The 71,201-nt window shown below is 42.1% G+C and overlaps 2 protein-coding genes across 7 annotated transcripts; both read left to right on the forward strand.

The window, feature by feature from the left end:
- The first annotated feature begins 2,927 nt into the window (after positions 1–2,927).
- GIMAP8 (GTPase, IMAP family member 8) lies at positions 2,928–29,479 on the forward strand. Of its 3 annotated transcripts, none has more exons than XM_061415085.1 (6): positions 2,932–3,036; positions 4,109–4,314; positions 9,055–9,703; positions 12,356–12,428; positions 16,407–17,030; positions 27,222–29,479. In XM_061415085.1, the coding sequence occupies exons 2-6, from the start codon at positions 4,217–4,219 to the stop codon at positions 27,896–27,898; spliced, it is 2,121 nt and encodes a 706-aa protein (XP_061271069.1). In that variant the 5' UTR covers positions 2,932–3,036; positions 4,109–4,216; the 3' UTR covers positions 27,899–29,479. The 3 variants fall into 3 exon arrangements, with proteins under 3 accessions (XP_061271070.1, XP_061271069.1, XP_061271071.1); XM_061415087.1 differs by having other exon boundaries at positions 9,303–9,703; XM_061415086.1 differs by lacking the exon at positions 4,109–4,314 and having other exon boundaries at positions 2,928–3,036.
- A 22,517-nt stretch (positions 29,480–51,996) lies between these two features.
- Positions 51,997–60,883, forward strand: LOC133246616 (GTPase IMAP family member 7-like). 4 transcript variants are annotated; one of them, XM_061415091.1, is made up of 3 exons: positions 52,000–52,102; positions 58,276–58,315; positions 59,051–60,883. In XM_061415091.1, exon 3 carries the CDS (start codon positions 59,088–59,090, stop codon positions 59,970–59,972), a length of 885 nt encoding a protein of 294 aa, XP_061271075.1. In that variant the 5' UTR covers positions 52,000–52,102; positions 58,276–58,315; positions 59,051–59,087; the 3' UTR covers positions 59,973–60,883. The 4 variants fall into 4 exon arrangements, with proteins under 4 accessions (XP_061271074.1, XP_061271075.1, XP_061271076.1 ...); XM_061415090.1 differs by lacking the exon at positions 58,276–58,315 and having other exon boundaries at positions 51,997–52,102; XM_061415092.1 differs by lacking the exon at positions 58,276–58,315 and having other exon boundaries at positions 52,008–52,155.
- Positions 60,884–71,201: the final 10,318 nt, after the last annotated feature.

Below are 71,201 nucleotides of genomic sequence, written 5' to 3' on the forward strand. Positions count from 1 at the left end.
ATTCCTAGCTTGGACTATTGTAGTAGCCTCTCACTGGTCCTGCAGCCTGACCCTGTTCCCTCCATGGGCTCGAGCTGCTGTCCTTACTCTGCCTGCCCGTTGCATTGACCACTCTCCTGCCTGAAAGTCCTTTCCGGGGAAATTTCCAGATGCCTTTCAAGACTGTGGCTGGGCTGGAGCGCCCCTATGTAGTCTCCTCCTCCTCAGTGCATGCTGCTCCCCTCATTCTAGTACCTGCTGCAGGAAATGGCTGGTTTACAGGTTGGTTGATGAGTTTTTTTTCCCACTTGTTTTTTTCCTCCATCTTGCAGGGTTGACAGGCTTCCTCTTTGCTTCCATGGCCCCCTGAACACACCTCTATAGCAGCATCTACACATATTTTGTATCCACACATTTAGTCTCTTTTCCCTCATTTGATTGAGCTCCTTGAATCAGAGACGCATCTGGAGAGTCTTTGAACCTCTGTGTCTGACACTGTGCTTGGTCCTGGTAGCTTCTTCCTTTCTCGCAAAACATGTGCCTTCCTGGCTTATCCTGTTTCTGGAAGTCCAGCCCCTCTTCCTCCCCCTGCTGGAGGGGAGGAAGGGTGTCTTACTGGTAGAGCCCTTGCAGAACCCCCCTCACTTCAGTTCAGTCGCCCAGTCGTGTCCAACTCTTTGAGACCTCATGGACTGCAGCACGCCAGGCTTCCCTGTCCATTACCAACTTCTGGAGCTTGCTCAAACTCACGTCCATCCAGTCAGTGATGCCACCCAGCCATCTCATCCTCTGTCGTCCCCGTCTCCTCCCGCCTTCAGGGGAGTGGTTTTGCTGCCCTTGTCATTACCCTCAAGGCCACTAGGGGGCAGAGAAGTCCCATCCTTCCCTGGATCAGGGCCCAACCAGAACAGCTGCCTTCCCTGAAGAGAGGTCCATTCTCCAGGAGCCGATGTGTTGAAGATCATTTTGCAAACTGGTCGACTCAGCAAATAACCAACTTGCTAAATCATGGATGAGTTATCTGAAGCTTTGATATTCCTCAGAGTGCTTCCCACAGCTTCTATTTCATCTAAAAAGGAGGGAGTTTTTCTTGATCTCAGTTCATCGTCTTCTCAATTTTGGGGACATGAGATCCCATGAGGCCTGTGACCCTGCCATGACCTGACCTCCACTTCCGGCAGTGACACAGCTGGGATGTTGACTGACCGAGTGGCAGGCTTCTACCTGATGATTTTTAATGAGTCTATTTTATGTGAAATGACCCAGTGCCCCAGGCAGGATGAAGAGAGTCTTCTTGGAGGAGGGTCCTCCTTACTAAGGAGTGGTATTGGAGAAGATTCTTGAGAGTCCCTTGGCCAGCAAGGAGATCAAACCAGTCAATCCTAAAGGAAATCAACCCTGAATATTCATTGGAAGGACTTACGCTGAAGTTGAAGCTCCAATACTTTGGTCACCTGATACAAAGAGCTGACTCATTGGAAAAGATTCTGATACTGGGAAAGATTGAGGGCAGGAGGAGAAGGAGGCGACAGAGGAGGAGATGGTTAAATGGCATCACCGATTCAACTGAGGATGTGAGTTTGAACAAACTCAGGGAGATGGTGAAGGACAGGGAGGCCTGGTGTGCTGCAGTCCATGGGGTCACAAAGAGTTGGACACGACTGAGTGACAGAACAGCAACAAGCAGGATAGGTGATGGGCGAGCCTTTGTCAGTTTCCCCTCCAAGGTGTGTCCCTCTTGGTGGCAGACTGAACTTGAAGATCAGCCCAGAGGGGAGGGGGACCCCACGGGGACAAAGCAGCCCCTCAAACCCGGTGCAGTTCCCACTGCTCCTCCTTCCACGGGTTGGTCCCTGGAGGCTCAACCCACCTCAGACATTTCAAGGACTGCAGCCTGGTGTAGCAATGTGAGCTCAAGGGCCTCTGCACAGTGACTGAAAGTCCTCTCCCTGGAAGGACATTAAGCTAAGCAGAAAAAGTCAGTCACAGAGGACAAACACCGTCAGATTCCAGTCTCAGGAAGTATCCAAAGTTGTCCAAAATCATAGACGCATAAAATAGAAGGTGGTTACCAGGGGTTGGAGGAGGGGCATTTGCATTGAATGGGCCTGGGCTTCAGGTATTCGGATGGAAAAGTTCTGGAACTCTACACAACGTGGAGAAGACACGTGATGCTGCTGAGCTGTACACTTAAAAATGGTCAAGATAGTGGATTCAGTGCTACGCAGTTTGAGGTGGTTTTTTTTTTTTTTTTTAACCACAATAAAATAAAATAAGGTCTTCCTCTGCGTTCGACCTCCTCCTCTAGTAAGAAGCTTTGAACACTTATGGCTCAGGGAAAAGGGTTTTGTTTTATGAACTCTAGGAAAGCATCGGAGGTCTAGCATTTCAAATGTTTGACTAGCTCCGGGCAAAGAACTTGAGTTCCCCCAGGAAGCAGCGCGGGTCCGAGACCCCAGTTTCTCCGGGGATGGGATTCAAGGAGGGCCCCCACCTCGAAAGGCAGGAGAGCCGCTGTTACAGGAATCCGGGAGCGCTCCTGTAGGGCCGACGGAGGGCAGGGACACGGTGGGAGAAGGTAAGCTGTGTTTGCGGGTTTCCATCCGGATCCACAGGAAAGCTGGGGGCGGGGTCCTGCGGGCCCTCCCCACCGCTGGCCCGCTGCCCCCAGAGGCACCCCGTCCTGGGCCCTGGGCACAGCCAGCCTTCTCCTCCGAAGGCCCTTTCAGAAGCTCGGCTGAGGCTCAGCGCCTCGGCCCCGCAGGGGCCCCCGCCTGTGGGCGCGCCGAGCTGGGTGGGCGCCGTCCCTCCCCGACTCCGACCGCCCTGACCCTGACGTTCTCACCCTGCTGATGCGGCGTAGCTTACTGAACTTCCCCTCCCACCGCCCTCGAAATCTATTTCTAGAAACCTCTTCCTCTTCCGAATTACTCCTGACTCTGCCCTGCTCTCCTCGCGCGGCTCCTCCATCCCCTGAGCGGACCGAGCGGCCTCCTCACCCAGCCCAGCGGCAGGCGGGACCCGGCGGCGCTGAGGCTGAGAGACCAGGGGACCGAGGTGCGTGTGCTGCGGGGTGCCTGGGCACGGGGCGGGGGGCGGGGATGGGGCAGGGGAAGGCGGCTGACCCCCAGGGCGGGACACGGCCACCTGGAGGGCTTGCTTTCAGGGGCTCTGGGATGTCTCTCCCGCTCCAGCCTGCGGCGCCGGGGTTTTCGGGGAGGGGGCACCCAGAGGTTCCCGCCGTCCCAGGAGTCATGCCCGAGGGCAGCCTTCCCAGGAAGGGGCAGGTCTGGGAGGGGCTGCTCTCCCCACCTATGAAGGCCTGGAAGAAAAACAAGGGGCGCGATCCGCTCCTCGAATCCCCTAATTTCACGACTGTGACACAGAGTACTATGCCCCCACCCCCGCCCTTGGGAATTCAGCGGTAGCTGCCTGCCTCCTTGAGAAGCAGGGGGCAGGGAACCTGGCCATTTGGACACTGATTTTCCACATTCACTTTCCTGTTATTTCCCAGTTCAGTTCAGTTCAGTCGCTCAGTCTTGTCCAACTCTGCGACCCCATGGACTGCAGCACGCCAAGCCTCCCTGTCCATCACCAACTCCCAGAGTCTACTCAAACTCACGTCCCTTGAGTCGGTGATGCCATCCAACGATCTCATATTCTGTTGTCCCCTTTTCCTCTCACCCTCAATCTTTCTCAGCATCAGGGTCTTTTCCAATGAGTCAGTTCTTTCAATCAGGTGGCCAAGGCTCATTTGGAGCTTCAGCTTCAGCATCAGTCCTTCCAGTGATCATTCAGGACTGATTTCCTTTAGGATGGGCTGGTTGGATATCCTTGAGGTCAAAGGGATTCTCAAGAGTCTTCTCCAACACCACAGTTCAAAAGCTCAAAAAAAAAAAAAAAAAAAAAAGTTCAAAAGATATTTCCTAGCCCTTGCACAATTAAGATTCCATTAACTGTGCATTGAAAGTGGTCAGTGTTTGGTCAGAAAGACAAAATACTTTCAGATTTTATCTAAATTTAAGCCTCCTAGGCTGTCGCATGTGAACTCTTTTCCTTCCTCCTGCTGGGCTGGGACTGAGATCTCTCCAAGAAGGGCTCCAGAAGCTTCTCTGACCACCTTTTTCAGTACGCGTGGACTGCCCTTGATATGGGAGGAAGCTTTGGTTGGATGAATGCCTGAAGCCATGTTCCCCTTTGGGCTATATCCTGAGAAGAAGGTGGAGGCTGCCTCAGAATGTCAGCAGGAGTTCTGGAGAAAGTCTGTTTGTCTGTCCTTTTCTCTCTGTTGCTCTCTTGGAGTCTCCAGAGTGGTCTGGCAGATGATGAGAAAATGTGAGTTATCAAGGAGAGAGTGGGAGTGGGTTGGTTCCCTTTTGTCCTTAAAAGGATTTTCTGTACCCTTGGGAGAAAATGGTACAGGTTGGACAATTGTATGTATGTATGTGTGTGTGTGTGTATATATATATATATATATATTCACACACAGAGGGAGAAAGAATTAGTTCTGATTGAATATGGCATCATTGGCTGGAAGGGGTCTAATAAACACTCATCCATTTCATCATGATGAGGAACCATATGAAACAATGATGTGTACTTGGGAAATAAATTCCTTTTTTCTTTGGCCTGCTGAAGGTCTCTGCTTCCTCAAGCTTATTTACTCACTAATCTTTTAAAAAATTTAATGTGCAAAAATATACCACTTCTTCACTTGATCAGGAAACAATGTAAAGTCACTTCTCTTTTATTATTCAAAGTTATTCAAATTATTACTCTTTTGTTATTTATTATTCAAAGGGACATCACTTCAGTCTCCCTCTCCACTTCTAGAAACAATTTTTCTTCCTTTCCTCACATCTGTCACTCTCACCATTTGTTTCACACCATTCATTGAGCACGTACTATATGCCAGACATAATATTAGGACTCAGGGACATAGAACAAGACAGGCATGGTCTCTGCTTATAGAGTTTCATGCTAAGGGCAGCAAAGAGAAAATGAAAAAAGTAAACACAATAAATAACACTAGATAGAAGCAGTGTTATGATGGCAATAAGGAGAGTCAGGATATGGGGAATTATGGTGAGGATGTCTTTGTACAGGGGTGTGTCTGGGTCAGAAGAGACTCTTAAAAGGGTCCCAACAGTGACTGGGCTTCTCTCCTTGCCATAACCTTGGAGGTGCATGTTTTGAGCTGAGATGGGCTTTGCCTCTTGCATCATGTGGAGATCCAGCAGATGCCTGTAGGGAGGAGCCAAGGCCTCCATCCATGGCCCTGATGAGCTTCTCCTCAGCTCAGCCCTCTATTTCCTCTAAGGGTGAAGCTTCTTGAGGGCAGGTGTATGTCCTTCCTTTGCTACCTTCTCTGATTCCTTCCTCACAGTCCACCAATACTCTTCTCATAAGAGGCGGGAACTTTCAAAATAGCTGCACAGAATAAGGGCTTTTCTCCTTCACTTTCTTCAGCCGTGGTTCTTTGTCCTTCAAGTCAGTAACCATCTGCTCAGTCATAGCGAGTATTTATTGAATGTCTTCTTGACGTTGTAGATATGTTAGTGAATGAAACAGAACAATTTCCTTCTAGTAATGGGGAGACAAAACAAGAAAGTGATAAGCAAGTGAATGCACCTTTCATTGAAAATGGGTACTGTGTAGAAAAATAAAGCAGGGCAGGGGATGGGGTGTGTTTGTGGGGTGTGGGGAGAGAGTAACTTTTAAATATAGGATGACTGAAAAAGGCCTCTTGAACCACAGAAACAGGTCTGGTGGAGACCTAAAGGAAGTGAACCTGCCTGGCATAAGTCTGGGGGGAGAATGTTCTAGCTCAGGTAAGCCACCAGCATGAAGCCCCAAGGTCACATATTTGAGGACTATCAGGGAGGCAGACAAAGCAAGGTGGAAACAGGTGGTGGATGAGGCCAGATCAGGCAGGGTCTTGTTCAGTTCAGTCACTCAGTCGTGTCCGACTCTTTGCGACCCCATGGACTACAGCACGCCAGGCCTCCCTGCACATCACCAGCTCCCAGAGCTTGCTCAGATTCATGTCCATTGAGTTGGTGATGCCACTGTGAAGGCTTTACCTGCTCTTTGAATGGGTAGGAGGCCAATGGGGGACTTGGGGCGGATGAGTGATACCATCTGTCTCTGAGTGTAGAAGGATGACAGATTCTAGGAGAAGGGTAGAAGCAGGAAGTTAAGTTATTGAAGTCCAGTTCAATCTGGAAAAACCAGGAGGGGCTTGACACAGAGGTGACATGCTGCTGCTACTGCTGCTGTGTCGCTTCAGTCCTGTCTGACTCTGTGCGACCACATAGATGGCAGCCCACCAGGCTCCCCCATCCCTGGGTTCTCCAGGCAAGAACACTGGAGTGGGTTGCCATTTCGTGGTGTAAAATGGAGGGTTTCCAGGCAGACAGGAGGTGGGGGTGCATACTAGGGGACTGGAACTAAGGGAGCAGATGTGAGGTGGGGTCCCCGATTGTGAAAGGCACCTATGATTACAGGCCACACATTCCTTCCAAGCCCACAGGAGACATTTACAAAAATTTTATTTGGCCAAAAAGTAAACCTCTACCAGTGACAGCTATTTCATACAGATGTTGTTCTCTGACCATAGAGCAATAAAATTCAAAAATAAATGAAAAGATAGTTAGTCTCCCAATGTATTTTTTAATAATCGCTTTTTAAAATTTATGGGTTGGAAAGAAATCACAGTTGAAATTAGAACATATTTAAAACTGATCAACAAAAAGCAGCAGCATTGGGATGTCAGTTCTTCTCAACCAAAGCTGTGAATTCAATGCAATAATGTTCAGCATTTCATCAGGAAAGTGACAACTGATTGAAAAGTTCTAGAGAAGATGAAAAAGCTAAGAGTAGCAAGAAAATTTTGAACACGTGCAAGGGGTTAGGACTTGCTTGATCAGAAAAGTAGGACTTATTTTAAAATTATACTAATGGAGTCATATTGATTTTGGTGATTAAGGCTTTCTGGTTCACAAATGGACCAAATCCAGGGGACACAACAGAGAACCTTGGGGCACACTTGGACAGTAGGGTCCCTGGTACCTGACAGAATCATCTGGGAAGGATGGACTACTGGAGAAATGGATGAGGAAGCTTGGTTCTTTCTGTGGATTCTGAATCAGTTAGGAACTAAAGATGACTCCCACCTGGGCTTCTCAAACGTGAAGGTTCACGGGAATCACCTGGAATTTGTGAAACTACAGGTGCTGATGCAGGGGACTGGGGTGGGGCCCAGGACTCTGGGTTTCTAACAGGGACCCAGTTGTTGGCAATATTGCTAGTCTGTGAATCCCATTTTGAGTAGCAGCAGCTTAACTTGTAAGACTATTGATTGTTTATTTAACCAAGGGGTCCAGAGGGTGTTCCAGCAGCTCAGTGACATCATCAGGGACCCTCTTTATCCTTCTGCTCTGCCAACTTTAGCTTGGTGATAAACGTTGACTTCTCGTCCCTCCTATTTGTTGCCCCATTGCCCACAATATCTGCTGTGATTTCCTGCAATCACATTAAAATTTCATGCAAGAAGGGGCAAGAGGTGACAACAGGAGCTCTCGACTTGAGTCTGCCCTTACCATCAGGAAAACAATAGCATTTCCAGAAGGCCCAAGCAAGTATTCCCTAAGCTCTCACCAGGGAGAAGGGGGTCCCATGGACACCCTTAGCTGGAAGGGAAGTTGGGAGAGAGAATGTATTAGTTTCCTACTGTTGCTGTTACAAATTGACACAAACTTAATTGCTCAAAACCCAAAGATTTATTATTTGACAGTTCTGGAGGTCACATGTCCTAAAATCAAGGTGCTGGGCAGGGCTGTGATCCTGAGAATCTGTTTTCTTGCTTTTTCAAGCTTGGCTCATGACCTCTTCCTCCATCTTTAAAGCCAACAATGTAGCATTTTCGAGCCTCTCAGTCTCTGATCTCTGCTTCTGTTCACCCATCTCTTCTCACTCTTGAACCTCTCATAACGTGATTATATTGGACCCACCTCAGTGACCCTCATAGCTAAGTCGGTAAATAAGATGCCTGCAATGCAGGAGACCCAGGTTTGATTCCTGGGTTGGGAAGATCCCCTGGAGAAGGAAATGGCAACCCACTCCAGTATTCTTGCCTGGAGAAACCCATGGACAGAGGAGCCTGGCGGGCTACAGTCCACGGGTTTGCCAAGAGTTGGACACAACCTAGCGACTAAACTACCACCACCATGGTGACCCAAGGATATCTCCCCATCACAAGGTCCTTAGTTATACTGGCTAAGCCCTGAACCAGGTAAAGTAATGCACTTGGTCACAAATTCCAGGGATTAATTAGCACATGGCCATCTGTGTCCCCCCTGTATCTCAGTGAGTGTGTAGATTTCCTCCAGCATGTAGAGTTGGTGATGTGTATTGAGAAGGGGTCGGTGTTTGTTTAGGCAATCAACAATATTTTGACATTTTTACCAATATGGATTTATTTTTTAATTTATTTTCTTTCTGCTTTTTTTTTTTTTTGGTGTTGGGAGTACAGAAGAATTTTATTTTCTCCTTCATCATTTTTAAGGTTTTCCCAAATTTTACAACAAACACTTATAACTTAATAAACCCCACTCCTCCCAGTCTGATTTTCAAAAAGGAAACTAGAGGGTGGTAAAATACCCAGCTCTGAATTGAGGTCTAGCTAGCAAGAACATGGGTTTGTTTTAGAGACAAGAGCACAGAGAAGAATCTGGGAAACAGGATTCCTTGTCCCCGTCTAGTCTGAGTCTAGGACTTCAGTTGTCCAAATCCTCAGAGAAAAGAGTCAGAAAGAGAAGATACTTTCATGCTGTTCCTCTATTCATTCTGTGAGTTGATTACTGAAAGTGAAAGTGGCTCAGTCGTCCGACTCTTTGCAACCCCATGGACTGTAGTCCATGGAATTCTCCAGGCCAGAATACTGGAGTGAGTAGCCTTCCCCTTTTCTAGGGGATCTTCCCAACCCAGGAATCAAACCCAGGTCTCCCGCATTGCAGGCAGATTCTTTCCCAGCTGAGCTTTGATTACTGATGTGTTTCTTTTTTGTCCCAACAGAAGCACTCGAAGCCCAAGTCAGGAGAGCGAGTCAGAGCAGGGCTCCTCCACAATGGAAGTGAGGCTTCTTCTCTTAGGGAAGCGTGGCGCAGGGAAAAGTGCCACAGGAAACAGCATTCTGGGCAAAGCCGTGTTCAAGTCCAGGTTCAGTGAGCAGCCGGTGACTAGAAGCTGCCAGAGAGAGAGTGGGATCACGCAGGGGAGGGAGGTTGTGGTCATCGACACCCCCGACCTTTTCTCTTCAATAGATGACATTGCTTTTGTGGATAACATTAAGTGCTGCTTGGAGCTCTCGGCTCCCAGCCTCCATGCTCTGCTTCTGGTAGTTTCCCTTGGCAACTATACGGTGGAGGACAGACAAACAGCCGAGCACATCCAGAAGGTGTTTGAAGAGAAAGCCAGAAGGCACACCATTATCGTCTTCACTCGAAAGGACGAAGATGGCTCACTGGAGGACTATGTTAAGAACAACACATCTCTTCAGAACTTGGTTCAGTGCTTTGGTGGTCAATACTGCGCTTTCAACAACAAGGCAAGTAAGGATGAGAATGATGCCCAGGTGAAGGAGCTCCTCTGCAAGGTCAAGTATTTGGTGGAAAACAACGGACCATATGCGGTGAACTTAAGGGATGAAGACCGTAGCCTCCAGGTGAGAATTCTTGTTAAGGTCTCCAAGGATCTCTGTTGTTAAAGCTGGTGAGATAAAGGCACAAATAAGTGAAATGTTGCATAGGATTTTTTTTTTTTTTTTAAGGACACGGCAACCCACTCCAGTATTCTTGCCTGGGAAATCCCATGGACAGAGGAGGCTGGCAGGGCTCCATGGGGTCATGAAAATGTTGGGCACGACTTATCCACTAAACAATGACAGCAATAAGGGGATATTTATCCATAAACTGGAAAGATGAGGCTACTTTACTTGCAAATTAATAGATACATTTAAGTCCTTTTCTGACTTTACCCTTCATAGTACTGGACACACAAATGACTCATTAGACCCTCTCTTCCCTTGGCTTCAGTAAAACCACACTCTCCTTGTTTTCTTCTCCTCTCTTGCTACCGAAGAGTTTGCTGAGTCCACCTCTACGATCTCTAACAGCTGACATCTTCAGGGCTTGATTCAAGCCCTTCCTCCACTCTTGACACTTTTTTCTCCCTCAGGTGATTCTGCATTTTTACAGCTTTGAGCTTTAGCTATGGCTAATAGTTTCCAAATTAATCCCTTCAGTCTAGGTCCTTCCTCTGAGTTCTGATTCCTTTATCCATCCGATTGCTATTTGACGTTGCTCTCGTAGTGTATCTCAAAATTAACATGTCCAGAATTTTGTTTTTCCCTCTGAAATCTGTACAACTTCAGTTCTCTTCTCAATGACTGTCTTGCTCACCATGCTTTTCAAACCTAAGCACAGATGTTAGCTTTGAAACCACTGCCAGCTGGCATCTGGCTTCCAGGGTGTCATCGTCTTGTGTGACTGAGGCACCTGGAAGCCACCTGCTTCTCTCTGTCACCATGACTACCATCTGATCCAGGTCAGCCTCTGCTCCTGCCTGTTCAGTTCAGTCGCTCAGTCATGTCTGACTCTGTGACCCCATGGACTGCAGCACGCCAGGCCTCCCTGTCCAATACCAACTCCCAGAGTTTACTCAAACTCGTGTCCATCGAGTCAGTCATGCCATCCAACCATCTCATCCTTTGTCATCCCCTTCTCCTCCTACCTTCAATCTTTCCCAGCATCAGGGTCTTTTCAAATGAGTCAGTTCTTCACATCAGGTGGCCAAAATATTGGAGTTTCAGCTTCAGCATCAGTCCTTCCAGTGAATATCCAGGACTGATTTCCTTTAGGATGGACTGGTTGGTTCTCCTTGCTCTCCAAGGGACTCTCAAGAGTCTTCTTGCCTGTACTATTTTACAATTACTCTTTTTCCCCCTTATTCATTCTTGTGCCTTACCCTTCCTGCACCCATCCATTTCACACAAATAGATGGAGTGCTATTTTAGTTGATTTTAAGACTTCTGATTTCATGCCAATTTAAGAAACATTTTATTTATTTATTTTTTATTTTTGGCTGTGCTGGGTCTTCATTGTCGCCCATGGGCTTTTTCTAGTTGTGACAAATGGTGGCTACTCTAGTTGCAGTGCACGGGCATCTCATTTCAGTGGCTTCTCTTTTTGTGGATCACGGGTTCTAGAGTATTCAGGCTTCAGTAGCTTTGGGACTTGAACTCTAGAGCACAGGCTCAGTAATTGTGGCACCTGGGCTTAGTTGCCCTGCAGCATATGGAATCTTCCTGAACTAGGGATTAAGCCCATGTCCTTTGCATTTTCAGGCAGATTATTAACCACTGGACCACTAGGGAAGTTTCATGATTTCATGCCAGTTTAACTGTGGGGAGTGAGGCTTCTCCAGGCAGTTGAAGGGGATGTTAATTATGTGTTTGGCTGTCCATCCTTCATTGTCTCCAGTTGCCTGTCTGGATGGGGAAGGATTCAAATTGTGCTGGATCTCACGTTAGAAGCATCATCTCTCTCCTGGGGGTGCAGTGAAGGAAGAAGACCTTGGAGATAACATGGGAAGCTTGATTTCCAATCTTCTCCCTTCCCTGTCCTTCAAAGGCACTGCACAAGCCTCACTTGACTGGTTTCTTCTTCCAGGGAGTCCAGAAGCTCTCCTTAAGCTTCTGGATTTTCTCCAGGAATAGCAAGGACCCTGGGAGACTTTGGAAAGAATTACTGTTACTAGTGGAAATAGTATGGGCTTCCCTGATGGCTCATAGTGGGGACTGTGGGAAAGTAAATTTAGAAAGTGCTTTAGGAACAATCCCTGGGTGAGATGGCATTTAAGCCCCACAAATCCACCTAGACATGGAAGTAATCCAGATGTCCATCAAAAGATGAATGGATAAAGAAGCTGTGGTACATATATACAATGGAATATTATTCAGCCATAGAAAGGAACACCTTTGAATCAGTTTTAATGAGGTGGATGAATCTAGAATACAGGTAGATGAACCTAGATACAGAGTGAAGTAAGTCAGAAAGAGATAAACAAAGAGAAACCCAACCTTCTTACTTCTGGGAAGCCTATTGCAGCAGTAGCAACAGTGGGGTCCCAAGATCAGTTTCATCATGGATGAAACTACACAGGCCAGCAGGGACCATGACCGTGACCATGACTGATTTGACCACATTCTAATCATCAAATTACTCTGAATTATATACTTGTGTCTCCATTCCTTTACATTGTGAAAAACAGATTTTAGATCTGTGTGCCTCATTTCCCCTTTTTGTTTTCTTTCTAGGATTCTGTGAATGAAGACACATCTCAGCATAGTATGAATGAAGACACATCTCAGAGGAAGGACCATCCACATGGTAAGATAATCCTTAAAAACTATTAAGCTCATATCTGTATTCTTTTGAATGCATCATGCATCAAAATAAAGTGGAAAATTATCTAGATAAGTTAGAACAAAAACTCATCCTGTAATAATGAGCAATGTTGAGCATCTTTTCATGTGTCTATTAGCTATCTGTATGTCTTCTTTGGAGAAATGCAAGCTTAGGTCTTCTGTCCACTTTTTGATTTGGTTGTTTGTTTTTCTGGTATTGAGTTGCAGCACTATTTGCAATAGCTAGGACATGGAAGCCATCTAGATGTCCATCAACAGATGAATGGATAAAGAAGTTGTGATACATATATACAATGGAATATTACTCAGCCATGGAAAGGAACACATTTGAGTCCGTTTTAATGAGGTGGATGAACCTACAATATAGGTAGATGAATCTAGAATACAAAATGAAGTAAGTCAAAATGAGAAAAACAATTATTGTTTATTAATGCATATATATGGAATCTAGAAAGATGGTGCTGATGAACCTGTTTGCAGAGCAGCAATGGAGACACAGACACAGAGAACAGACCTGTGAACATGGTGGGGGTGGGGAGGAAAGGGTGGGACGAATGAAGAGATTGTAGCATGGAAACATATACATTACCCTATGTAAGATAGATAGCTAGTGGGAATTTGCTGTATGACTCAGGGAATTCAAACCGGGGCTCGGCGGCAATCTAGAGGGGTGGGATGGGGTGGGAGGTTCAAGAGGGAAGGGCCATATATATATACCTATGGCTGATTCATGTTGATGTACGGCAGAAATCAACACAATATTGTAAAGCAATTATCCTCCAATTAAAAATAAATATTTTTTTGGAAAAAGCTGGAAAAAAATAATGCATCCTGGAGCCCTAGCTGAGGCTGGGGCCCACAGTTTGTCCCCGAGGGAGTCTCAAACATTTGTGAGTAAGTGCAGCACCAGCAGAGGCTCTGGACATGGCACAGGTGCCCCCAGCCTTTTTGCAAATGTTTCAGAGCTGGGCTTGCCTCTTGCAGCTTCTTTCCTGCCTCAGCCTCTTATTCGAGCCTGGCATCCCAATGTTGGACTCCTGCTGGAAGCAGAAATAAATCCACATGTATGCCTGCTCAGTGGTGCCTGACTCTTTGCAACCCCATGGGCTGTAGCCCACCAGGCTCCTCTGTCCATGGGATTCTCCAGGCAAGAATATTAGAGTGGGTTGCCATGCCCTCCTGCAGGGGATCTTCCAGACTCAGGGATTAAACCCTAGTCTGCATCTCCTTCACTGGCAGGCACATTCTTTACCACTGGGCCACCTCAGTTCAGTACAGTTCAGTTGCTCATTTGTGTCCAACTCTTTTGGACCATGTGGACTGTAGCACGCCAGGCTTCTCTGTCCGTTACCAACTGCTAGTCATGGTGGTGGTGGTTTAGTTGCTAAGTCGTGTCCGACTCTTATGATCCCATGGACTTGAGCCTGTCAGGCTCCTCTGTCCATTGGATTCTCCAGGCAAGAATACTGGAGTGAGTTGCCATTTCCTTCTCCAGGGGATCTTCCTGACCCAGGGATCAAACCAGGGTCTCCTGCATTGCAGGCAGATGATTTACCAACTGAGCTATGAAGGAAGCTGAGTAACTCCTGGAGTTTGCTCAAATTCATGTCCATCGAGTCAGTAATGCCATCCAACCATCTCATCTTTGGTCATCCTTTTCTCTGCCTGCCTTCAATCTTTCCCAGCATCAGGGTCTTTTCCAGTAAGTCAGTTCTTCACATCAGGTGGCCAAAGTATTGGAGTTTCAGCTTCAGCATTAGTCCTTCCAATGAATATTCAGGACTGATCTTTAGGATGGACTGGTTGGATCTCCTTGCAGTCCAAGGGACTTTCAAGAGTCTTCTCCAACACCACAGTTCAAAAGCATCAATTCTTCAGCACTCAACTTTCTTTAAAGAAAGCTTTCTAAAGAAAGCTGTGCCACCTAGGAAGCCCAAAATAACTTCATGGATAACACTAAACGGAATAACATCTGCAGAATTCCGAGATGGAGCTCAGTATCCATGTGGTGATTGCTTTTAATGGTGTATCGTGCACAGAGCATGAGTCAGTATGCACAGATCTGCCTCGTTTTGTTCAGTGGATGTAACTGGTTCATGGTATGGGCATATACAACTAATTCAGCCATTTTGTTGTTGTTGTTGATGGACTCCTGGGTTATTTCCAGGCTAGTTCTGTGCAAGAACTGAATATTTCACACTAAGATAGATGAGATCTGTGTTCTTGTAATTGTAAATCAAACTTACAATTTTAATAATGAAAATTATTGCAGCTGAGGGCTTCCCTGGTGGCTCAGAGAGTAAAGAATCTGCCTGCAATGCAGGATCGACACTGAAAATGAAAGTGAAGTCATTCAGTCGTATCTGACTCTCTGCAACCCAATGGACTGTAGCCCACCAGGCTCCTATGTCCATGGGATTTTCCAGGCAAGAATACTGGACTGGGTTGCCATTTCCTTCTTCAGGGGGTCTTCCCAACCCAGGAATCCAAGTCGGGTCTCCCACATTGCGGGCAGACTCTTTACTGTCTTGAGTCACCAGGGAATCCTGACATTATGTGCTGGGAAATACATTGGGTTGGCCAAAAAGTTTGTTCAGATTTTTTCATCACATATCACATTTTATGGAAAAATCTGAAAGAACTTTTGGGCCAAATATATATATATATAAATGTATATATACATATATATATACACATATATATATATGTAAAGCCCATAAATTATTTAATCTTCATAGCATATAATATATAATTCTCACAATAACCCAACAATATAGTCCTCATAACAATCCTATAAAGAAGGTGCTATTTTCATTATTCTCATTCTACAGATGAGTGAAATTAGCCAGAAATACGTGAATTTAGACAGCGATAGGGAGTTAAAGTTCTGTTGATGGCCTTCAGCCAAGACCCCCAGAAATATTTCTGTTATTGAACAAAATTGGGTTGAATGATTTGAGACAGTAAGGGAATATCACACATGATGGGGACCAAGAAGCACCATAGAAATGATGGGGTTGGGGAAGACTTTCCATAGGACGTTGGCTTGTGTGAGGTGATTTTGGGGAAAGTAGTAACTCTCCCAGGCTTCCTTGCTGGTTCAGCACTGAAAGAATTTGCCTGCAATGCAGGAGACCCAGGTTTGATCCCTGAGTCAGGAAGATTCCCTGGAAAAGGGAATGACAACCCACTCTAGTATTCTTGTCTGGGAAATCCCATAGACGGAGGAGCCTGGTGGACTACAGTCCATGGGGTCGTGCAGAATCGGACACGACTGAAGTGACTTAGCAGCAGCAGCTAAAAATACGGGGCATTTCCATCACCTTAGGAGTTCTTACTCTCCTTTCTTGAAAGGAGCCTCTCTCTAGACTTCCATTGATATGAGTTAATTTTGTGTGTTCTTGAACTTCAGATAATGACATTACATAGCATGTGGCTTTGTGTTTGGCTTTCTTCACTTAGCGTGTTTTGGAGACCCATCTAGGCTGCATATCAGTCCATCACTTTTTGTTAAATTCCTGAGTTGTGTTCTATTTTATGAATATACCACTAAGATGCATTTTAAACTCACTCTCCATGGTTCTGCCTTAGGCCATGAACTTCATGCCCCAGTACTTAACTTTGGTAGCAAAATAAGAGGAATTCCAAGGCTCAAGACCAGTGAAGGCCACGTTTAACGTTTTCACGTTCCTGAGAAATCTCAAGCCCTTTACACCTCTCTTAAGTTGGTCATGGCCCTTTTCATGGCTTTCACTTTGATGGGTAGCTTCTGGCTGGGACTACAGGTCTCCCGGTTCAGAGCATCATGGCCATTCTCTACAAAAACTGGCAACAAGAGATTTTCAAAAACGCAAAAGAGGTTTATGAGCTATCCTAAAAGCTGTCCACATCTCTGTATTCTACTGTGAGAATCAACTCTGAATCTGTCCTTTTGTCCCAGGGTCAGGGGAGCAGCATCAGCAGATGACAGGATGGGAACCGAGCCCCTGGCCGCCAGCCCTGAAGGTCCTGCTGGTGGGGAAGCGTGGTGTGGGGAAAAGTGCAGTTGGAAACAGCCTTCTGGGGAAGCGGGTCTTTGAGACTCGATACAGTGAAAAGCCAGTAACCCAGAGGTGCATGTCTGAGAGCAGAATCTGGAGAGAGAGGCAAGTTTTGATCATTGATACTCCAGACTTCTCATCTTCAAAGGACATTGAACAAGACCTTGTGAACAACACCTACCCTGGTCCTCATGCTTTCCTGCTGGTGACCCCCCTGGGCTCCTTCAATGAGAAAGATGACATGGTGCTGAGCACCATCCAATGCATTTTTGGGGACAAATTCATCGAGTATATGATCGTTCTCCTCACCAGGGAAGAAGATCTAGAGAATCCAGACGTAGAAAAGTTCTTAGCCAGAAGTAAAAGGCTCAAGGAGCTCATCAACAAATGTAAAAACCAATACAGTGTCTTCAACTACAGAGCTACGGAGGAGGAGAAGCAATGCCAGGTGGATAAACTCCTGCAGGAAATTGTGAGCATGGTGCAGCAGAATGGGGACAAGCCTTGTACTTTCAGAGAGAAAGGTAAGTGAGGTCTAGAAAATCTTTTATGCATACTTAAAAAGTAGACCTAAATGTCCAAGAACTTTATTTTCTGAAGGGCAGAGAGGACATCAAAATGACAGGTATCATCTATTGACCAACTCTTCTCTCTTTCTCCTTTATTTCTCAAAAATTTTTTTAAATTTTATTTTATTTTTAAACTTTACATAATTGTATTAGTTTTGCCAAATATCAAAATGAATCCGCCACAGGTATACATGTGTTCCCCATCCTGAACCCTCCTCCCTCCTCCCTCCCCATACCATCCCTCTGGGTCGTCCCAGTGCACCAGCCCCAAGCATCCAGTATCGCGCATCAAACCTGGACTGGCAACTCGTTTCATACATGATATTATACATGTTTCAATGCCATTCTCCCAAATCTTCCCACCCTCTCCCTCTCCCACAGAGTCCATAAGACTGTTCTATACATGAGTGTCTCTTTTGCTGTCTCGTACACAGGGTTATTGTTACCATCTTTCTAAATTCCATATATATGCGTTAGTATACTGTATTGGTGTTTTTCTTTCTGGCTTACTTCACTCTGTATAATAGGCTCAAGTTTCATCCACCTCATTAGAAGTGATTCAAATGTATTCTTTTTAATGGCTGAGTAATACTCCATTGTGTATATGTACCACTGCTTTCTTATCCATTCATCTGCTGATGGACATCTAGGTTGCTTCCATGTCCTGGCTATTATAAACAGTGCTGTGATGAACATTGGGGTACACGTGTCTCTTTCCCTTCTGGTTTCCTCAGTGTGTATGCCCAGCAGTGGGATTGCTGGGTCATAAGGCAGTTCTATTTCCAGTTTTTTAAGAAATCTCCACACTGTTCTCCATAGTGGCTGTACTAGTTTGCATTCCCACCAACAGTGTAAGAGGGTTCCCTTTTCTCCACACCCTCTCCAGCATTTATTGCTTGTAGACTTGTGGATCGCAGCCATTCTGACTGGCGTGAAATGGTACCTCATAGTGGTTTTGATTTGCATTTCTCTGATAATGAGTGATGTTGAGCATCTTTTCATGTGTTTGTTAGCCATCTGTATGTCTTCTTTGAAGAAATGTCTATTTAGTTCTTTGGCCCATTTTTTGATTGGGTCATTTATTTTTCTGGAATTGAGCTGTAGGAGTTGCTTGTATATTTTTGAGATTAGTTGTTTGTCAGTTGCTACATTTGCTATTATTTTCTCCCATTCTGAAGGCTGTCTTTTCACCTTGCTTAGAGTTTCCTTTATTGTGCAGAAGCTTTTAAGATTAACTAGATCCCATTTGTTTATTTTTGCTTTTATTTCCAATATTCTGGGAGGTGGGTCATAGAGGATCCTGCTGTGATGTATGTTGGAGAGTGTTTTGCCTATGTTCTCCTGTAGGAGTTTTATAGTTTCTGGTCTTACATTTAGATCTTTAATCCATTTTGAGTTTATTTTTGTGTATGGTGTTAGAAAGTGTTTTAGTTTCATTCTTTTACAAGTGGTTGACCAGTTTTCCCAGCACCACTTGTTAAAGAGATTGTCTTTAATCCATTGTATATTCTTGCCTCCTTTGTCAAAGATAAAGTGTCCATATGTGCGTGGATTTATCTCTGGGCTTTCTATTTTGTTCCATTGATCTATATTTCTGTCTTTGTGCCAGTACCATACTGTCTTGATGACTGTGGCTTTGTAGTAGAGCCTGAAGTCAGATAGGTTGATTCCTCCAGTTCCATTCTTCTTTCTCAAGACTGTTTTGGCTATTCGAGGTTTTTTGTATTTCCATACAAATTGTGAAATTATTTGTTCTAGCTCTGTGAAGAATACCCTTGGTAGCTTGATAGGGATTGCATTGAATCTATAAATTGCTTTGGGTAGTATACTCATTTTCACTATATTGATTCTTCCAATCCATGAACATGGTATATTTCTCCATCTGTTAGTGTCCTCTTTGATTTCTTTCACCAGTGTTTTATAGTTTTCTATATATAGGTCTTTAGTTTCTTTAGGTAGATATATTCCTAAGTATTTTATTCTTTCCGTTGCAATGGTGAATGGAATTGTTTCCTTAATTTCTCTTTCTGTTTTCTCATTATTAGTGTATAGGAATGCAAGGGATTTCTGTGTGTTGATTTTATATCCTGCAAGTTTACTATAATCATTGATTAGTTCTAGTAATTTTCTGGCGGAGTCTTTAGGGTTTTCTACGTAGGGGATCATGTCATCTGCAAATAGTGAGAGTTTTACTTCTTTTCCAATTTGGATTCCTTTTATTTCTTTTTCTGCTCTGATTACTGTGGCCAAAACTTCCAAAACTATGTTGAATAGTAATGGTGAAAGTGGGCACCCTTGTCTTGTTTCTGACTTTAGAGGGAACGCTTTCAATTTGTCACCATTGAGGATAATGTTTGCTGTGGGTTTGTCATATATAGCTTTTATTATGTTGAGGTATGTTCCTTCTATTCCTGCTTTCTGGAGACTTTTTATCATAAATGGATGTTGAATTTTGTCAAAGGCTTTCTCTGCATCTATTGAGATAATCATATAGTTTTTATTTTTCAATTTGTTAATGTGGTGTATTACATTGATTGATTTGTGGATATTGAAGAATCCTTGCATCCCTGGGATAAAGCCCACTTGGTCATGGTGTATGATATTTTTAATGTGTTGTTGGATTCTGATTGCTAGAATTTTGTTAAGGATTTTTGCGTCTATGTTCATCAGTGATATTGGCCTGTAGTTTTCTTTTTTTGTGTGGCATCTTTGTCAGGTTTTGGTATTAGGGTGATGGTGGCCTCATAGAATGAGTTTGGAAGTTTACCTTCCTCTGCAATTTTCTGGAAGAGTTTGAGCAGGATAGGTGTTAGATCTTCTCTAAATTTTTGGTAGAATTCAGCTGTGAAGCCGTCTGGGCCTGGGCTTTTGTTTCCTGGAAGATTTTTGATTACAGTTTCAATTTCTGTGCTTGTGATGGGTCTGTTAAGATTTTCTATTTCTTCTTGGTCCAGTTTTGGAAAGTTGTACTTTTCTAAGAATTTGTCCATTTCTTCCACATTGTCCATTTTATTGGCATATAATTGCTGATAGTAGTCTCTTATGATCCTTTGTATTTTTGTGTTGTCTGTTGTGATCTCTCCATTTTCATTTCTAAATTTATTGATTTGATTTTTCTCCCTTTGTTTCTTGATGAGTCTGGCTAATGGTTTGTCAATTTTATTTATCCTTTCAAAGAACCAGCTTTTGGTTTTGTTGATTTTTTCTATGGTCTCTTTTGTTTCTTTTGCATTTATTTCTGCCCTAATTTTTAAGATTTCTTACCTTCTACTAACCCTGGGGTTCTTCATTTCTTCCTTTTCTGGTTGCTTTAGGTGTAGAGTTAGGTTACTTATTTGACTTTTTTCTTGTTTCTTGAGGTATGCCTGTATTGCTATGAGCTTTCCCCTTAGGACTGCTTTTACAGTGTCCCACAGGTTTTGGGTTGTTGTGTTTTCATTTTCATTCATTTCTATGCAAATTTTGATTTCTTTTTTGATTTCTTCTCTGATTTGTTGGTTATTCAGCAGCGTGTTGTTCAGCCTCCATATGTTGGAATTGTTAATAGTTTTTCTTCTGTAATTGAGATCTAATCTTACTACATTGTGGTCAGAGAAAATGCTTGGAATGATTTCTATTTTTTTGAATTTACCAAGGCTAGATTTATGGCCCAGGATGTGATCTATCCTGGAGAAGATTCCATGTGCACTTGAGAAAAAGGTGAAATTCATTGTTTTGGGATGAAATGTCCTATAGATATCATTTAGGTCTAACTGGTCTATTGTATCATTTAAAGTTTGTGTTTCCTTGTTAATTTTCTGTTTAGTTGATCTATCCATAGGTGTGAGTGGGGTATTAAAGTCTCCCACTATTATTGTGTTATTGTTAATTTCTCCTTTCATACTTGTTAGCATTTGTCTTACATACTGCAGTGCTCCCGTGTTGGGTGCATATATATTTATAATTGTTATATCTCCTTCTTGGGTTGATCCTTTGATCATTATGTAGTGACCATCTTTGTCTCTTTTCACAGCCTTTGTTTTAAAGTCTATTTTATCTGATATGAGTATTGCTACTCCTGCTTTCTTTTGGTCCCTATTTGCATGGAAAATCTTTTTCCAGCCTTTCACTTTCAGTCTGTATGTGTCCCCTGTTTTGAGGTGGGTCTCTTGTAGACAGTATATGTAGGGGTCTTGTTTTTGTATCCATTCAGCCAGTCTTTGTCTTTTGGTTGGGGCATTCAACCCATTTACGCTTAAGGTAGTTACTGATAAGTATGATCCCGTTGCCATTTACTTTATTGTTTTGGGTTCGAATTTATACACCCTTTTTGTGTTTCCTGTCTAGAGAATATCCTTTAGTATTTGTTGGAGAGCTGGTTTGGTGGTGCTGAATTCTCTCAGCTTTTGCTTGTCTGTAAAGCTTTTGGTTTCTCCTTCATATTTGAATGAGATCCTTGCTGGGTACAGTAATCTGGGCTGTAGGTTATTTTCTTTCATCACTTTAAGTATGTCTTGCCATTCCCTCCTGGCCTGAAGAGTTTCTATTGAAAGATCAGCTGTTATCCTTATGGGAATTCCCTTGTGTGTTATTTGTTGTTTTTCCCTTGCTGCTTTTAATATTTGTTCTTTGTGTTTGATCTTTGTTAATTTGATTAATATGTGTCTTGGGGTGTTTTGCCTTGGGTTTATCCTGTCTGGGACTCTCTGGGTTTCTTGGACTTGGGTGATTATTTCCTTCTCCATTTTAGGGAAGTTTTCAACTATTATCTCTTCAAGTATTTTCTCATGGTCTTTCTTTTTGTCTTCTTCTTCTGGAACCCCTATGATTCAAATGTTGTAGTGTTTAATATTGTCCTGGAGGTCTCTGAGATTGTTCTCATTTCTTTTAATTCGTTTCTCTTTTTTCCTCTCTGATTCATTTATTTCTACCATTCTATATTCCAATTCACTAATCCTATCTTCTGCCTCTGTTATTCTATTTGTTGCCTCCAGAGTGCTTTTAATTTAATTTATTGCATTCTTCATTATATATTGACTCTTTTTTATTTCTTCTAGGTCCTTGTTAAACCCTTCTTGCATCTTCTCAATCCTTGTCTCCAGGCTATTTATCTGTGATTCCATTTTGATTTCAAGATTTTGGATCAATTTCACTATCATTATTTGGAATTCTTTATCAGGTAGATTCCCTATCTCTTCCTCTTTTGTTTGGTTTGGTGGGCATTTATCCTGTTCCTTTACCTGCTGGGTATTCCTCTGTGTCTTCATCTTGTTTAAATTGCTGAGTTTGGGGTGTCCTTTCTGTATTCTGGCAGTTTGTGGAGTTCTCTTTATTGTGGCATTTCCTCACTGTGTGTGGGTTTGTACAGGTGGCTTGTCAAGGTTTCTTGGTTAGGGAAGCTTGTGTCGGTGTTCTGGTGGGTGGAGCTTATTTCTTCTCTCTGGAGTGCAATGAAGTGTCCAGTAATGAGTTATGAGATGTCTATGGTTTTGGGGTGACTTTGGGCAGCCTGTATCTTGGAGCTCAGGGCTGTGTTCTTTTGTTGCTAGAGAATTTGCATGGTATGTCTTGCCCTGGGACTTGTTGGCCCTTGTGTGGTGCTTGGTTTCAGTGTAGGTATGGAGGCGTTTGATGAGCTCCTGTCAATTAACGTTCCCTGGAGTCAGGAGTTCCCTGGAGTCAGGGTTTGGACTTAAGCCTCCTGATTCCAGTTATCAGTCCAATTTTTACAGTCGTTTCAAAACTTCTCCTTCTATACAGCACCATTGATAAAACATCTACCTTAAAGATGAAGAGTTTTTCCACCGTGGGAGTCACCCAGAGAGGTTCACAGCGTTACATGGAGAAGAGAAGAGGAAGGAGGGATTTAGAGGTGACCCGAATGAGATGAGGTGGAATCAATAGAGGAGAGATTGGGCTAGCCAGTAATCACTTCCTTATGTGCACTCCACAACTGGACCGCTCAGAGATGTACACGGAGTTATACAGAGAAGAGAAGAAGGAGGAAGGAGACAGAGGTGGCCAGGAGGATAAAAGGGGGGAATGAAAAGGAGGGAGACAGATCCAGCCAGTAATCAGTTCCCTAAGTGTTCTCCACCATCTGGAACACACAGAAATTCACAGAGTTGGGTAGAGTAGAGAGGGGTTAGGGAGGAGACACAGGCGACCTGGTGGAGAAAAAGGAGAGTCCAAAGGGAGAGACAGCAGTCAAGCCAGTAATCTCGCTCCCTAGTGAAAAATGGGTCCTGAAGATTGGGTTATTAAAGGTACAAAATTGGTAACAAATACATAAAAGCAAAAATTAAAAATCTAGAGTAGAGTTTGGAATTTCAAAAATACAATGTTAAAGAAAAGAAGAAAGAAAAGAAAGAGAGAGGAAAACAAACAAACAAACAAAGTCATGAAAATTATAAAGAAAATATAGGTACAAAATTGATAACAAATACCAAAAAGCAAAAGTTAAAAGTCTAGAGTAGAGTTTGGAATTTCAAAAATACAATGTTAAAAAAAAAAGAAGAAGAAGAAGAAAGAGAAAACAAACAAACAAACAAAAACAAAGTCACAAAAATTATAAAGAAAATATAGGTACAAAATTGATAACAAATCCCAAAAACCAAAAATTTAAATTCTAGAGTAGAATTTGGAATTTCAGATATACAATGTTATATAAAAGAAGAGAAAGAAAGAGAGGGAAAAAAAGTCACAAAAATTATAAAGTATGTATATATATGGGTACCAAATTGATAACAAATACCAAGAAGCTAAAATTAAAAATCTAGAGTAGAGTTTGGAATTTCAGAAATATAGTGTTAAAGAAAAGAAGAAGAAAAAAAAAGTCAAAAAAATTATAAAATATATATATATGAAGTTTGCTGTTTAAAAATAAAGGGGTCTTTTTTTTTTTTTTTTGCTAAGTAATAGTAGGTTATAAAAGTGAAAATTAAAGGAATAATAGAGGACTTAAAATTCTTTAAAAATTAAAAAAAAAAAAAGAAAGAATGATCATAAGAATAGTAAAAATATATCTAGAACTTTCTCTAGTTTTGTTGTGGGTATTGTGGGTTCAGTTCATTTTCGGCTAGTTCCTTGGTCCAACTTACATTTCTCAAGATCTATAGGCCCCTTCCTATGAAGTCGGTACTAACCACAGGGTTTTAATCTATTGCCTGTAGCTTCCAAGGCGGTTCCCTCTGTTATAGCTTCTTCTGTTTGCTGATCTTTTCAGTGTCTGCTTTCCTCTCTGACACAAAGGTGACAGTGGAGGACACTTTTTTTTTTTTTTTTAGGCTCACTTGTTGAGTCATGCTGTGGGGAGGGAGGGACGCTGCAAACAAATAACACTGGTGTGTGCTCTCAGTGCCTCAGCCACACTGGGCCTGCCCCCACTCACCGCGCATGTAGCCTCCCTGCCCACACTGCTCAGGCTCTAGGTTGCTCCACTGGGAACCATCCGTGTCCGGCCCTGGGCTGCTTGCACCTCCCAGGTCCAAGCCGCTCAGGTTCAGGCACTCAGGTAGTCCTCAGAGGCGCAGACTCGGTAGGGCCTGCATTTTGTGCCCTTACCAGGTCCGAGCAGCTTAGGTGATGAGGTGTTTGGCAAGTGCGATTGCTGTGACTTATTGCCTCCCTGCTGCTCAGTTATCTAGGTGTACAACCAGCGCATCTTCTCAGGTGGATGTTGACTGTCCAGACCCCCAAGAAGTTTTAGTTAGCAAAACTTGGCTGCTTACAGTTTTATAGGTAATGTCTCACTGGGGCTGCGAATGCCCCCTTCTGGCTCTAGCTGTCTGTCACCAGAGGGGGATGGTCTGCAGCCGGCTATCTCTGTTCAGTCCTTTGTTCCGTGCGCAGGCCTGGCGGTGTCTTAGGTTAGGGCTGGCTTTTTGCGTGGTAGATATCCCACAGTCTGGTTTGCTAGCCCACATTATTTCGCTCAGATAGTGCTCGGATTATTCAGGCCAGATCCTTACTCTTAAGTGATGCAGCCCACGCCGCGCCGCGCCTCCCTGCCCAGCCCCCGCTTGCTAGTGGCGTGTACAGGCATCTGCGCTGCTTCTCCGCTGGGGGAGTTACCGTAGGGCTCCTAATCTGCAGGTTTGAATTGTTTCTTTATTTTTCCTCCCTGTTATGTTGCCATCTGTGCTTCCAAGGCTCGGCACAGATTCGGCAGTGAGAAGGTTTCCTGGTGTTTGGAAACTTCTCTCTTTTTAAGACTCCCTTGCCAGGACGGAGCTCCATCCCTCCCTCTTTTGTCTCTTTTTTTGGCTTTTATATTTTTTCCTACCTCCTTTCGAAGACTTGGGTTGCTTTTCTGGGTGCCTGATGTCCTCTGCCGGCATTCAGAAGTTGTTTTGTGGAATTTACTCGGCGTTTAAATGTTCTTTTGATGAATTTGTGGGGGAGAAAGTATTCTCCCCGTCCTACTCCTCCGCCATCTTAGCTCCTCCCCTTCTCAAATTTTACTAAATTATTTTCTAAACTATTTATTTATGGCTGTGCTGGGTCTTTGTTGCTGCCAGGGCTTTTCTCTAGTTGCAGGAAGTAGCCCCAACGAGATCAGAGGCTACTCTCTCGTTGTGGTGGGCTCAGTAGTTTCAGCTCCTGGGCTCTAGAGCACAAGCTCAATAATCGTGGCATGTGGAATCATCCCAGATCAGGGATTGAACCCATGTCTCCTGCATTGGCAGGCAGATTCTTTACCACTGAGCCTCTAGGGAAGCCCACATTTTACTAAATTTATGTTCCTTTCCATGCAGTGTCCTGTAAGTAAGTTAGCAAGTGTTAGTCACTCAGTCGTGTCTAACTCTGCGACCCCATGGACTGTAGCCCACAGGCTGCTCTGTCCATGGGATTCTCCAGGCAAGAATACTGGAGAGGGTTACCAATCCCTTCTCCAGAGGATCTTCCCTACCCAGGGATCAAACCTGGGTTTCCTGCATTGCAGGCAGATTTTTTACCATCTGAGCCACCTGGAAGTCCTGACTTGATCTCTAATTCTCTCCTGACTCTTCTCCTGTCTTCAACTGGATGGTGAGCATCTTGAGGGGAAAAGTTGACCTTTTCCAGTCTCTTGTCTTCCCTGTAGTGTATCTGTTGCCCAGGCCTTAGCACTTAGTGCTGGTGATTAGACAGTAAAGAACCAAGAGAGTGGATAAAGAGGTCAAGGCGGGGGAAAGGTAGAGGCAGAGGGAGGGAAGGAGAAGAGAGGGGAGGAAGAAGAGAAGTGTAGAACCAATGATCCAGGACTGCCTCCTAGGTCTTTACTCTTCCCTCTGTTGGAGAAGGGGGGCCATTTTACTGGACAAGCACAGGGAGCCTGGGTGCTCCTGAGGGTCATGCCCCACATGGCCCTACATGGGTTTGATTAATCCAGCCACACTACCCTACCCACAGCTAAAGCAGAAGTCCCCATCTACTCAGTGCTACAAGTCCTATTGACCTGAGCTCAGATTCTTCCAGCCTAGTTCTACTCATCCCATCCTCTTCTGCTTCAAAGATCCTCACTTGGAAAGAACATCAGACCAAGAGGAGCATGTCTGTTCAATGTGCCTTTTCACATTCTTAATGGAGATCCTAAAAGCACAGGCATGTGGGAAAGTCAGAGGGGCTGCGTGGAGGAAGCCTGACTTGAAACAGGCTTTGGAAAGTGGATAGAGTTTAGATGACTGAGCAGAACGTTCCAGAGGGTACACTAGCAACTTGAAGGCAGGATGTAGAACTGAGCATCTACTTGTGAGGGGACCAAGGGGCATGGTCTTGATGGAGATGAAGGGCTCACACCTGTAGATGTGGAATGGGGACGTGAGACAAGATTGTAGAGGTAGGTGGTAACCACATTCTCTCAGGGTATGAGAGAGGGACTTAAGATATATACATATATTTTTATCCTGTAAGTATAACCATGAGATTGTGGGTTCAGGATAAATAATTCAATAATTTCTCCTGGAGAGAAGAGCATGAGATAGGCTTCTTTCTCTCTTTGTTTTGAGGTGGATATTAGTAACTTGGTAAAAATTCTCAATTGAGAACTATGAGGCCTGAACGGAAGAGTGAGATCACAGTACAAGTGCAAAGTCATAAGGAAAACCCCAATAAAATGTATTGTAAGAGCTCTGTGCATCTCTGATCTCATTTATAGGGTAATGTCTCCTGCTTTCCTTTCCACAGAGCCCCTGCACATTATCCTCGTGGGGAAGAGTGGGACTGGGAAGAGTGCCAGTGGGAACACCATCCTCGGGAGCCCGGAGTTCCACTCTCAGCTGAAAGCACAGCCGGTCACCACGAGCTGCCATGTTGGCAGGAGAACATGGAACGGGCAGGATGTTGTGGTTATGGACACTCCAGCACTCTGTCAGGAGTCCAGAGCTGAAGGGGACCTATCCCAGCTGGAGAAGGCAGTCAAGGACTGTAGGTCCTACTATAAAGAAGGGAGTACAGTTCTGGTTTTGGTGTTACAGCTGGGACGGATCACTACAGAGGACAAAAAGGCAGTGGGGGAGCTAGAGTGCATCTTTGGAGCAGAAGTTATGGAATACATGATCGTGCTGTTCACCAGGAAGGAAGACCTAGAGACTGGGAAACTTGACGATTATGTCAATAACACAAATAACAAGTATCTTAAGAACATAATTGCAAGATGTAAGGGGAGATATTGTGCTTTTAATAACAAAGAAACTGGCCAAGCCAGGGAAGACCAGGCAAAAGAGCTTTTGACAATGGCTAGTGAAGTGATAAAGGGCGGTGGACAGCATAAACATCCCCGTACATGGAATGTAGGCAAAATAATGAAAAATATTCAGGAAAAGCCCTCCAAATTACTAAGTAATTTAAAGGAAAGGTTCTAGGAAAATGAAATGCCTGGGGTCTCCTTAAGTTGAAGATACCCTCAGGCTACAATCATGGGGGAGGAATGGCAGGGGGATGGGAAGAGGGACCATGACTTTGAGAGCTTGAGAGATGAATGCGTCTCAGCTTGTGATGCTTCAGCTCTTTGTAGGTAAATAGACAGGGCATGTAGTAGGGGATAATAAAGGAGAAAGATGAAATAAGGTAGGGAAATCTTGGAAAGGGCTTAAGATATTAGGCTGATATTAAGGATCAGAGTCAAGTCACAAGAATCACTTCACCTGTGTAGGTAGACTGGAGTCAGGACAGACACTGGAACTAAGGCCAAGGCGAGCCTGGGGTCAGAATACAGATATCACATGAGAACCAGGGGATTCAGCTACATGAGAGTAAGACAATGTCCTGCCAACTCCTGGGCATGGCAGAATGGAGAAGTTGGACTCTTGTGAGCCTCTGTTGCTGGGCACTGCTTGCCAGGTTCTCCTAGCTCCCCAGCTCCCACAGGGGAGCTCTCAGGACCGTCTTTTCCTTATGTGGTTACTCCTTACTCCTTTGTTCCAAGCTGGAGTGGAAAGTGGGACCCAGTCTACCCTTCTTTGCTCTCCCTGAGGAAATGGACATGAATCTGTGAAGTATCAAAAGATTTTATTGCTAATCAGTCATGGTGACACAGACTAGAACAAAAATTAGAAGCATGGTAAAATTGCTAATTAGATAATCTTGCAAAATTTAAAATTCTAAGTAAAATTCTAGATTTCCTGTAGAATTTTCAGAAAAAGTTACTGAAAACTCCTTTGTATTTATTTCTCTCTTTGTCTCCCTTTCTCTTTCTCTCCACCCCCATCCCATTCCCTGAGGCTTATGCATCCATGCTCAGTCATGTCCAACTCTTTATGACCCCACAGACTGTAGCCCACTGTGGACAAGCTCCTCTGTCCATGGGATTTTTCCAGGCAAGAATACCGGAGTGGGTTGCCATTTCTTCCTGCAAGGGATCTTCCCAACCCAGAGAATGAAACCAAGTCTCCTGTGTCTCCTGCATTGGCAGATGAATTCTTTACCACTGAGCCAACTGGGAATCTCCTCCCCAAGGCTTAGGAACTCAAATAATAATGGCTTAAACACATTAAGGGTTTATTGTGTGTCTTATGTCAAGAAATCCAGGAGTAAGCAGTTTGGGGCCAGTGTAGCACTGACATTCCAGTGTCTTTCTACCTTTCTGCCCCTAGTCATTGGCATGGGTGTCTCCATACTTAAGGTTGCTTCTTGGTTCCTACTCATGGCTAGGCAGATTATGTTGAGAGCTATCCAGTGTGGGTGATAAATGAGAACTATGAAATCTCCCAGTTAGGTGTAAGGTCAGATATTTTCAATACTAACCATGTTTTGAGGACATGATCTATGTCATCTGCTTTTTTAAAATTTCAAAATATCAGGTTATCTCAAGATTAACCCATTTATAAGGGCATGGATTGTCATCATTAATACTTTTGTACCCTGTATAACTCTTAATAAATTCTGGAAGGTGTGTGTAAATATATTCAGTTGAGTGAAATGATAAAGATGAAATTTATTATGAATTCATGTCCTCCTCATGATTCCTATTTTTCTGACTTGGGGGAAGATCATGCTTCCATATAGAGGAAATGAAAATGTTTAGATTCCTTGACTCTGAAGTTTTTGTATCTTTGATGCATGAAGACCTTTAAACTGGGTGACAGTCACTTTACTAGCCTCTGCCAACTCAAGAATCTTCTACTCTGAGCATTTCACAACAGCGAGGACAAACAAAAGTAACTGGTATTAGAGGCAGGTACATAGAAGCCATTCTGTGCCTCTTGCCACAGCTTCCCTTTGGCTTACATGTGGGAACAAATCCCAAGGTGCTACCCATGATTGAGCAGGTGACATCGGGGGCCTGCATGAGGTGGGTACTGTGTGAGCTGAGCAACATGATGTACATTGCCAGAGGAGAAGAGAAAGAGGCAGGAAGAATATTTGAAGAACTAATGGCTGCAAGCTTCCAAAATTTGATGAAAAACATTAATCTACACTTTTAAGAAACTCAATGAACTTCATGTAGGATAAATTCAAAGAGACTCATATCCACTATAAATTACAAAAGACAAAGACAAAGAAAGAATCTTGAAGGCAGAAAGAAATAAGTGACATTGAATTCAAGGAATCCTCAACAAGATTAACAGCTAATTTCTCATCAGAAACCATAGAAGCCAGTGGTCCTTAGGATGGCACATTCAAAGTACTGAAAGAAAAGTCTGTCAACCCCATAGGATTTATCCAGCAAAACTGTTCTTCAAAAATTAATATTTAAAATATCCTCAGATAGAAGTGGAAATAATTTATTGACTTCAGAACTACCCTACAAGATAAGATCCTGAGAAAAAAGAACAAAGCTGGAAGTATCATGTTCCCTGACTTCAGATTATACTACAAAGCTTTAGTAACCAAAACAGTATGGTACTGGCACAAAAACAGATACATGAAAATGAACTCAAAATGGATTAAGTATCTAAATGTAGGACTGGAAACCACAAAAATTCTAGAAGAAAACATAGTTATTATAACACTCTTTGACATGTCTTGAAGTGAAGTGAAGTGAGTGAAGTGTTAGTTGTTTAGTCATGTCTGACTCTTTGTGACCCCATGGACTGTAGACCACTAGGCTCCTCTGTACATGGAATCCTCCAGGCAAGAATACTGGAGTGGGTAGCCATTCCTTCTCCAGGGGTTCTTCCTCACCTGAACCTGGGTCTCTTGCATTGCAGGCAGATTCTTTACCATCTAAGCCACCAGAGAAGCCCAGCCCTAAATGTAGGGCTGGAAACCATAAAAATTCTAGAAGAAAACATAGTTAGAACACTCTGACATGTCTTAGTAATATCATTTTGGATCTGTCTCCTCAGGCAAGGGTAACAGATACAAAAATAAACAAATAGGACCTAATTAAGTTTAAATGCTTTTGCACAGCTAAGAAACAATCAACAAAACAAAAAAGTCACTTACTAAATGGGAAAAGATATTTGTAAATGATGTGCTTGATAAGGGGTTATTACCCCAAAAATATAAAGAACTCATACAACTTAATATGAAAAAAACCACAACCAAACCATCTGATTAAAAAATGGGTTGAATTCTTATTGACAGGAATATGTGGAAATTAAACAGCACATTCCTCAATAACCAATGGGCCAAAGAGGAAATCACAAGGAAATTTAGAAAATATTTTGAGATGAATGAAAATGAAGACATACCAAAACTTATGAGATGCAGATAACACAAGGATGCTTAGAGGGAAATATAAAGCTGTAAATGCCTTTATTAAAAAATTAATAATATAATCTTCTCACCTTAAGAAATCAGAGAAAGAAGAGTCACTAAACATAAAGCAAGTTGAAGAAAGAAAACAATAAAGCTCAGAGTAGAAATAAATGAAACAGGCAATAGAAAAGCAATAAACAAAATGAATGAAACTACAACTTGGTCCTTTGGGGAAAAAAATCAACAAAAATTTTGTGGCTAGTCTGACTAAGAAATATAAGGCTAAAATTACTAAAATTAAAAATAAAAGAGAATACAGTGCTATTGACCTTACAGAAATAAAAAGGATATAAGCAAAAACAAAGACAACTGTATGCTGACATATTAGATAACTTGGGTGAAATGGACAAATTCCTAGAAATACACAAGCTACTGAATGTGACTCAAATTGAAATAAAATCTGAACATATCTATAACCTGCACATAAGAGATTAAATTAGCAATTAAAATAACTACCCCCAAAAGAAAGCCAGATGTTTTCATCAATGAATTCCATTAAACATTTAAAGGGAGAATTAACACCAATACTTTTTTTCAGTAGTCATGTATGGATGTGAGAGTTGGACTATAAAGAATGCTGAGTGCTTAAGAATTGATGCTTTTGAACTGTGGTATTGGAGAAGACTCTTGAGAGTCCCTTGGACTGCAAGAAGATTCAACCAGTCAATCCAAAAGGAAATCAATTCTGAATATTCATTGGAAGGACTGATGCTGAAGCTGAAACTCCAATACTTTGGCCACCTGATGCAAAGAACTGACTCATTGGAAAAGACCCTGATGCTGGGAAAGATTGATGGTGGGAGGAGAAGGGAATGACAGAGGATGAGATGGTTGGATGGCATCACCGACTCAATGGACATGAGTTCAAGCAAGCTTTGGGAGCTGGTGATGGACAGGGAGGCCTGGCGTGCTGCACTCCATGGGGTCGCAAAGAGTCAGACATGAGTGAGCGACTGAACTGAACTGACTGAACACTAATACTTCTCAAACAAAAAGTAAGAGAGAAGAAAGTACTTCACAACTTTTGTATGAGCTCAGTATTATCCAGACAAAGATATTACAAGAAAAGGAAACTACAGACTTATGAATATAAACATAAAACCCTCAACAAAATACTAATAGAGTACAGCAACTTATAAGAGCAAGTACATTCCTGGATTTACCCCAGGAAAGCCAGATTGATTCAATATATGAACGTCAGTCAATGTGTTCCACCATATCAGTAGAATGAAGGGCAAAAATCACTTGATCATCTCAATAGATACAGAAATATGTTTGACAAAATCCAAGACCCATTTAATGATAAAAACACTCTATAAACTAGGAAGAAATAGAGTCATGATATCCTTTCACTTATTATCCTTGTATGCTTCTCAACTGTTTTACAAATTCTAGACTTCTTGGTATTTTAAGCAAAGCTCTTCATGGTGGGGCATCCATTCAGATCTCCACTATTCTTAGTCCTGCAGTCATACCCGAGGCTCCTGCCCTTCTGCCTGCATTGCTTCCTACAACAGCTCTCACACTTCTCCCAGTCCCCCCACCTTCCCAGACATACACACATATGCTGTGGATGACTATGACCCCAGTTCATCATGGAATATTCATTTTAAATCTCACTTTTTTTTTTTTTTTAGGTTCTTGCCATGTGTTACATGAGATATTAGTTCCTCAGCCAGGGGTTGAACCTGTGCTCCCTGCAGTGGAAGCCTGGAGTCTTAACTCCTGGACAACCAGGGAAGTCCCTTAAATCTCATATTCTAAGGGAAAGATTTCTGACTCACCCAAGACTGACTGAAGTGCCTCTATTTGATTCTATCACGTTTATTGCACACCCAGATCAGGCTTGCTATGCATATTTCTTGTCTGTATCTCCAAGTATATTGTAAAATCCTTGGTGACAGAAGACTCCATTTTGAATTATATCCTGATATTTAATATGTCCAAGACCCTCAATTTATGGTTTGTCACTCAGATGTCACTTGACATCCCCTACTCCTTGATGAATTGGTGAAATTTGGTTCAGGCTGAAATTATCACAAATGTAAGAGTTCAAAGTCCTTCCCACAATTTCTGAGTTCTTTTTACCTCTTCCTCAGCTTTTTCTGTTTCCTCATTCCTATGAAATTATGCACTGTTTCTATTTCAGCCTATGACTCTAACGCAGAGTTTTCACTGATTTTTTAAAAACCAGCATTCACACACATTTATTCATATTCAGCCTTTTCTTTCTTTTTTCAGTTTTAGACAATTTACCAGAGACTCTGCAGAGTACAAGAGTCAGCACACAGGATTCCTCTCCCTTTTTGGTCACTCACTTTTCTTTGCTCTCCTCTCTTAAAAACAAACAAACAAACAAAAAACAAATAGAGACTTCCTTGGTGGTCCAGTGGTTAGGAAGCCTCCTTCCAATGCAGGGGATGCAGTTTCGATCCTTGGTCAGGGAACAAAGATCCCATGTATCGTGAGGCAATTAAGCCCATGAGCCACAGCAAAGATCGTGTGTGCCACAGCTAAGACTCAACACAGCTAAATAAGCAAATATTTACAAAATCTTTTTAAGATGTTTTAACTCATGTATGAGATCCTGTCCCCGAGTAGATAGTAATATCTCTCTTTTAGTTCAACAAGCTTTGGTTGAAAAAACAACAACACACCTTACTCCTTATCCTCCCCACATTGGAAAAAAAATCAGTTGAACAAACATTAGAACCTTTCCTGTGTATTCAGAATATTAAATAAATAACAGGTGAACAACAAATGTGGGCCAAAGAATATTCAGAATATTCCATCAGGTTTAACAAGAAGATATATTTGTACTGATTTCTGGTATGCAACTTGTTTTCTATGAATATGTAAAAGACTCAATTCTAAATCTTTTAGCTGCTGGAGAAGATCTGTCTCTTTTTAAATTTTCTCCTTTTTTTCCCCCTCCAGCTGTTTGCTGCCTGTTATTTCAGGCTGTTTGAGTGCTGAAAGCACTGAAAGTGTCTTCTCTAGGTTCCTGATTTCCCCCTCCGTCTCAGGGTCTCCTGCTGTTGACTGAGCAAAGATACTTGATGATGCACTTCCTGTTTCACAGATTTTTGGCCTCCTTTGCCCTTTATTTTGTAGGGGCTGTTTATGATAATGGCTTACTATTTCTCCCTTGTGGTTTCATATTCTGGGGTGGTTTCTCATACAGCTTGAGAACAGTACTTGTTTGTTTCTTATCGCTGGATTTCTTAAAGTCTTTCCAATCTTAGCTCCTCACTGGGTACTTCACTTAGATATTGCTTTGTAAATAACTGATTTCACTGGAAATACTATGCTCCCAAATTTATACTTATACTGTGGCCATATTTCTCTATTTGATGGCAGGTTGTGTCTGTGAAGAACAAAGCCGGTAGAATCCAATTGTGTAGTCATTGACACGTAACCTGGCAGCACACATAGCCATTTACACTGTGCTCCTCTGCATTTGGGTACCAAGGAAAGTCTTTATAAGTAGAGGCCACTGGTTTGGAAATATCTGTTTTTAACACCCCTTGCCTCCCTTAGTCTCCTTGATTTCCAAACCCAAACAGTACTAATACGGCTGTGTGAAAGTTTCAATAGACTGCATATCAAGAACCAGGTCCAAAGTGAAATTTACAACCACATAACAAGTGGCAACAAGCAAATTTTTGCTTTGACAAGAGTTTGGCTAGAAGGCGAAGATCATCATCAATGGTGTTTTGTTGTTGTTGTTGTTGTTGTGGCAGAGTTTATTTTTTAATTTAGAGAACCTTGGGTATACTGACAAGCTCATGGAGTTTTAACAGCCAGGGCCTGTTTCAAAAGTGTAATCTGATAGGAAGGAAGAAGTAAGCAGAGAGCTCTTTGCTTCCCTCTGGAGTTGATGACAAGTGGCCCCACCAGTGTTGCTCAAAATATTCTAGAACCTGTGCTTCCAGTTTGACCAGGTTTGCTCATGGTTGTGTTGGCAAGTATGGGTCTGAGCAAAGAACTGATGGGAAAGTAGACACAAAGGCTGAAAAAGCAGAAAGAACAAAGGTTGGGACCTCAACAAACCCAGGCACCCCTCACTGCACCAAGACAGTCAGACAGTAAAGCTGTTGGCATTTCTTTCTTTCTTTCTTTTTATTTATTTTACTTTACAATATTGTATTCATTTTGCCATACATCAACATTAATCCACCATGGGTGTACAATGTTCCCCATCCTGAACCCCCCTCCCACCTCCCTCCCCATATCATCCCTCTGGGTCATCCCAGTGCACCAGCCCCAAGCATCCTGTATCCTGCATCAAACCTGGACTGGCGATTCGTTTCATATATGATATTATACGTGTTTCAATGCCATTCTCCCAAATCATCCCACCCTCTTCCTCTTCCACAGAGTCCAAAAGACTGTCCTATACATCTGTGTCTCTTTTGCTGTCTCACATACAGGGTTATCATTACCATCTTTCTAAATTCCATATATATGCATTAGTATACTGTATTGATGTTTTTCTTTCTGGCTTACTTCACTCTGTATAATAGGCTCCAGTTTCATCCACCTCATTAGAACTGATTCAAATGTATTCTTTTTAATGGCTGAGTAATACTCCATTGAGTATCGGTACCACAGCTTTCTTATTCATTCATCTGCTGATGGACACCTAGGTTGCTTCCATGTCCTGGCTATTATAAACAGTGCTGCGATGAACATTGGGGTACACGTGTCTCTTTCAATTCTGGTTTCCTCGGTGTGTATGCCCAGCAGTGGGATTGCTGGGTCATAAGGCAGTTCTATTTCCAGTTTTTTAAGGAATCTCCATACTCTTCTCCATAGTGGCTGTACTAGTTTGCATTCCCACCAACAGTGTAAGAGGGTTCCCTTTTCTCCACACCCTCTCCAGCATTTATTGCTTGTAGACTTTTGGATAGCAGCCATTCTGACTGGCATGAAATGGTACCTCATTGTGGTTTTGATTTGCATTTCTCTGATAATGAGTGATGTTGAGCATCTTTTCATGTATTTGTTAGCCATCTGTACGTCTTCTTTGGAGAAACGTCTGTTTAGTTCTTTGGCCCATTTTTTGATTGGGTCGTTTATTTTTCTGGAATTGAGCTGTAGGAGTTGCTTGTATATTTTTGAGATTAGTTCTTTGTCAGTTGCTTCATTTGCTATTATTTTCTCCCATTCTGAAGGCTGTCTTTTCACCTTGCTTATAGTTTCCTTTGTTGTGCAGAAGCTTTTAAGTTTAATTAGGTCCTATTGGTTTATTTTTTATTTTATTTCCAATATTCTGGGAGTGGGGTCATAGAGGATCCTGCTATGATTTATGTCAGAGAGTGTTTTGCCTATGTTTTCCTCTAGGAGTTTTACGGTTTCTGGTCTTACATTTAGATCCTTAATCCATTTTGAGTTTATTTTTGTGTATGGTGTTAAAAAGTGTTCTAGTTTCATTCTTTTACAAGTGGTTGACCAGTTTCCCCAGCACCACTTGTTAAAGAGATTGTCTTTAATCCATTGTATATTCTTGCCTCCTTTGTCAAAGATAAGGTGCCCATAGGTGCGTGGATTTATCTCTGGGCTCTCTATTTTGTTCCATTGATCTATATTTCTGTCTTTGTGCCAGTACCATACTGTCTTGATAACTGTGGCTTTGTAGTAGAGCCTGAAGTCAGGTAGGTTGATTCCTCCAGTTCCATTCTTCTTTCTCAAGACTGCTTTGGCTATTCGAGGTTTTTTGTATTTCCATACAAATTGTGAAATTATTTGTTCTAGCTCTGTGAAAAATACCGTTGGTATTTCGATAGGGACAGGGAGGCCTGGCATGCTGCGATTCATGGGGTCGCAAAGAGTCGGACACGACTGAGCAACTGATCTGATCTGATCTGCACTGAATCTATAGATTGCTTTGGGTAGTATACTCATTTCCACTATATTGATTCTTACAATCCATGAACATGGTATATTTCTCCATCTATTAGTGTCCTCTTTGATTTCTTTTGCCAGTGTTTTATAGTTTTCTATATATAGGTCTTTAGTTTCTTTAGGTAGATATATTCCTAAGTATTTTATTCTTTTCGTTGCAATGGTGAATGGAGTTGTGTCCTTAATTTCTCTATTTTCTCATTATTAGTGTACAGGAATGCAAGGGATTTCTGTGTGTTGATTTTATATCCTGCAACTTTACTATATTCATTGATTAGCTCTAGTAGATTTCTGGTGGAATCTTTAGGGTTTTCTATGTAGAGGATCATGTCATCTGCAAACAGTGAGAGTTTTACTTCTTCTTTTCCAATTTGGATTCCTTTTATTTATTTTTTCTGCTCTGACTGCTGTGGCCAAAACTTCCAAAACTATGTTGAATAGTAGTGATGAAATTGGGCACCCTTGTCTTGTTCCTGAATTTAGGGGAAATGCTTTCAATTTGTCACCATTGAGGATAATGTTTGCTGTGGGTTTGTCATATATAGCTTTTATTATGTTGAGGTATGTTCCTTCTATTCCTGCTTTCTGGAGAGTTTTTATCGTAAATGGATGTTAACTTTTGTCAAGGGCTTTCTCTGCATCTATTGAGATGATCATATGGCTTTAATTTTTCAATTTGTTAATGTGGTGTATTGCATTGATTGATTTGAAGATATTGAAGAATCCTTGCATCCCTGGGATAAAGCCCACTTGGTCATGGTGTATGATCTTTTTAATGTGTTTTTGGGTTCTGATTGCTAGAATTTTGTTACGGATTTCTGCATCTATGTTCATCAGTGATATTGGCCTGTAGTTTTCTTTTTTTGTGGCATCTTTGTCAGGTTTTGGTGTTAGGGTGATGGCCTCATAATGAGTTTGGAAGTTTACCTTCCTCTGCAATTTTCTGGAAGAGTTTGAGTAGGATAGCTCTTCTCTAAATTTTTGGTAGAATTCAGCTGTGAATCTGTCTGAACCCGGGCTTTTGTTTGCTGGAAGATTTCTGATTACAGTTTCAATTTCTGTGCTTGTGATGGGTCTGTTAAGATTTTCTATTTCTTCCTGGTTCAGTTTTGGAAAGTTGTACTTTTCTAAGAATTTGTGCATTTCTTCCAAGTTGTCCATTTTATTGGCATATAATTGCTGATAGTAGTCTATTATGATCCTTTGTATTTCTGTGTTGTCTGTTGTGATCTCTCCAATTTCATTTATAATTTTATTGATTAGATTTTTCTCCCTTTGTTTCTTGATGAGTCTGGCTAATGGTTTGTCAATTTTATTTATCCTTTCAAAGAACCAGCTTTTGGCTTTGTTGATTTTTGCTATGGTCTCTTTTGTTTCTTTTGCATTTATTTCTGCCCTAATTTTTAAGATTTCTTTCCTTCTACTAACATTGGTGTTCTTCATTTCTTCCTTTTCTAGTTGCTTCGAAAGTGAAAGTGAAGTCGCTCAGTCGTGTCTGACTCTTTGGACCCTATAGACTGTAGCCTACTAGGCTCCTCTGTCCATGGGATTTTCCAGGCAATAGTACTGGAGTGGATTGCCATTTCCTTCTCCAGGGGATCTTCCCAACCCAGGGCTCGAACCCAGGTCTCCCACATTGTAAACAGATGCTTTACCGTCTGAGCCACAAGGTGTAGAGTTAGGTTATTTATTTGACTTTTTTCTTATTTCTTGAGGCAAGCCCGTATTGCTATGAACCTTCCCCTTAGCACTGCTTTTACAGTGTCCCACAGGTTTTGAGTCATTGTGTTTTCATTTTCATTTGTTTCTATGCATATTTTGATTTCTTTTTTGATTTCTTCTGTGATTTGTTGGTTATTCCGCAGCGTGTTGTTCAGCCTCCATATGTTGGAATTTTTAATATTTTTTCTCCTGTAATTGACATCTAATCTTACTGCATTGTGGTCAGAAAAGATGGTTGGAATGATTTGAATTTTTTTGAATTTACCAAGGCTAGATTTATGGCCCAGGATGTAATCTATCCTGGAGAAGGTTCCATGTGTGCTTGAGAAAAAAAGGTGAAATTCATTGTTTAGGGGTGAAATGTCCTAAGGATATCAATTAGGTCTAGCTGGTCTATTTTATCATTTAAAGTTTATGTCTCCTTGTTAATTTTCTGTTTAGTTGATCTATCCATAGGTGTGAGTGGGGTATTAAAGTCTCCCACTATTATTGTGTTATTATTGTTAATTTCCCCTTTCATACTTGTTAGCATTTGTCTTACATATTGTGGTGCTCCTATGTTGGGTGCATATATATTTAAAATTGTTATATCTTCTTCTTGGATTGATCCTTTGATCATTATGTAGTGACCGTCTTTGTCTCTTTTCGCAGCCTTTGTTTTAAAGTCTATTTTATCTGATATGAGTATTGCTACTCCTGCTTTCTTTTGGTCTCTATTTGCGTGGGATATCTTTTTCCAGCCCTTCACTTTCAGTATGTGTGTGTCCCTTGTTTTGTGGTGGGTCTCTTGTAGACAACACATATAGGGGTCTTGTTTTTGTATACATTCAGCCAGTCTTTGTCTTTTGGTTGGGTCATTCAACCCATTTACGTTTAAGGTAATTATTGATAAGTATGATCCTGTTGCCATTTACTTCATTGTTTTGGGTTCGAGTTTATACACCCTTTTTGTGTTTCCTGTCTAGAGAAGATCCTTTAGCATTTGTTGGAGAGCTGGTTTGGTGGTGCTGAATTCTCTCAGCTTTTGCTTGTCTGTAAAGCTTTTGATTTTTCCTTCATATTTGAATGAGATCCTCGCTGGGTACATTAATCTGGGCTGTAGGTTATTTTCTTTCATTACTTTAAGTATGTCCTGCCATTCCTTTCTGGCCTGAAGAGTTTCTATTGAAAGATCAGCTGTTATCCTTATGGGAATCCCCTTGTGTGTTATTTGTTGTTTTTCCCTTGCTGCTTTTAATATTTGTTCTTTGTGTTTGATCTTTGTTAATTTGATTAATATGTATCTTGTTGTGTTTTGCCTTGGGTTTATCCTGTTTGGGACTCTCTGGGTTTCTTGGACTTGGGTGATTATTTCCTTCCACATTTTAGGGAATTTTTCAACTATTATCTCCTCAAGTATTTTCTCATGGTCTTTCTTATTGTCTTCTTCTTCTGGGACTCCTATGATTCGAATGTTGGGGCATTTACCATTGTCCTGGAGGTCTCTGGGATTGTCCTCATTTCTTTTAATTCGTTTTTCTTTTTTCCTCTCTGATTCATTTATTTCTACCATTCTATCTTCCACTTCACTAATCCTATCTTCTGCCTCCATTATTCTACTATTTGTTCCCTCCAGAGTGTTTTTGATCTCATTTATTGCAATATTCATTATATATTGACTCTTTTTTATTTCTTCTAGGTCCTTGTTAAACCTTTCTTGCATCTTCTCAATCCTTGTCTCCAGGCTATTTATCTGTGATTCCATTTTGATTTGAAGATTTTGGATCATTTTCACTATCATTATTCGGAATTCTTTATCAGGTAGATTCCCTATCTCTTCCTCTTTTGTTTGGTTTGATGGGCATTTATCCTGTTCCTTTACCTTCTGGGTATTCCTCTGTCTCTTCATCTTGTTTAAATTGCTGTGTTTGGGGTGTCCTTTCCGTATTCTGGCAGTTTGTGGAGTTCTCTTTATTGTGGAGTTTCCTCACTGTGGGTGGGGTTGTACGGGTGGCTTGTCAAGGTTTCCTGGTTAGGGAAGCTTGTGTTGATGTTCTGGTGGGTGGAGCTGGATTTCTTCTCTGGAGTGCAATCAAGTGTCCCATAATGAGTTATGAGATGTCAATGGGTTTGAGGTGACTTTGGGCAGCCTGTATGTTGAAGCTCAGGGCTGTGTTCCTGTGTTGCTGGAGAATTTGCGTGGTATGTCTTGCTCTAGAACTTGTTAGCTCTTTGGTGGTGCTTGGTTTCAGTGTAGGTATGGAGGCATTTGATGAGCTCCTGTCAACTAATGTTCCCTGGAGTCAGGAGTTCTCTGGTGTTCTCAGGATTTGGACTTAAGCCTCCTGCTTCTGGTTTTCAGTCTTATTTTTATAGTAGCCTCAAGACTTCTCCATCTATACAGCACTGTTGGTAAAACATCTAGATTAAAGATGAAAAGTTTCTCCATAGTGAGGGACACCCAGAGAGGTTCACAGAGTTACATGAAGAAGAGAAGAGGGAGGAGGGAGTTAGACGTGACCTGAATGAGATGAGGTGGAATCAAAAGAGGAGAGAGCAAGCTAGCCAGGAATCACTTCCTTATGTGCTCTCCACAGGCTGGACTGCTCAGAGATGTTCACAGAGTTATACAGAGAGAAGAAGAGGGAGGAAGGAGACAGAGGTGGCCAGGAGGATAAAGGGGGAAATCAAAAGAAGAGAGACAGATCCAGCCAGTAATCAGTTCCCTAAGTATTCTCCACCATCTGGAACACACAAAGACAATCCAGAGTTGGGTAGAGAAGATAAGGGGAAGGGAGGAGATAGAGGTGACCTGGTGGAGAAAAAGGAGAGTCCAAAGAGGGAGAGAGCAGTCAAGCCAATAATCTTGCTCCCAAGAAAAAATAGGTACTGAAGATTGGGTTCTTAAAGGTACAAAATTGATAACAAATACCAAAAAGCAAAGATTAAAAATCTACAGTAGAGGTTGGATTTTCAAAAATACAATATTAAAGAAAAGAAAGGAAAAAAAGTCACAAAAATTATAAACAAAAAATATATATGAAGTTTGCTTTAAAAGCTGGGGTCTCTCTCTTTTTTTTTTTTTTGAAAATAATAGTAGGTTATAAAAATGAAAAATAAAGGAGTAATAGAGGACTTAAAATTTTTTTAAAAATTTAAAAAGAAGAATGATAGTAAAAATAGTAAAAATATATCTAGGACTTTCTCTGGTGTTGTTGTGGGCAGTGTGGGGTCAGTTAATTTTCGGGTAGTTCCTTGGTCCGGCTTATATTTCTCAAGATCTATAGGCCCCTTCCTATGTAGTCGGTACTAACTACAGGGTTTTAATCTATTGCATCTGTCACTTCCAAAGTGGTTTCCTCTGTTTGAGCTTCTTCTGTTTGCTGGTCTCTTCAGTGTCTGATTTCTGCCCTGACACAAGGGGGCGGTGGTGGACACTTTTTTAGGCTCACTTGTTTAGTTGCGCTGTGGGGAGGAACAGAGGCTGCAAACAAATAACACTGGCATGTGCTTGCAGTGTCTCAGCCACAGTGGGCCTGCCCCCGCTCACGGGGCATGTGCCCTCTCTGCCCACACTGCTCAGGTTCTAGGATGGTCTGCTGGGAACCATCCGAGGCCGGCCCTGGGCTGAATGCCCCTTCCAGGTCTAAGCTGCTCAGGTTCAGGCACTCAGATAGTCCTCAGAGGCACAGACTCAGTTGGGCCTGTATTTTGTGCCCTTCCCAGGTCCAAGCAGCTCAGGTGATGAAGTGTTTGGCGAGTGCCATCGCTGCGACTTATCGCCTCCCCTGTCCCTGACGCTTGGTTTTCTGGGTGTACAACTGGCACACCTTCTCAGACGGATGTTGACTGTCCAGAAGCCCAGGAAGTCTTAGTTAGCAAAGAAGCCTGCTTGCAGTTTGGTAGATAATGCCTCTCTGCAGCTGCGATTGCCCACTTCTGGTTCTGGCTGCCTATCACCGGAGGGGAATGGTCTGCAGCCGGCTAGCTCTGTTCAGTCCTTTGTTCTATGAGTGGGCCTGGCAGTGTCTTATGTTAGGGCTTTTCATGTGGTAGCTATCCCAAAGTCTGGTTTGCTTGCCCAAGTTAGTTCCCTCAGATTGCCCTTGGGGCATTCAGGCCCGGTCCTACTCTAAGCAATGCAGCCCCTGCTTGCTAGTGGCAGATGCAGGGGTCTGTGCTGCTTCTCTGCTGGGGGAGTTACCATTGGGCACGTAATCTGTGGGTTTTAATTATTTTTTTATTTTTCCTCCCAATTATGTTGCCCTCTGTGGTTCCAAGGCTCACCACAAACTCGGCAGTGAGAGTGTTTCCTGGTGTTTGGAAACTTCTCTCTTTTTAAGACTCCCTTTCAGGGACAGAGCTCCATCCCTACCTCTTTTGTCTCTCTTTTTGTCTTTTATATTTTTTCCTACCTCCTTTTGAAGACAATGGGCTGCTTTTCTGGGTGCCTGATGTCCTCTGCTGGCGTTAAGAAGTTGTTTTGTGAAATTTACTCAGCATTTAAATGTTCTTTTGATGAATTTGTGGTGTAAAAAGTGGTCTCCCGTCCTTTCCTCTGTCATCTTAGGACCGGCAATGGTGTCATTTTTGGTAGTTGGCCCAAGGCACTTTCTTCATTTGTTCCAATGTAGAAGGATGTTTCTTGTCCACAGTTGGAAACTATTGTTTTGCTGACATCTGTACTAGCTATTATCAGCACAGTAGTAGCTTTACATTCTATATGTCTGAATTTTTATTGTCTATAAACAGATTTGTGGCTAAAGTTTCATGATACCTATCACACAGTAAGGTACAGATTTACTCTAATAAAATAAGGTGTGCCCTTATTTTTAGGAACATACACATTTGACTGTATGGTTGAGGTCCTGGGGATAATAAGTCTCTCATGAGGTTGAAGTAAGATGGTGACTGAGATTGGAGTATCCCTGATGGCCTCTGTCCTTTCATTCTTGAAGGATGTTTTCTCTGGTTATAGAATTCTGGGTTGACAGTTCTTTTCTTTCAATACTTGGAAAATATTGTGTCACTTCCTTCTGGCCCCCATGATTTCTGATGAACAGTCTGGAAATGGTTCTGAACCACCATAGAGGCAGAGCATGACATGTCTCTCAAGTATCTGCCATTTCTGTCTCCCCGTCTAAAGAACAGTAGGATCCAGGCACTACTCCCCATCCCACTATGTAAGTAGGGTTGGGGGTAAAAGTCTCCTGTTGTTTCTGAGTTTGGCCTTGCACATTAGCTACTTCATGATCATGGTTTACTTGAATGTCACTCAGCTCTGGAGTGAGTCTCAGCTTGATTTGGTTTTGGTCAGCAGGTGACCTCCAGGATCCATGTCCTCCCTAGGTGATTGCTGCCACCACCATGCTATTCTCAGGGGAGACTAATGTGGAGGCAGCCAGCATTCCCCTTTAGTGCCCTGCTGACCCACACCTATGGAAGACCTGCCATTTCATCTCCCTGAATGGCAACAAGATGTAATTTTTGTGTGTTGACCAGGGGTAACTAGAGAAAATCACCAGAGAGGGACATGTTCATTTCCCAGGGCTGTCATAACAAAGTAACACAAATGAAGTGGCTTATAATAACAGATAATAAATAATTTTTATAATAATTTATTCTCTCACAAGTCTGGAGGCCAGAAGTCCAAAATAAAGGTGTTGGCAGGGCCATGTTCCTCCTGCATGCTGTCAGGGAGGATCCTTCTGAGAGGGTAACAGGCAGTAAGCCTAGGGGTCCTCCCAAGGGGAGGAAATAGACTGCAAGTGTCAGACGGTTTTTCCTCTCTCTTAAGAGGCAGGAGGAAACAAACCACAAGTGTCAGATTTTTATTCCTTTTCTATTAATTAAACGGACTTTTAATTTTAACAAAATTAAAAGGAGTTTTCTTTTAAAATTCTGTGTTGCCCAGATGACACCTGGTTCCCCCTGAACATTTCTCAAACCTTGAGCTAACCAATGCATTTTTCTATGAAATGTTTTTCTTAAGCTGTGTTAATGAACTATGTATTTACCTTAGAATCTGCCTTTGTTCAAGATTCATGTCAATTGTTTCATGGTCCAGGATGACTCACTTGGTGCCAATGCTATCTCAAAATGCATGTTATGGATGAGGGGCCTGGTGCAACTCTCTCAGTTTTGAGGCATTTCCTTTCTCTAATTAGCATCTTGCTAATAGGTATATAACCCCTTACTATAAACTAGCAAGGGGGCACTCTTTCTGCCCCCTTCTGATGTCTATGTCAGAAGCTCTCTCTATCTCCTTTATACATTAATAAAATTTTATTGCACAAAAGTTCTGAGTGACCAAGCCTCATCACTGGCCCTGGATCGAATTCCTCTCCTCCAGAGGTCAAGAATCCCGGTGTCATTCACGGCGCATGGTGACAACCTTCCTAGCCTCTTCTAGCTTCTAGTGACCTCAGGCAGCCTTACTTCAACCTCTGCTTCTGCCTTCATATGACTGTCTTCCCAATGCATGTGTCTGTGTCCAATATCTCCCTTCTAATAAGGATACCAATTGTATGGATTAAGGTTCATCTCAGCAGCTTTACCTTAACAATCAAATCTGCTGAGACCTTGTTTCCAAGCAAGGTCACATTTGTATGGTTAGGTCTTCAGTATCTTTTGGAGGGGAACACAATTCAAACCATAAGAGAGAAGAAAGGCTTAAAAAGTGAAGCTGAATATAAATGTTAATAGAGTACAAGAAACTAAAGCTAAAACCTTCCTAAGGACACTCTCATGAGCTCATTGTAATTTCTGGACATTCATGTAAATATAATCATATCTTTATGTATCTTTTCCCTGGTTTCTTTCACTTAGTATAATGCTGTCAAGGCTCATTCACATTGTAGCATGTAGACAGACTCTATTCCTTTTTATGGTTAAACGATACTCCACTGTATGCATATATCCATTCATCTGTTGATGTGCACTTGGGTTGTTTCCACTTGTTTTGGACTATTATGAATAATGCTGCTTAACCATTCATGTAGAATTTTTGGTATGAACACGTCTTGGCAGTCCTCTTGGATGGACACTTATGGAGTGGAATCACTACATCATGTGGTAATCTATGTTTTAATTTTTTAAGGAACACCGAAGAGCTTTCCATAGCAGCTGTGTCATGTTATATCCTCCCCAGCAGGGTATAAAGATTAAATTTATCCACATACTTATCAGTATTTATTATTTTTTCTTTTTGAAAGATTATAATCATCCCACTGAGTATGAAGTGGTATGTTATTTGGTGCAGATTTACATTTCCCTAATGACTGATAATGTTTATCTTCTTTTCATATGTTTATTGGCCATTTGTGTATCTTATTTGAAGAAATTCCTATTCAAATCTTTTGCCCATTTACAAATTAGGCAATTTGTCTTTTTATTGTGGAGTTTTTAGAGTTGCAACTTCCCTGGCTGCTCAGTCGGTAAAGAACCTGCTTGCAATACAGGAAACATGGGTTTGATCCCTGGATTGGGAAGATCTCCTGGAGGAGGGCATGGCAGCCCACTCCAGTATTTTTCCCTGGCGAATCCCTGCAGACAGAGGAGCAGTCCATGGGGTCGCAAAGAGTCAGACATGATTGAGCAACTAAACACAGCAAAAGAGTTTGTTATATATTCTGGATATTAGATCTTTATCAGATATATGATTGGCAAATTTTTTCTCTCATTCTGCAGGTTATCTTTTCACTTTTTGGAATGCAAAGTGTTTTAAATTTTGTATAAATATAAATTATCTGTTTTTCCTTGGTGCTTTTGGTGTCATATATTAGAGTTGGACACAACTTAGCGACTAAACTACCACCACCATTAGAAACTATTGCCTAATCTTACTTACCAGACATTTAGTCTCTGCAGATCAGAAACGCTACCCCTATTGGTAAGATACTATACTCTCGATGATTAACTGTGGGGAGAGGGAGCCTCATCTTCTTGGCCAAGAATGGAGTTTCTGTCAAACTGAGGCTGGGTTGGGGAAGGAGGAAGTAGGTCATGGTTCAAGTATGATGCAGATGCTCACGGTTCTTTCTAAGAGTCAGTATATTTTTTTCTGAATAAATGTTTCTTCATTTCTTATATGAACATAGGACAATGTTTAGAGACTTTTTAATTTTTTTCTTTAAATAATGTTTGTCAGTTATGGATGTTCATCAGTGTAAGTTTGCAGGGCTCCTCTCAATGTTTTGGAGGAGACCCTGTCAGTAGCTGAAATTAAACATTGGCCATGTTGCTAGCTCCCCTCCTCTTCCTTCCTGCAGTGTGCCTGGGCTTTGGCCAGTTTAGTTTCCCCTTCTTGCTGTCCTTCATTGTAGTTGAATGAAACAGAGCTAATGGGGACCTAGGTGGCACTGTCTTCCAGATTGCTATTTTCTCGGGAATCTTTGACTCTCCACTAAACACAAATATGTTATACTTGCAGAGGATAAGAGAAATGCTAGTGTCACTTTTCATTTCCAAATAGTCACCTGTGACCTCTCAAAGCTTAATGTCACTTAAGTACCATTCTAGAGGGTTTTTTTTTTTTTTTCATGATAAACAACAGTAAAAAGCCACGAGGCTGCTCAACTATTTATTATCCATCTCATTTATTTATTTATTATTTATCTTAGGCTTTGAGAACTTCATTGTTAGGATCTTGAAAGATGGAAATATTCACACACTATTCCAGTTTACAACAGAGTTTATTTCGTTTCATTCATGTGGAACTCAGAAGTGCTGCCTGCTGGGCCTGCTTTGAATGAGTCCTGATGTGGGTTTGGAGACTTCCAGGAAAACCCTTGCACTTCATCCTCAGGCCAGGTCTGCCTGAGGAGGGGTCTGAAAAGGATTCTAAGGACAGTTCAGTGCAATTTTCATGATGAGATTTCTCCCTGGCCCAGCCTTTCTCCTCCTATCCCTTCTGAACACTTCAGCAGGTATAACCAGGGGGACCCAGGCCTGTAACCTAGGCTGTCTAGCCTGTGCTATGACCTCGTGGTGACAAAAGTGTGCTGTGACCTTCAAGTGTCAAATAAGAGAGCGTAGTTTCTGAGGCAGGATGTGTATTTTTCTCTGCACAAGTGAATTTACAATAAATCACCCAGTTGCCCATTTCTTGAAAATATAAGGGTTTACAAGAAGCAGAAAGAAGTCTGTGCTGTGATATACTGTGGTGTACATTGCAGTTGTTCCTTTGAAAGTGAAAGTGGCTCAGTCCTGTACAACTTTTTGCGACCCCATGGATTGTCCATGGAATTCTCTAGGCCAGAATACTGGAGTGGATAGCCTTTCCCTTCTCCAGGGGATCTTCCCGACCCAGGAATCGAACTGGGGTCTCCTGCATTGCAGGCGGATTCTTTACCAACTGAGCTATCAGGGAAGCCCAGTTGTTCCTTTACTAAGAAACACCTGGAGTAACAGGCAAATTTGGCCTTGGAATACAGAATGAAACAGGGCAAAGTTTTGCCATGAGAATGCACCAGTCATAGAAAACACTCTCTTCCAACAACACAAGAGAAGACTACACATGGACATCACCAGATGGTCAACACCTAAATCAGATTGATTATATTCTTTGCAGCCAAAGATGGAGAAGCTCTATACAGTCAGCAAAAACAAGACCAGCAGCTGACTGTGGCTCAGATCATGAACTCCTTATTACCAAATTCAGACTTAAATTGAAGAAAGTAGGGAAAACCACTAGACCATTCAGGTATGACCTAAATCAAATCCCTTATGATTATACAGTGGACGTGAGAAATAGATTTAAGGGCCTAGATCTGATAGATAGAGTGCCTGATGAACTATGGAATGAGGTTCGTGACATTGTACAGGAGACAGGGATCAAGACCATCCCCATGGAAAAGAAATGCAAAAAAGCAAAATGGCTGTCTGGGGAGGCCTTACAAGTAGCTGTGAAAAGATGAGAAGCGAAAAGCAAAGGAGAAAAGGAAAGACATACGCATCTGAGTGCAGAGTTCCAAAGAATACCAAGAAGAGATAAGAAAGCCTTCCACAGTGATCAATGCAAAGAAATAGAGGAAAACAACAGAATGGGAAAGACTAGAGATCTCTTCACGAAAATTAGAGATACCAAGGGAACATTTCATGCAAAGATGGGCTCAATAAAGGACAGAAATGGTATGGACCTAAAAGAAGCAGAAGATATTAAGAAGAGGTGGCAAGAATACACAGAAGAACTGTACAGAAAAGATCTTCATGACCCAGATAATCATGATGCTGTGATCACTGACTTAGAGCCAAACATCTTGGAATGTGAAGTCAAATGGGCCTTAGAAAGCAACACTATGAACAAAGCTAGTGGAGGTGATGGAATTCCAGTTGAGCTATTTGAAACCCTGAAAGATGATGCTGTGAAAGTGCTGCACTCAATATGCCAGCAAATTTGGAAAACTCAGCAGTGGCCACAGGACTGGAAAAGGTCAGTTTTCATTCCAATCCCAAAGAAAGGCAATGCCAAAGAATGCTCAAACTACTGCACAATTGCACTCATCTCACATGCTAGCAAAGTAATGCTCAAAATTCTCCAAGCCAGGCTTCAGCAATACATGAACCGTGAACTTCCTGATGCTCAAGCTGGTTTTAGAAAAGGCAGAGGAATCAGAGACCAAATTGCCAACATCCGCTAGATCATGGAAAAAGCAAGAGAGTTCCAGAAAAACATCTATTTCTGCTTTATTGACTATGCCAAAGCCTTTGACTGTGTGGATCACAATAAACTGTGGAAAATTCTGAAAGAGATGGGAATACCAGACCACCTGACCTGCCTCTTGAGAAATCTGTATCCAGGTCAGGAAGCAACAGTTAGAACTGAACATGGAACAACAGACTGGTTCCAAATAGGAAAAGGAGTTCGTCAAGGCTGTATATTGTCATCCTGCTTATTTCACTTATACGCAGAGTACATCATGAGAAACACTGGACTGGAAGAAACACAAGCTGGAATCAAGATTGCTGGGAGAAATATCAATAACCTCAAATATGCAGATGACACCACCCTTATGGCAGAAAGGGAAGAGGAATTAAAACGCCTCTTGATGAAAGTGAAAGTGGAGAGTGAAAAAGTTGGCTTAAAGCTCAACATTCAGAAAATGAAGGTCATGGCATCCGGTCCCATCTCTTCATGGGAAATAGATGGAGAAACAGTGGAAACAGTGTCAGACTTTATTTTTTGGGGCTCCAAAATCACTGCAGCTGGTGACTGCAGCCATGAATTAAAAAGATGCTTACTCCTTGGAAAGAAAGTTATGTCCAACCTAGATAGCATATTCAAAACCAGAGACATTACTTTGCCAACAAAGGTCTGTCTAGTCAAGGCTATGGTTTTTCCTGTGGTCATGTATGGATGTGAGAGTTGGACTGTGAAGAAGGCTGAGAGCCGAAGAATTGATGCTTTTGAACTGTGGTGTTGGAGAAGACTCTTGAGAGTCCCTTGGACTGCAAGGAGATCCAACCAGTCCATTCTGAAGGAGATCAGCCCTGGGATTTCTTTGGAAGGAATGATGTGAAAGCTGAAACTCCAGTACTTTGTCCACCTCATGCAAAGAGTTGACTCTTTGGAAAAGACTCTGATGCTAACAGGGATTGGGGGCAGGAGGAGAAGGGGATGACAGAGGATGAGATGGCTGGTTGGCATCACTGACTCAATGAATGTGAGTTTGAGTGAACTCTGGGAGTTGGTGATGGACAGGGAGACCTGGCATGTTGCGATTCATGGGGTCGCAAAGAGTTGGACATGACTGAGTGACTGAACTGAACTGAACTGAACTGAAAGTTTTACTTATAGCATCTGTCTTTACTAAGAAAGCACTGAAGAAAATTCTCTTTAGGGAAGGATTGAAACAAAGCAACAAAAGTTGTCAAATTGAAACCAAAAGGAATAAATGAAAATAATAGCAGAAATCATGCAAACCAAATGACAAACCCCAGAAAGAAGGCAAATTATGGGATGATGTCTGATGGTTATGGCAGCCTCCACAGTCTTTCCTCAATTCCTGTTCTCCTAATCTACCTCTTCCATCATTAGGACCACGGAATGGCTAAGAATTCAGGGGATAGCTAAGCAAACACTGTGGATTTTGGAGGTGTGGGGCTAGAAACCTAGGTAGGCAGGTAAGGATGGGGACTATGGATTTCCTGAGAGAAATAGAAAACTGTGGGAGAAAACCCCATTTCCTTGCTTCTTGCTTTCTTGGCTATTGGAGCCAAGTGGCAAATAAAGCTTATATCTGTAACTGTCTGTAACCATCCATGGCTCTGATGACCCTTGGGACTCAGGAACACCAGGAGGAGTGAGCCTGGACTAACAGTGATTCCTCATGCCAGACTCCTGGAGCCAAGGGCCCTACGAATGGTCCCTTTTAAAGGGAGACTAAAAGTCTCCCGTTTAGTACCACTGCTCTCTGTTCCACTGCTGGAGGTTTATAACCATAACCACCTACGTCTGAGAATCCATGTGGGTAAGCACACCAGGTTCACTGGTGTGAACTGGTTCCTGCCAGTGGGAGTCTGGGGATTTGTTCTCGTTGGGTGAGGCTTAAATAATAGAGTTGATACTATTCCATTGGCTTCCCTGATAGCTCAGTTGGTAAAGAATCTGCCTGCAATGCAAGAGACCCTGGTTTGATCCCTGGGTTGGGAAGATCCCCTGGAGAAGGGGAAAGTCTACCCACTCCAGTATTCTGGCCTGGAGAATTCCATGGGCTGTATAGACCATGGGGTCACAGAATCAGACATGACTGAGTGACTTTCACTTTCACTTCACTTTACTATAACCCCAAACAACAAGTAAATTTTTCAAAATTCTGGTGTCATAGCAGGCACATGGAGAAAAAGCTTTCAACTTGGCAAAACTGAAGTGAAGTCACTGACTCGTATCCGACCCTTTGTGACCCCATGGACTGTAGCCTACCATGCTCCTCCATCCATGGGATTTTCCAGGCAAGAGTACTGGAGTGGGTTGCCATTTCCTTCTTCAGAGGAGCTTCCCGACACAGGAATCGAACTCAGATCTCCCGCACTGTAGGCAGACACTTTACCATCTGAGCCACCAGGCAAAACTGAACCACCCATCAAATTATGGGGCAACATTTCTGTCTTTTTAAAAACAAAACACTTTTTTCACTGGCCCCACCCAATCTGCTTCCTGGCTCCAAGGTCTCAGAGGTGCAGCAGTTAGAGCAAACGCAGGGGCTCAAACAGCTTCTCTGGAGGAAACCAGACAGCTCATCAAGTCCTTAAATCAGGTGAGCCTGGCTGAGAACAGATCCCAGGGAGACAGAGCTGCAGGGACAGTAAGGTAGGGGAGTCTGGGGAGGGTGTGGATTCTGGCCTGAGAAGGGACCAGGTGCTGTGCAAACAAGTCAGGAGGATGCTACCAGAGCAGGGGAGGTGGCGGTAGGGAGGGGACTAAGAATGTCTGTTAACACATTGTCCATGCATCTCATTTTAACATGACAACCTTTTGCTGAATATTGCACCTTCCATCCAGTTGTTGTAGGGATAGACATTGAGTACACTTGATAACCCAGACATTTCTTTTAGTAGGAAATGTGTCCCCAAGGTCTTTAGAGTTGGAAGGCAATTTAGAGACCACTCAGGCTAAATCTTTTTTTTTTAATTTAATTGTTATTTTATATTGCACTGCAGCTGTTGTTTAGTCACTGAGTTGTGTCTAACTCTTTACGACCCCATGAACTATAGCCCGCCAGGCTTCTCTGTTCATGGGATTTCCCAGGCAAGAATACTGGAGTGGGTTGCTGTTTTCTCCAGGGGATCTTCCTGAACCAGGGATCAAACCCGGGTCTCCAGCATTGCAGGCAGATTCTTTACTGTTGAGCCACCAGGGAAGCTCATACTGCAGTATGTGTAAATCAACTAATGTTTTGGCAGGAAATGGGCATTTGAAGACTGCAGTCTGGCACTAAGGGTACTCATTTCTACTGGGCTTATCATTGTTTTGATGTCTTTCCAATGGACTTCAAAACCATACAAACACACTTACTTGCACATACACACAATGAAGAATAAGATTCCTGAAAATTCTTTGCAGATATTTTGGGGCAAGGGTTGGGGGGACTTAAAGTACTTCCCACTGGAGATGGACAGAGAAATGACTGCGTTATCAAGTCTCTTGGAACAATTTTTTGTGTGGTTCATTCATCACACAAAATACAATTAGGCCTGTTTGTTACATTTGCTTTTGATTTTTACTAGGATTTTAAATATAATTTTTGCTGTATGATTATGTAAACTATTTATATGGTTTTAAGATCAAATCAATGAAATATAAGTATATCCAAACAAGTCTGATTCCCAGTTTCTGTCCCTGTCCTCTCCCTCCTCTTTGTCCCATGCCCATATAAGTAACTTTTTTGTTTGTTTAGCTTTCAGATTATTCGGCCATTGTTTTTATGGATGAATTAAAAATATATGTATTACACATTTTATATATGTAGATCATATTCCTCCTGGTTAGAGAAATGCTAGTAAACTGTGCATTACTTTCTTCTTTGCTTTTTCTGCTTAATGCTATATCCTGGAGATGTCTTCATACTAGGATATAAAGATATACCTCCTTTTTCTACAGTTGACCAGTGCTTCACTGTGTGAATATACCTTAGTTAATTCAACTGGGTCCCTACCCTAATGATGCATGATAGGTTTTTGGTGTCCTGAGATTCAAATAGTGGCACAGTTAACAGACTTCTGTGGGCTTCCCAGGTGGCCCAATGGTAAAGAATCTGCCTGCCAATGCAGGAGATGCAGGAGACGTGGGTTCAATCCCTGGGTCATGAAGATCCCTTGGAAATGGCAACCCACTCCAGTATTCTTGCTGGGAAAATCCCAAGGACAGAGGAGCCTGGAAGGCTACAGTCCATAGGGTCACAAAGAGTTGAACATGACTGAGCACACACGTGTGCATACACACACACAGAGCTTTCTGCATAATTTTCTTCCATATTCTTGTTGGGTACCTTTGGAATAAATCCTAAAATTGAGATTGATAATAAAAGGGTAAAGGCATATGTAAATGCACATATACAAGACCTTGCTAACTTCTCCTCCAGTAGTTTTAGACTGTTCTTTTATTCCCAACAGCCATGCAGGAGAAGATCTGTTTCCCCTACATCTTTTACTTATTAAAAAACATGTATTTATCTATTTGGCTGCATTGCATCTTAGTTGCAGCATACGGGATCGTCCTTGCCTCGTGTGGGATCTTTCACTGTGATACACGGACTCTCCAATTGTGGAGGGATTAGTTGCTCCGTGGCATGTAGTATCTTAGTTTCCTGACCAGGGATTGAACCCACATCCCCTGCATTGCAAGGTGGATTCTTAACTACTGGGCCACCAGGGAGTCCCTCCCCTATACCTTTTATCAACAGATTATGCCAACTAATTTCTGGGTTTTTTCAAACCTGTAGGTGAGAAATAGTATCCTAGTGCAATATTAAATAATTAATTTTAGTTTTTATATGTTTTGATATGTTTATCTCTATTACGAGTGGATGTTGATATCTTTTTACATATTCAAAGGATATTTACATTTTTATTTGGACTGTTTATTCTTATCTCTTACTCCACTTTCTATCAAGTTGTTGGTCTTTTCTTTCTCTACTTTTAGATATTGTTTGTTTGCTAAAATATTTTTATTGAAATATAGTTGATTTATTATAATTATAGCCAAGCCACTCAGTTTTATACATGCATGTGTCCGTGTGTGTGTGCATGCTCAGTCGCTTCAGTCATATCCAACTCTCTGCGGCCCCATGAACTGTGACCCTCCCGTCTCCTCTGTCCATGGAATTCTCCAGGCAAGAATACTGGAGTTGGTCGCCATGCCTTCCTCAAGGTGATCTTCCTAACCCAGGGATCAAACTTGTGTCTCCTGTGTCCCCTGCATTGCAGGCAGATTCTTTACTGCTAAGTTACTGGTGAAGCCCATATATATATGTATATAATATATATAATTATATATATATATATATATATTCTGATTTTTTCCATTATAGGTTAATACAAGATACTGAATATAGTTCCTTTCCACTATACAGTAAATTCTTGTTGCTAATGTATGTTATATATAGTGGTATGTATACGTAATGTATATGTAACATACCACTATATATAACAAAAGGTCAGCTTTCATTCCAATACCAAATAAGGGTAATGGCAAAGAATGTTCAAACTACTGCACAACTGCATGCATTTCACATGCTAGCAAGGTAATGCTTTAAATTCTCCAAGCTAGGCTTCATCAGTACATGAACCAAAAACGTCCAGATGTACAAGCTGAATTTAGAAAAGGCAGAGGAACCAGAGATCAAATTGCCAATATCCATTGGATCAAAGAAAAAGCAAGAGGATTCCAGAAAAACATCTACTTCTGCTTCATTGACTATGCTAAAGCTTTTGATGGTGTGGATCACAACCAACTGTGGAAAATTCTTCAAGAGATGGGAATACCAGACTAGCTTACCTTCCTCCTTAGAAACCTGTACGCAGGTCAAGAAGCAACAGTTAGAACCGGACATGTAAACAGACCAGTTCAAAATTGAGAAAGGAGTATGTCAAGGCTAATATTGTCACCCTGCTTATTTAACTTATACGCAGAGTACATCAAGCAAAATGCCGGGCTGGGTGAAGCACAAGCTGGAATCAAGATTGCTGGGAAAAGTATCAATAACAGATATGCAGATGACACCACCCTTATGACAGAAAGTGAAGAGGAACTCTAGAGCCTCTTGATGAAGGTGAAAGAGGAGAGTGAAAAAGCTGGCTTAAAACTCAACATTCAAAAAATGAAGATAATGGCATCCAGTCCCATCACTTCATGGCAAATAGATGGGGAAACAATGGAAACAGTGACAGACATTATTTTCTTGGGCTCCAAAATCACTGCAGATGGTGACTGCAGTCATGAAATTAAAAGATGCTTGCTCCTTGGAAGAAGAGCTATGAGCAACCAAGATAGCATATTAAAAAGCAGAGATATTACTTTGCTGACAAAGGTCTGTGTAGTCAAAGCTAAGACTTTTCCAGTAATCATGTATGGATGTGAGAATTGGACCATAAAGAAGGGTGAGTGTCAAAGAATTGATGCTTTTGAACTGTGGTGTTGGAGAAAACTCTTGAGAGTCCCTTGGACTGCAAGGAAGTCAAACCAGTCAATCCTGAAGGAAATCAACCCTGAATATTCACTGGAAGGACTGATGCTGAAGCTAAAGCTCCAATACTTTGGCCACCTGATGGAAGACCTGACTCATTGGAAAAGACCCAGATGCTGGAAAAGATAGAAGGCAGGAGGAGAAGGGGACAACAGAGGTCGAGATAGCTGAATGACATCACGGACTCAATGGACATGAGTTTGAGCAAGCTTTGGGAGATGGTGAAGGACAGGGAAGCCTGGCATGCTGCAGTCCCTGGGGCCAGAAAGAATCTGACAGGACTGAAGGACTGAACAGCTACGATGTATCCATAAACCCCATACACCTAATTTATCCCTCTTTCCTGATTTTCCCCTTTGGTAGTCGTAAGCTTATTTTCTGTGTCAGTTAGTCTGTTTCTGTTTTGTAAGTAAGTTTACTTGATTTATTTTTGATTCCACATACAAATGATATCATGTAATATTTGTTTTTCTCTAACTTCCCTCAATATGATAACACCTCAGTTCATACATGTAGTTGCAAATGGCATTGTTTCATTCTCTTTTACGGCTGAGTAATACCCCATTGTATATATGAACAGCATCTTCTTTATGCATTCATCTGTCAATGGACATTTAGTTTGTTTCTGTGTCTTGGCTATTATAACAGAACTGTTATAAAGCTGAAACTCCAATACTTTGGCCACCTCATGCAAAGAGTTGACTCATTGGAAAAGACTCTGATGCTGGGAGGGATTGGGGGCAGGAGGAGAAGGGGACGACAGAGGATGAGCTAGCTGGATGGCATCACCGAGTCGATGGACGTTAGTTTGAGTGAACTCTGGGAGTTGGTGATGGACAGGGAGGCCTGGCATGCTGCAATTCATGGGGTCGCAAAGAGTCGGACAGGACTGAGCGACTGAACTGAACTGAACTGATGAACATAGAGGAGAAGGAAATGGCAACCCACTCCAGTATTCTTGCCTAGAGAATCCTGTGGACAGAGGAGCCTGGTGGGCTGCTGTCCATAGGGTCGCACAGAGTTGGATACGACTGAAGCGACTTAGCATGCATGCACGCATTGGAGAAGGAAATGTCAACCCATTCTGATATTCTTGCCTGGAGAATGCCAGGGACAGAGGAGACTGGTGGACTGCTGTCCATGGGGTCACACAGAGTCAGACACGACTGAAGCGACTTAGCAGCAGCAGCAGCTATGAACATAGAGGTGAAGGCATCTTTTCAAATTAGAATTTTGTCTGGATATATGCCCAAGAGTGGGATTGTTGGATCATATGGCAACTATATTTTTAATTTTTTGAGGATCTTCCAGACTGTTCTCCATAGAGGCTCTACCAATTCACGTTCCCACCAACTGTGTAGGAGGGTTCCCTTTTCTCCACACTCTCTCCAGCATTTATTGTAGATTTTTTGATCATGGCCATCAAATCATCGCTGTGAGGTGATACATCATTATAGTTTTCATTTGCATTTCTTGAATAGTTAATGATACTGAGCATCTTTTCATGTGCTTATTGGCCATCTGTACAGATAGTCTTTGTATAAAAGTGAAATGACCCCTCTTTTACATAACCAGGAAAAAAATTTCCCCTAGTTTGACAGTTGTGTTTTAATTTGTGTATGGTGGCATTATTCTCCCACATTATATTTCTGATTTTTATATAACCAAATTTAGGAGTCTCTTTCCTTGTGGCGGTTTAGTAGCTAAGTTGTCTGACTCTTTTGTGACCTCATGGACTGTAGTCCACAAGGCTCCTCTCTCCACTGGGTTTCCCAGGCAAGAATACTGAAGTGGGTTGCCATTTCCTTCTCCGGGGGATATTCCTGACCCAGGGATTGAACCCCAGGTCTCTTGCATTTCATGGCAGAGTCTTCACCGACTGAATCACCAGGGAAGCCTGTCTCTTTCCTTACTCTATTTCAAATTTCAGAAATATTTTCCCTACTTCTAAGTTACAAAGATTTATCCATGTTTCTTCTATTATTTATAGGGAATTTTCAACATTGGAAATTCTACCCTATTTGGAGTTTGAAAGGCATCAGGAAATGGATACAGTTTTGTCTTTTTGTATATGATTGTCTCCATGTTGCTTATTAGTCTATCTTTCTTCCTCTTGATGTGAGATGCTACATTATTGAATATAAATGTTGCATAATGTAAATGAATTGAATATGAATAAATACAATGTGGTTAATTTGGTCTGTTTCCAAAGTTTCTGTTTTTGCTTTGCTGTTCTCTCTATTCAGGGACCAACATCATACTGCTTTAATGATAGAAACTGTGATGGTAAGTCATAAGGGGCTTTCCCTCCCTGGCTCCCCATGCACACTTCATTCAGACTGACACCAGCTATAACAGGCCTGTTCAGCCATTGGTCAGGCATCCGAGTGGGTCCCTCCTCCCAAGCACGTGAGCAACTGGTAACCAGCGACCAGTTAACAACCTCCTTCTGCCACTGGTGAGGCCACTGAGTCCCTTCCCCCTCTCTATTGTATATAAAAGGACCCTAAATGCTGAGTGAGATGAGAGGGTTCTTAGAGACGCTAGACTGCCATCCCCTCGGTCTACTGGCCTTCTGATTAAAGTCTTCATTCCTTGCCCCAACAACTGGTATCCGGATTTATTGGCCTGTGGTGCAGTGAGCAGACCAGCTTGGGCTTGGCAACAGACCTGACACTCCTTTGTGGGGATACTGGAACTACTTTGCTGTTTTATCCACAGCAATTAAACTGTTTAATTTTTCTGTTTCTTTTGCGAACAATGTGGATAATAGAATATTACAAATTTCAGGGAGGCTGCTGCTGCTGCTGCTAAGTCACTTCAGTCGTGTCCGACTCTGTGAGACCCCATAGACGGCAGCCCACCAGGCTCCCCCATCCCTGGGATTCTCCAGGCAAGAGTACTGGAGTGGGATGCCATTGCCTTCTCCATTCAGGGAGGCAAAGGAAGTTAAAAAAAGACTTGAGAATGGTTCCTACTTGCCTAAATTGACTCTTTCCCCCTCTCCTTCCTTTTCTTAAGGTGGAGTCTGGGTACCCCAGAGCCTCTTGATGTTAACATGGCTGCCACCCCTAACAACGCTCTGAGGATAGTGCTGGTAGGGAAGACCGGAAGTGGGAAAAGTGCGACTGCAAACACCATCCTCGGGTACAAAAAATTCGAGTCTAAGATGGCTGCCAACGCTGTTACCAAAACTTGTCAGAAAGCGTCCCGGGAATGGAAGGGGAGAGAGCTTCTTGTTGTTGACACCCCAGGGCTCTTCGACACCAAAGACAGCCTGAACACCACCTGCAGGGAAATCAGCCTATGTGTCCTCGCCTCCTGTCCCGGCCCTCATGCCATTGTCTTGGTCCTGAGGTTGGGCCGTCACACACAGGAAGAGCAGCAAACCGTGGAGTTGGTCAAGAATCTGTTTGGGAAAGCAGCCATGAAGTATATGATCATCTTATTCACTTGCAAAGAGGAGCTGGAGAACCAGAGCCTGAGCAATTTTCTGGAGGATTCGGATGGAAACCTACAAAGCCTCCTACAGGAGTGTGGAGACCGCTGCTGTGCTTTCAGTAACAGCAAAAACACAGAGCAGGCTGAGAAGGAAGCTCAGGTGCAGGAGCTGGTGGAGCTGATAGACGAGATGGTGCAGAACAACCAAGGGGCTTACTTTTCTGACCCCATTTACAAGGAAACAGACCAAGAGCTGAAACAGCAGGAGGAATACTTGATGAAAAGCTATGCTGATACATTTAACAAGCAAATTGAACAAGTAGAAGTGGAATATGCCCAAAATCCATCAGAAGAAAAGATGAAAAAAATAAAATCGATAACAGATGAGTATAATGAACAAATGATGAATGTAAGGGAAGAAGCTGAGAAGAGAATATTGCAAGCTGTTTTCGACAAGATTAAAAACATGCTTTCAAAAATATGGCAAATGTTGTGGAAGTAATGTACTGTAATTTTATTTTTACTTCTCAATTTACTATAGCTTGTTAATATGAAAGTAAAAGTGAAGTCACTCAGTCGTGTCCATCTCTTTTCAACCCTATGTATTATAGCCTGCCAGGCTCCTCTGTCCATGGGATTTTCCAGGCAGAAATACTGGAGTGGGTTGCCCTTTCCTTCTCCAGGGGAATCTTCCCAACCCAGGGAACGTGGGTCTCCCAAATTGCAGGCAGACTCTTCACCATCTGAGCCACCAGGGAATCCCTTTCTTGTTGATATGATACTTTGTATTTTCCTAAAATGGTTAAAACCATATCTTATTTCTGATTTCTTCTTACAGTCTAACCTTACTCTCTCCATTGAGTTAGGGGTCTATGTCCCCTACCTTGAAATTGAATGGACTTTGTGACTGTTTTGAGAAATAGTGGGTGGCTGAAGCAACACCATGTAACTTCTAAGGTTCAAGGAGATCCAACCAGTCCATTCTAAAGGAGATCAGTCCTGGGTGTTCTTCGGAAGGAATGATGCTAAAGCTGAAACTCCAGTACTTTGTCCACCTAATGCAAATAGTTGACTCATTGGAAAAGACTTCTAAGGTTAGATAGGGAAAAATGCCTCCTTGCTCCCTCATGGTGGTTACCCTTGGAATTGCCCACCATATTGTGAGGAAGCCCAAGTAGAAGCCAAGTCACCCTGGGGAAGAGGACCTGAAGTCACTGGCCCACTGCCTGGCTGATATTTCATCTGCCAGCCAAAACCACTTGCTGGCCATGCAAGTGAGGCAACACAGAGTGAATTCTCTAGCTGCCAACTGATGAAACTGTGAAGAGCAAAGATAAGCCATTTCCATGGGGTCCTACCCAAATTGCAAATTCATGAGAAGAATAAATGATTGCTGTTATTTTAAACCACTAAGTTTGGGGATGGTTTGTTAAGGAGTGAGCGTCAACTACAATTAAATGTCTTTGTAGCTCATTGCCCAGCACTCCTGGCTCCCACCTGTGCTCACACACAATGCCAATGAATTTAAGAGTTTATGAAATTGACATAACCAGGTAATAATTCATTTTGTAGAGTTCAGAGATTCAATTTAGGAAAATTCAAATAAGAAACCCTGCATACATTAAGTGTAGGTCCCACTGGTGTGTTATTTCAATCCACACACCTATGAGAACTTTGTTAAGAGAACCACGCCAATGCAGCATGGGCTTCTCTGGCACCATTATTCTGTGGTTGGTGGGGATGTGGAAGTAAATTCTCTTAGTGTTTTTCTCTTTCCTTTTTAAAGGTGCCATCCTAACTTAAAGTATTCCTGACTGTAACTTAAAAAAACCTCTTCTGTGCCAAATATTTTTCATTTGCCTCTGCCACATCCACACTTCACCCCTCTTCACTCTAACTTCTTGCATGGGAGGCTGATCTACATGGACAGCATCAATGGTATCTCTTGCTCTCTGACCTCTGCTTGGTTTCTGCCAAACAGAATCCAAGCAGAAGATCTCTTGAGGGCAGAAAAGTAAGGTCAGGGTATCTGTTCTCCATTCTCCCTACCTGCAGGTCATCTCTGACTAGTTGCCAAAGGTCGTAGCTCCTCTCCTGGAGGCCTTACTACCCAACTCTCCTGCATTCCAGCTTTGTTCACCCCTTAGGGTATGGATTTTTTTCCTCACTGTTACTAGCTCTCTCCCTTGTCATTTCTAAACCTCGTAGCCACAGCTTGTAGGTAACCCCTTCACTAACGTCTCCTCCAAGTACTTCATTATACTAAGTCATCTCTTTTCTGCTAGAATCCTGACAGATACATCTTATGATGTGTGTGTGTGAAAGTCACTTAGGCATGTCCAACTCTTTGTGACCCCATGGCCTATACAATCCATGGAATTCTCCAGGCCAGAATACTAGAGTGTGTAGCCTTTCCCTTCTCCAGGGGCTCTTCCCAACCCAGGGATTGAACCCAAGTCTCCTGCATTGCAGGTGGATTCTTTACCAGCTGAGCCTATGATACTGACTTCTTTTTCTGTTTCAAAGCATTTCCTGATTTTTGTTTCATTTTGTTTTGTTCTGTTTTGTTTTTTTCATCCCTGCCAGCAAGAAAGTCTCACCTGACTGTTGAAACCTCTGGGAAAAGTTTACCCACATACACTGTGACATTGGCAGTGAGCAGATAAAAGTTTCTGACCTGCTAAAATAATTGCAAAGATTCAAAAATAGAGGAATGACTGTACAGTATTTATAATTATGGCAGATAACTCAAACTCAAATTGCAAATTTTCAGTGATAGAGGGATATTTTGTATTATAAATAATTATGGCAGATAACTCAAATATCTGGAATTTTTACAGTTGTCCTTTGTTTTGTCTCTGAAAGGGACTGAGGGTATCTATTGCATCGGTGAAACTTAGGGAGAAAGGGATTGGAGATTAAATCTGGAGGAAATAACATCTTAAATACATGCTTTTTATAAGGTTCATAATAAATATTATGAATGAAGTAAAGACACATGGAAGAGAAGCCCATTGTGAGAAAACATTCATAGTATATGCGAAATAACACTGCAAGCCCCAACGGCTATTTGCTATAACACAATTCTTATAGTTAGTTCCTTGTGAATGATTCATTCGGTCAGTTCAGTTCAGTCGCTCAGTTGTCTCCGACTCTTTGCGACCCCATGAACCGCAGCACAGCAGACCTCACTGTCCATCACCAACTCCCGGAGTCCACCCAAATCCATGTCCATTGAGTCGGTGATGCCATCCAACCATCTCATCCTCTGTCGTCCCCTTCTCTTCCTGCCTTCAATCTTTCCCAGCATCAGGGTCTTTTCAAATGAGTCAGTTCTTTGCATCAGATGGCCAAAGTATTGAAGTTTCAGCTTAAGCATCGGTCCTTCCAGTGAACATTCAGGACTGATTTCCTTTAGGACGGACTGGTTGGATCTCCTTGCGATCCAAGGGACTCTCAAGAGTCTTCTCCAACACCACAGTTCAAAAGCATCAATTCTTTGGTGCTCAGATTCTTTATAGTCCAACTCTCACATCCATACATGACCACTGGAAAAATCAAAGCCTTGGCTAGACAGACCTTTGTTGACAAAGTAATGTCTCTGCTTTTCAATATGCTGTCTAGGTTGGTCATAACTTTCCTTCCAAGGGGTAAGCGTCTTTTAATTTCATGGCTGCAGTCACCATCTGCAGTGATTTTGGAGCCAGGGAAAATAAAGTCAGCCACTCTTTCCCCATCCATTTGCCATGAAGTGATGGGACCAGATGCCATGATCTTAGTTTTCTGAAAGTTGAGCTTTAAGCCAACTTTTTCACTCTCCTCTTTCACCTTCATCAAGAGGCTCTTTAGTTCTTCTTCACTTTCTGCCATAAGGGTGGTGTCATCTGCATATCTGAGGTTATTGATATTTCTCCTGGCAATCTTCATCCCAGCCTGTGCTTCCTCCAGCCCAGCATTTCTCATGATGTGCTCTGCATAGAGGTTAAATAAGCAGGGTGACAATGTACAGCCTTTATGTGCTCCTTTTCCTATTTGGAACCAGTCTGTTGTTCCATGTCCAGTTCCAACTGTTGCTTCCTGACCTGCATACAGGTTTGTCAAGAGGCAGGTCAGGTGGTCTGGTATTCCCATCTCTTTCAGAATTTTCCACAGTTTATTGTGATCCACACAGTCAAAGGCTTTGGCATAGTCAATCAAGCAGAAATAGATGTTTTTCTGGAACTCTCTTGCTTTTTCAATGATCCAGCAAATGTTGGCAATTTGATCTCTGGTTCCTCTGCCTTTTCTAAAACCAGCTTGAACATCTGGAAGTTCACAGTTCATGTATTGCTGAAGCCTGGCTCAGAGAATTTTAAGCATTACTTTACTAGCATGTGAGATGAATGAAATTGTGTGGTAGTTTGAGCATTCTTTGGCATTGCCTTTCTTTGGGAGTGGAATGAAAACTAACCTTTTCCAGTCCTATGGCCACTGCTGAGTTTTCCAAATTTGCTGGCCTATTGAGTGCAGCACTTTCACAGCATCATCCTTTAGGCTTTGAAATAGCTCAACTGGAATTCCATCACCTCCACTAGCTTTGTTCCTAGTGATGCATCCTATGGATCATTTGACTTCACATTCCAGGATGTCTGGCTCCAAGTGAGTGATCACACCATCGTGATTATCTGGGTCATGAAGATCTTTTTGTACAGTTCTTCTGTGTATTCTTGCCACCACTACTTAATATCTTCTGCTTCTTTTAGGTCCCTACCATTTCTGTCCTTTATCGAGCCCATCTGTGCATGAAATGTTCCCTTGGTATCTCTAATTTTCTTGAAGAGATCTTTAGTCTTTTCTATTCTATTGTTTTCCTCTATTTCTTTGCACTGATCACTGAAGAAGGCTTTCTTATCTCTTCTTGCTATTCTTTGGAAGTTGGCATTCAAATGGGTATTTCTTTCCTATTCTCCTTTCCTTTTCACTTCCCTTCTTTTCCGAGCTATTTGTAAGGCCTCCTCAGACAGCCATTTTGCTTTTTTGCATTTCTTTTTCTTGGAGATGGTCTTGATTCCTGTCTCCTGTACAATATCATGAACCTCCACCCATAGTTCACGAGGCACTCTGTCTATCAGATCTAGTCCCTTAAATCTATTTCTCACTTCCAGTGTATAATCCTAAGGGATTTGATTTAGGTCATACCTGAATGGTCTAGTGGTTTTCCCTAATTTCTTCAGTTTAAGTCTGAATTTCACAATAAGCAGTTCATGATTTGAGCCACAGTCAGCTCCTGGTCTTGTTTTTGCTGCTTATAGAGCTTCTCCATCTTGGGCTGCAAAGAATATAATCAATCTATTTTGGTGTTGACCATCTGGTGATGTCCATATGCAGAGTCTTCTCTTGTGTTGTTGGAAGTGGGTGCTTGCTATGACCAGTGCATTCTCATGGCAAAACTCTATTAGTCTTTGCCCTGCTTCATTCTGTACTCCAAGGCCAAATTTGCCTGTTACTCCAGGTGTTTCTTGACTTCCTACTTTTGCATTCCAGTCCCCTATAATAAAAAGGACATCTTTTTTGGGTGTTAGTTCTAGAAGGTCTTGTACGTCTTCATAGAACCCTTCAACTTCAGCTTCTTCAGTGTTACTGGTTGGGGCATAGACTTGGATTACCGTCATATTGAATGGTTTGCCTTGGGAATGAACAGAGATCATTCTGTCATTTCTGAGATTGCACCCAAGTACTGCATTTTGGACTCTTTTGTTGACTATGATGGCTACTCCATTTCTTCTAAGGGATTCCTGCCCACAGTAGTAGATATAATGGTCATCTGAGTTACATTCACCCATTGCAGTCCATCTTAGTTCTCTGATTCCTTGAATGTTGATGTTCACTCTTGTCATCTCCTGTTTGACCACTTCCAATTTGCCTTGATTCATGGACCTAACATTCCAGGTTCCTATGCAATATTGCTCTTTACAGCATCAGACCTTCCTTCTATCACCAGTCACATCCACAACTGGGTGTTGTTTTCTTTGGCTTCATCCCTTCATTCTTTCTGGAGTTACTTCTCCACTGATCTCCAGTAGCATATTTGGCATCTACCAACCTGGGGAGTTCCTCTTTCGGTGTCCTATCTTTTTGCCTTTTCATACTGTTCATGGGATTCTCAAGGCAAGAATACTGAAGTGGTTTGCCATTCGCTTCTCCAGTGGACCACATTCTGTCAGTCCTCTCCACCATGACCCATCCATCTTTGGTGGCCCCATATGGCATGGCTTAGTTTCATTGAATTAGACAAGGCTGTGGTCCGTGTGATCAGTTTGGCTAGTTGTCTGTGATTGTGGTTCCAGTCTGTCTGCCCTCTGATGCTCTCTCCCAGTGCCTTCCGTCTTACTAGGGTTTCTCTTACTTTGGGCGTGGGGTGGACGTGGGGTATCTCCTCGTGCCACTGCTTCTGACCTTGGACGTGAGGTATCTCCTTTCAGCGGCTACTTGTGGTGCAGCCGCTGAAGGAAGGATCTAGAAACTGGTTCTGTGAGGTTTAGTTCTTCAACTAATTCAGTAGGTATTTGAAGAGTTCAAGAGAAAAGTCCTTTTTTAAAAAAGAGGACTTTTTGATGATAAGGACAACTTCTAGGACTGAGAAATTCTTGGGGTTCTTCTCTAGAGCAATGGCCTTCTTAGTCAAGAGGGTGATCTGTATGTAACCATGTGATTTAACAAGGGAGGCTCCACATGGACTCCACTGTGTGCCCCACTCAATAGGATGACGGTTGCCTCTCACCTGACTGTTCTTAGAGATCACAACTTGACCTACTGAGAACGGATTTACTTTTTGACAGCATCTAAACCTAGTGAATAGGGTCAATGATCAAATGTGGAAGCATGCTTCTGGATGAAAATAAAAAGAATCTACAAATCAGACACAAGTTTTCCACTGTGGCATTTAAGTTCAAAGATGACTCCCTCAGAGGAGTTTCAGAAGTGTTGAGTAATGAGCCCTCAAGGTCAAAGGAGGCATGTTCTTGACACAGCAGTCAGTTGTAAAGTTATGTGTACATAATCCATGAAGAACCAAAAGTTCATTTCAATCATAATTTATTGAATACAGGTGCAAAATTACTTAATTTCTAGAAGGTATAGAATACACAGAAGTCCTTGATAAATTCGCCTAACAAGTCTAGAACGGAGGCCAACAAAGCCTTTTCTTACTGTGTGCTTGTTCAGTTGCTAAGCCTTGTTCAAATCTTTGCAACCCATGGACTGCAGCATGCCAGGCTCCCTGCCTGTCCTTCACTATCTCCCAGATTTTGCTCAGATTCATGTGCATTGAGTTGATGATGCTATCTAACAATCTCTTCCTCTGCTATCCCCTTCTCCTTTTGATTTCAATCTTTCCAAGCATCAGGATCTTTTCCAATGAGTCAGCTCTTTGCATCAGGTGGCCATAGTATTGAAGCTTCAGCATCAGTCCTTCCAATGAATATTCAGGGTTGACTTCCTTTAGGATTGACTGGTTTGATCTCCTTGCAGTCCAAGGGACTCTCAAGAGTTTTCTCCAACACCACAGTTCAAAAGCATCAATTCTTTGGCACTCAGCTTTCTTTATGGTCCAACTCTCACATCCATACATAACTACCAGACAAACGATAGCTTTGACTATATGGCCCTTTGTTAGCAAAGTGATATCTTTGCTTTTCAATATTTTAATATGCTGTCTAGGTTTATCATAGCTTTCTTTTCAAGGAGCAAGTGCCTTTTAATTTCATTGCTGCAGTCTTTGTTCACAGTGGTTTTGCACCCCAAGAAAATAAAATCTGTCACTGCTTCCACCTTTCCCCCTTCTGTTGGCCATGAGGTGATGGGATGCTGACATGCCTCTAATGAGAAAAGCTGACCTCCAAAGTACACTGGCCTTGGACATGATCACTGCCTTGCAAGGAAACATTGGTGTCATTATCCAAATTGAATGTAGTGTGTTCCTACTGATGAGGCTGTTAATGTGTCATCTTTATTAAGTTACTAAAGGGCACAAGTTAACACCATGAGTGATCCCACTTCCTACGTGGGGGAAGTAGTAGGTCAATGGTTTGGACGACAAGATTCTTGGCAGAAAAAGTTGTCATTGATTTGGGGATTCACTGTCTTCACCTGTGTTCTCTCTGGCAAGTAACTCTATTGTTGCTGTGGCATATACCTCCAGTGCAACCAGGGAGCCACCAGAGGAGTCACCTCCATGCTAGTGAAAGCCCAGGGAGAGGGGAGCCTCTGAGATCGTGAGAGTTGAGATCATGAGATTGTTCACGGGTTGGAGAGGTGAACCAGCAAACTGGACCCATGCAACTGAGGGCTCCCCAGCCACTCGCCTGTCCTAGAAATGTGCCTTCTGCTTACCTCTCCCACTCCCAGTTGTTATTTTTGTTCAGTCCCTCAGTCATGTCTGACTCTTTGCAACCCATGGACTGCAGCCTACCAGGCTTTCCTGTCCTTCACCATCTCCAGGAGTTTCTCAAACTCATGTCCATTGAGTCAGTGACGCCATTCAACCATCTCATCCTCTGTCATCCCCTTCTCATCCTGCCTTCAATCTTTCACAACATCAGGGTATTTCTAATGATCCGGCTCTTTGCATCAGGTGGCCAAAGTATTGGAGCTTCATCATCAGTCCTTCCAATGAATATTCAGGGTTGATTTCCTTTAGGATTGACTGGTTTGATCTCTGTGCAGTAAAAGGGACTCTCAAGAGTCTTTTCCAACACCACACTTCAAAACATCAATTCAACCTTCTTTATGGTCCAACTCTCACATCCGTACTGACTACGAGAATAAACATACCTTTCACTATACAAACCTTTGTTGGCAAAGTAATGTTTCTGCTTTTTAATATGCTGTCTAGGTTTATCATAGCTTTTCTTCCAAGGAGCAAGTGTCTTTTAATTTCATGGCTGCAGTCACTATTTGCAGTGATTTTGGAGCCCAAGAAAATAATGTCTGTCACTGTTTCCATTGTTTCCCCATCTATTTGCCATGAAGTGATGGGACCAGATGCCATGAGCTTCATTTTTTGAATGTTGACCTTTAAGTCAGCTTTTTCACTCTCCTTTTTCACTTTCATCCAGAGGCTCTTTAGTTCCTCTTCCCTTTCTGTCACAATGGTGCTGTCATCTGCTAATCAGAGGTTATTGATGTTTCTTCTGACAATCTTGATTCCAGCTTCTGCTTCATCCAGCCTGGCATTTCTCATGATGTACTCTGCATATAAATTAAATAAACAGGGTGACAATATACAGCCTTGACATACTCTTTTCCCAATCTGGAACTAGTCCACTGTTCCATGTCTGGTTCTAACTGTGGCTTCTTGACCTGCATTCAGACTTCTCAGGACACAGGTAAGCTGGGTTGGTATTCCCATCTCTAAGAATGTTCCACAGTTTGTTGTGATCCACACAGTCAAAGGCTTTAGTGTAGTCAATGAAGCAGAAATTGATGTTTTTCTGGAATTCTTTTCTGTTTTCTATAATCCAGCGAATGTTGGTGATTTGATCTTTGGTTCCTCTGAATCCGGCTTTTACTTATGGAAGTTTTTGATTCATGTACTGTTGAAGTCTAGCTCAGAGAATTTTGAGCATTACTTTGCTAGTATGTGAGATGAGTGCAATTGTGCAGTAGTTTGAACATTCTTTGGCATTGCCTTTCTTTAGGATTGGAATGAAAACTGACCTTTTCCAGTCCTGTGGCCACTGCTGAGTTTTCCAAATTTGCTGGCCTATTGAGTGCAGCACTTTAATAGCATCATCTTTTAGAATTTGAAATAGCTCAACGGGAATTCCATCACCACCACTAGCTTTGTTCATAGTGATGCTTTCTAAGGCCCACTTGACTTTGCATCCCAGGATGTCTGGCTCTAGGTGAGTGATCACACCATCATGGTTATCCGGGTCATTAAGATATCTTTTGTATAGCTCTTCTGTGTATTCTTGCCACCTCTTCTTAGTATCTTCTGCTTCTTTTAGGTCCATACCATTTCTGTCCTTTATTGAGCCCATCTTTGCATGAAACGTTCCCTTGGTATCTCTAATTTTCTTGAAGAGCTCTCTAGTCTTTCCCATTCTATTGTTTTCCTCTACTTCTTTGCATTGTTCACTGAGGAAGGTTTTCTTATCTCTTCCTTCCATTCTTGGGACTCTACTTTCAGATGAGCATATTTTCCCTTTACTCTTTTGCTTTTTCTTCTCCTTTTTTCTCAGCTATTTATAAGACCTCCTCAGAGAAACATTGTGCCTTTTTGCACTTCTTTTTCTAGGAGATGGTCTTGATCACTGTCTCCTATACAATGTTATGAAGCCCCACCCCAAAGATAGAACCTTGAGTAGAAACTCACACTATCTGGATGGTATAAGTGACCGAACCCACTTAAGGACTCTATGTAAGTGTTTTAGGTTCTGGCAGACAGGTGTGGAGACCCTTCTCCTTGTGGTCACCCAAGACAAGCATTGTGAGTCAGTTCCCTTGTGTATTAAACCTGCCAGCTTCCAGCCTGGAGTGGTTGGCCTCACCATCAGGTTTCAGATTAAACCTGGATAAATCCTGAGGAAGCTGCAAACCAATTTATGTTTTAAGTGTCATCTATATTTATAAACAAATGCAAAAATGGAATATCCAAGGCAATAGTTCTCAAAGTTCTTTCTTCTTGTGAAAAAGCATCCTGATTATCTAAATTTCTTCCTAAATTGGATTACATTCTCCGTGATTTGGAATCTACAAATTGCCTTGCTAAAGAATGGTTCTTGGTAGGTCTTCCATTTCCACACTGTTGAAGTTTAACCTGCCTTCTCGCTCTAAGTCTTTTTTTTATTTTATAAGTGAATATTTTCTATAATTATTCTATAATTTACAAATTATTCCTTTTTTATTTATTGTCTGTCCTTTCAAGGAGCACTGAGAGCTCTGGCAAGGCAGGGATCTTTACCTGCTATCATGTGCTAATACATCCAGTTGCCTAGAATAGCACATGGCACATAATAGGCACTCAATAGACACTGAATGAAAATTCTATTTCATTTGATATTTTGTTCGTGTTTGTTTAGAATTAGATTGCTGTATTTGCCTATACTTCTGATTTCAACCTATCTCTAGTTTCATGTTTTAGATTTCGATTTCTTTTGCAATCCACTCCAAAAACTGTTTTTTTATAACTAAAATCTTTGGTGTGTTTATCATAACTATATTTTATGATCTAACTGGATGCATTGATAATTTTATTTTTTGCTGTCTACTTGTCCAATCTGTTTCATAATTTGTGTTTTATTTCTTCTTTGTACCTTAATTTGGATTATTTGATTATTTTTCACATTCTATTTTTTGCCTCTACTTGTATGGAAAGTTTTAATTTTTTTAAAGGTTTTAGTTTTGAAAGGTTACACATCATTCATAGTTATTACAAAATATTTGTTTTATTCCCTGTATAACACATATTCTTATCAAAATTATAAAGCAATCTATGCTTTTATCTTCCTGTTATACAACAAATAGTTTAGAACATTTAATTTCCATTCTCACCTAGCACCCCTGTGTGTGTGCTAAGTCTCTTTCTGACTGTTTGTTACCCCATGAACTGTAGCCTGCCAGGCTCCTCTATCCATGGGATTCTCCAGGCAAGAATACTGGAGTGGGTTGCCATTTCCTCCTCCAGGGGATTTTCCCCACCCAGAGATCAAATCTGAGTCTCTTACGTCTCCTGCATTGGCAGGTGGAT

This window comes from Bos javanicus, chromosome 4 (genome assembly GCF_032452875.1).
Source record: "Bos javanicus breed banteng chromosome 4, ARS-OSU_banteng_1.0, whole genome shotgun sequence".
Taxonomy (NCBI): Eukaryota; Metazoa; Chordata; class Mammalia; order Artiodactyla; family Bovidae; genus Bos; species Bos javanicus.

What these genes read in the sequence shown, in the direction of transcription:
- LOC133246616 (XM_061415088.1), top strand. Translation starts at nt 58,351, where the DNA reads ATGCACACTTCATTCAGACTGACACCAGCTATAACAGGCCTGTTCAGC. An exon ending in ACAACCTCCTTCTGCCACTG is followed by an intron (nt 58,488 to 59,050) that starts GTGAGGCCACTG and finishes CCTTTTCTTAAG; the next exon opens with GTGGAGTCTGGGTACCCCAG.
- GIMAP8 (XM_061415085.1), top strand. Translation starts at nt 4,217, where the DNA reads ATGTCAGCAGGAGTTCTGGAGAAAGTCTGTTTGTCTGTCCTTTTCTCT. An exon ending in CTGGCAGATGATGAGAAAAT is followed by an intron (nt 4,315 to 9,054) that starts GTGAGTTATCAA and finishes TTGTCCCAACAG; the next exon opens with AAGCACTCGAAGCCCAAGTC. An exon ending in ATGAAGACCGTAGCCTCCAG is followed by an intron (nt 9,704 to 12,355) that starts GTGAGAATTCTT and finishes TTTTCTTTCTAG; the next exon opens with GATTCTGTGAATGAAGACAC.